Raw genomic sequence first — 72,089 nt, 5'->3', positions numbered from 1 at the left:
ACAGCAAAAATTTTGAGTCTACAAGGTTTAGTTTAGTTGTGAGAGCCAAAATGAACTTTTTATTGCTTTAAACGCGTTTTCAGCCCCTGATTGTACACTTAAGGTGAAAATGTCAAAATCTTCAAAATGAGCATAAGCACAATGAAATTAATGCTGGAATCATCTTCAGGATGCTAGAATACACTAAATACAGCAAAAATGTTGAGTCTACAACGTTTTGTTTAGGTGTGAGAGCCAAAATGAACTTTTTATGGCTTTAAATGCGTTTTCAGCCTGATTGTGCACTTTAGGTGAAAATGTCAAAATCTTAAAAATGAGCATAAGCACAATGAAATTAATGCTGGAATCATCTTCAGGATGCTAGAATACACTAAATACAGCAAAAATTTTGAGTCTACAACGTTTAGTTTAGGTGTGAGAGCCAAAATGAACTTTTTATGGCTTTAAATGCGTTTTCAGCCTGATTGTGCACTTTAGGTGAAAATGTCAAAATCTTCAAAATGAGCATAAGCACAATGAAATTAATGCTGGAATCATCTTCAGGATGCTAGAATACACTAAATACAGCAAAAATTTTGAGTCTACAACGTTTAGTTTAGGTGTGAGAGCCAAAATGAACTTTTTATTGCTTTAAACGCGTTTTCAGCCTGATTGTGCACTTTAGGTGAAAATGTCAAAATCTTAAAAATGAGCATAAGCACAATGAAATTAATGCTGGAATCATCTTCAGGATGCTAGAATACACTAAATACAGCAAAAATTTTGAGTCTACAAGGTTTAGTTTAGGTGTGAGAGCCAAAATGAACTTTTTATTGCTTTAAACGCGTTTTCAGCCCCTGATTGTACACTTAAGGTGAAAATGTCAAAATCTTCAAAATTAGCATAAGCACAATGAAATTAATGCTGGAATCATCTTCAGGATGCTAGAATACACTAAATACAGCAAAAATGTTGAGTCTACAACGTTTTGTTTAGGTGTGAGAGCCAAAATGAACTTTTTATGGCTTTAAATGCGTTTTCAGCCTGATTGTGCACTTTAGGTGAAAATGTCAAAATCTTCAAAATGAGCATAAGCACAATGAAATTAATGCTGGAATCATCTTCAGGATGCTAGAATACACTAAATACAGCAAAAATTTTGAGTCTACAACGTTTAGTTTAGGTGTGAGAGCCAAAATGAACTTTTTATTGCTTTAAACGCGTTTTCAGCCTGATTGTGCACTTTAGGTGAAAATGTCAAAATCTTAAAAATGAGCATAAGCACAATGAAATTAATGCTGGAATCATCTTCAGGATGCTAGAATACACTAAATACAGCAAAAATTTCGAGTCTACAACGTTTAGTTTAGGTGTGAGAGCCAAAATGAACTTTTTATTGCTTTAAACGCGTTTTCAGCCCCTGATTGTACACTTAAGGTGAAAATGTCAAAATCTTCAAAATGAGCATAAGCACAATGAAATTAATGCTGGAATCATCTTCAGGATGCTAGAATACACTAAATACAGCAAAAATTTTGAGTCTACAACGTTTAGTTTAGGTGTGAGAGCCAAAATGAACTTTTTATTGCTTTAAACGCGTTTTCAGCCTGATTGTGCACTTTAGGTGAAAATGTCAAAATCTTAAAAATGAGCATAAGCACAATGAAATTAATGCTGGAATCATCTTCAGGATGCTAGAATACACTAAATACAGCAAAAATGTTGAGTCCACAACGTTTTGTTTAGGTGTGAGAGCCAAAATGAACTTTTTATGGCTTTAAATGCGTTTTCAGCCTGATTGTGCACTTTAGGTGAAAATGTCAAAATCTTCAAAATGAGCATAAGCACAATGAAATTAATGCTGGAATCATCTTCAGGATGCTAGAATACACTAAATACAGCAAAAATTTTGAGTCTACAACGTTTAGTTTAGGTGTGAGAGCCAAAATGAACTTTTTATTGCTTTAAACGCGTTTTCAGCCCCTGATTGTACACTTAAGGTGAAAATGTCAAAATCTTCAAAATGAGCATAAGCACAATGAAATTAATGCTGGAATCATCTTCAGGATGCTAGAATACACTAAATACAGCAAAAATTTTGAGTCTACAACGTTTAGTTTAGGTGTGAGAGCCAAAATGAACTTTTTATTGCTTTAAACGCGTTTTCAGCCTGATTGTGCACTTTAGATGAAAATGTCAAAATCTTAAAAATGAGCATAAGCACAATGAAATTAATGCTGGAATCATCTTCAGGATGCTAGAATACACTAAATACAGCAAAAATTTTGAGTCTACAACGTTTAGTTTAGGTGTGAGAGCCAAAATGAACTTTTTATTGCTTTAAACGCGTTTTCAGCCCCTGATTGTACACTTAAGGTGAAAATGTAAAAATCTTCAAAATGAGCATAAGCACAATGAAATTAATGCTGGAATCATCTTCAGGATGCTAGAATACACTAAATACAGCAAAAATGTTGAGTCTACAACGTTTTGTTTAGGTGTGAGAGCCAAAATGAACTTTTTATGGCTTTAAATGCGTTTTCAGCCTGATTGTGCACTTTAGGTGAAAATGTCAAAATCTTCAAAATGAGCATAAGCACAATGAAATTAATGCTGGAATCATCTTCAGGATGCTAGAATACACTAAATACAGCAAAAATTTTGAGTCTACAACGTTTAGTTTAGGTGTGAGAGCCAAAATGAACTTTTTATTGCTTTAAACGCGTTTTCAGCCTGATTGTGCAATTTAGGTGAAAATGTCAAAATCTTCAAAATGAGCATAAGCACAATGAAATTAATGCTGGAATCATCTTCAGGATGCTAGAATACACTAAATACAGCAAAAATGTTGAGTCCACAACGTTTTGTTTAGGTGTGAGAGCCAAAATGAACTTTTTATGGCTTTAAATGCGTTTTCAGCCTGATTGTGCACTTTAGGTGAAAATGTCAAAATCTTCAAAATGAGCATAAGCACAATGAAATTAATGCTGGAATCATCTTCAGGATGCTAGAATACACTAAATACAGCAAACATTTTGAGTCTACAACGTTTAGTTTAGGTGTGAGAGCCAAAATGAACTTTTTATTGCTTTAAACGCGTTTTCAGCCTGATTGTGCACTTTAGGTGAAAATGTCAAAATCTTAAAAATGAGCATAAGCAAAATGAAATTAATGCTGGAATCATCTTCAGGATGCTAGAATACACTAAATACAGCAAAAATTTTGAGTCTACAACGTTTAGTTTAGGTGTGAGAGCCAAAATGAACTTTTTATTGCTTTAAACGCGTTTTCAGCCCCTGATTGTACACTTAAGGTGAAAATGTCAAAATCTTCAAAATGAGCATAAGCACAATGAAATTAATGCTGGAATCATCTTCAGGATGCTAGAATACACTAAATACAGCAAAAATGTTGAGTCTACAACGTTTTGTTTAGGTGTGAGAGCCAAAATGAACTTTTTATGGCTTTAAATGCGTTTTCAGCCTGATTGTGCACTTTAGGTGAAAATGTCAAAATCTTCAAAATGAGCATAAGCACAATGAAATTAATGCTGGAATCATCTTCAGGATGCTAGAATACACTAAATACAGCAAAAATTTTGAGTCTACAACGTTTAGTTTAGGTGTGAGAGCCAAAATGAACTTTTTATTGCTTTAAACGCGTTTTCAGCCTGATTGTGCACTTTAGGTGAAAATGTCAAAATCTTCAAAATGAGCATAAGCACAATGAAATTAATGCTGGAATCATCTTCAGGATGCTAGAATACACTAAATACAGCAAAAATGTTGAGTCCACAACGTTTTGTTTAGGTGTGAGAGCCAAAATGAACTTTTTATGGCTTTAAATGCGTTTTCAGCCTGATTGTGCACTTTAGGTGAAAATGTCAAAATCTTCAAAATGAGCATAAGCACAATGAAATTAATGCTGGAATCATCTTCAGGATGCTAGAATACACTAAATACAGCAAAAATTTTGAGTCTACAACGTTTAGTTTAGGTGTGAGAGCCAAAATGAACTTTTTATTGCTTTAAACGCGTTTTCAGCCCCTGATTGTACACTTAAGGTGAAAATGTCAAAATCTTCAAAATGAGCATAAGCACAATGAAATTAATGCTGGAATCATCTTCAGGATGCTAGAATACACTAAATACAGCAAAAATGTTGAGTCCACAACGTTTTGTTTAGGTGTGAGAGCCAAAATGAACTTTTTATGGCTTTAAATGCGTTTTCAGCCTGATTGTGCACTTTAGGTGAAAATGTCAAAATCTTCAAAATGAGCATAAGCACAATGAAATTAATGCTGGAATCATCTTCAGGATGCTAGAATACACTAAATACAGCAAAAATTTTGAGTCTACAACGTTTAGTTTAGGTGTGAGAGCCAAAATGAACTTTTTATTGCTTTAAACGCGTTTTCAGCCTGATTGTGCACTTTAGGTGAAAATGTCAAAATCTTAAAAATGAGCATAAGCAAAATGAAATTAATGCTGGAATCATCTTCAGGATGCTAGAATACACTAAATACAGCAAAAATTTTGAGTCTACAAGGTTTAGTTTAGTTGTGAGAGCCAAAATGAACTTTTTATTGCTTTAAACGCGTTTTCAGCCCCTGATTGTACACTTAAGGTGAAAATGTCAAAATCTTCAAAATGAGCATAAGCACAATGAAATTAATGCTGGAATCATCTTCAGGATGCTAGAATACACTAAATACAGCAAAAATGTTGAGTCTACAACGTTTTGTTTAGGTGTGAGAGCCAAAATGAACTTTTTATGGCTTTAAATGCGTTTTCAGCCTGATTGTGCACTTTAGGTGAAAATGTCAAAATCTTAAAAATGAGCATAAGCACAATGAAATTAATGCTGGAATCATCTTCAGGATGCTAGAATACACTAAATACAGCAAAAATTTTGAGTCTACAACGTTTAGTTTAGGTGTGAGAGCCAAAATGAACTTTTTATGGCTTTAAATGCGTTTTCAGCCTGATTGTGCACTTTAGGTGAAAATGTCAAAATCTTCAAAATGAGCATAAGCACAATGAAATTAATGCTGGAATCATCTTCAGGATGCTAGAATACACTAAATACAGCAAAAATTTTGAGTCTACAACGTTTAGTTTAGGTGTGAGAGCCAAAATGAACTTTTTATTGCTTTAAACGCGTTTTCAGCCTGATTGTGCACTTTAGGTGAAAATGTCAAAATCTTAAAAATGAGCATAAGCACAATGAAATTAATGCTGGAATCATCTTCAGGATGCTAGAATACACTAAATACAGCAAAAATTTTGAGTCTACAAGGTTTAGTTTAGGTGTGAGAGCCAAAATGAACTTTTTATTGCTTTAAACGCGTTTTCAGCCCCTGATTGTACACTTAAGGTGAAAATGTCAAAATCTTCAAAATTAGCATAAGCACAATGAAATTAATGCTGGAATCATCTTCAGGATGCTAGAATACACTAAATACAGCAAAAATGTTGAGTCTACAACGTTTTGTTTAGGTGTGAGAGCCAAAATGAACTTTTTATGGCTTTAAATGCGTTTTCAGCCTGATTGTGCACTTTAGGTGAAAATGTCAAAATCTTCAAAATGAGCATAAGCACAATGAAATTAATGCTGGAATCATCTTCAGGATGCTAGAATACACTAAATACAGCAAAAATTTTGAGTCTACAACGTTTAGTTTAGGTGTGAGAGCCAAAATGAACTTTTTATTGCTTTAAACGCGTTTTCAGCCTGATTGTGCACTTTAGGTGAAAATGTCAAAATCTTAAAAATGAGCATAAGCACAATGAAATTAATGCTGGAATCATCTTCAGGATGCTAGAATACACTAAATACAGCAAAAATTTCGAGTCTACAACGTTTAGTTTAGGTGTGAGAGCCAAAATGAACTTTTTATTGCTTTAAACGCGTTTTCAGCCCCTGATTGTACACTTAAGGTGAAAATGTCAAAATCTTCAAAATGAGCATAAGCACAATGAAATTAATGCTGGAATCATCTTCAGGATGCTAGAATACACTAAATACAGCAAAAATTTTGAGTCTACAACGTTTAGTTTAGGTGTGAGAGCCAAAATGAACTTTTTATTGCTTTAAACGCGTTTTCAGCCTGATTGTGCACTTTAGGTGAAAATGTCAAAATCTTAAAAATGAGCATAAGCACAATGAAATTAATGCTGGAATCATCTTCAGGATGCTAGAATACACTAAATACAGCAAAAATGTTGAGTCCACAACGTTTTGTTTAGGTGTGAGAGCCAAAATGAACTTTTTATGGCTTTAAATGCGTTTTCAGCCTGATTGTGCACTTTAGGTGAAAATGTCAAAATCTTCAAAATGAGCATAAGCACAATGAAATTAATGCTGGAATCATCTTCAGGATGCTAGAATACACTAAATACAGCAAAAATTTTGAGTCTACAACGTTTAGTTTAGGTGTGAGAGCCAAAATGAACTTTTTATTGCTTTAAACGCGTTTTCAGCCCCTGATTGTACACTTAAGGTGAAAATGTCAAAATCTTCAAAATGAGCATAAGCACAATGAAATTAATGCTGGAATCATCTTCAGGATGCTAGAATACACTAAATACAGCAAAAATTTTGAGTCTACAACGTTTAGTTTAGGTGTGAGAGCCAAAATGAACTTTTTATTGCTTTAAACGCGTTTTCAGCCTGATTGTGCACTTTAGATGAAAATGTCAAAATCTTAAAAATGAGCATAAGCACAATGAAATTAATGCTGGAATCATCTTCAGGATGCTAGAATACACTAAATACAGCAAAAATTTTGAGTCTACAACGTTTAGTTTAGGTGTGAGAGCCAAAATGAACTTTTTATTGCTTTAAACGCGTTTTCAGCCCCTGATTGTACACTTAAGGTGAAAATGTAAAAATCTTCAAAATGAGCATAAGCACAATGAAATTAATGCTGGAATCATCTTCAGGATGCTAGAATACACTAAATACAGCAAAAATGTTGAGTCTACAACGTTTTGTTTAGGTGTGAGAGCCAAAATGAACTTTTTATGGCTTTAAATGCGTTTTCAGCCTGATTGTGCACTTTAGGTGAAAATGTCAAAATCTTCAAAATGAGCATAAGCACAATGAAATTAATGCTGGAATCATCTTCAGGATGCTAGAATACACTAAATACAGCAAAAATTTTGAGTCTACAACGTTTAGTTTAGGTGTGAGAGCCAAAATGAACTTTTTATTGCTTTAAACGCGTTTTCAGCCTGATTGTGCAATTTAGGTGAAAATGTCAAAATCTTCAAAATGAGCATAAGCACAATGAAATTAATGCTGGAATCATCTTCAGGATGCTAGAATACACTAAATACAGCAAAAATGTTGAGTCCACAACGTTTTGTTTAGGTGTGAGAGCCAAAATGAACTTTTTATGGCTTTAAATGCGTTTTCAGCCTGATTGTGCACTTTAGGTGAAAATGTCAAAATCTTCAAAATGAGCATAAGCACAATGAAATTAATGCTGGAATCATCTTCAGGATGCTAGAATACACTAAATACAGCAAACATTTTGAGTCTACAACGTTTAGTTTAGGTGTGAGAGCCAAAATGAACTTTTTATTGCTTTAAACGCGTTTTCAGCCTGATTGTGCACTTTAGGTGAAAATGTCAAAATCTTAAAAATGAGCATAAGCAAAATGAAATTAATGCTGGAATCATCTTCAGGATGCTAGAATACACTAAATACAGCAAAAATTTTGAGTCTACAACGTTTAGTTTAGGTGTGAGAGCCAAAATGAACTTTTTATTGCTTTAAACGCGTTTTCAGCCCCTGATTGTACACTTAAGGTGAAAATGTCAAAATCTTCAAAATGAGCATAAGCACAATGAAATTAATGCTGGAATCATCTTCAGGATGCTAGAATACACTAAATACAGCAAAAATGTTGAGTCTACAACGTTTTGTTTAGGTGTGAGAGCCAAAATGAACTTTTTATGGCTTTAAATGCGTTTTCAGCCTGATTGTGCACTTTAGGTGAAAATGTCAAAATCTTCAAAATGAGCATAAGCACAATGAAATTAATGCTGGAATCATCTTCAGGATGCTAGAATACACTAAATACAGCAAAAATTTTGAGTCTACAACGTTTAGTTTAGGTGTGAGAGCCAAAATGAACTTTTTATTGCTTTAAACGCGTTTTCAGCCTGATTGTGCACTTTAGGTGAAAATGTCAAAATCTTCAAAATGAGCATAAGCACAATGAAATTAATGCTGGAATCATCTTCAGGATGCTAGAATACACTAAATACAGCAAAAATGTTGAGTCCACAACGTTTTGTTTAGGTGTGAGAGCCAAAATGAACTTTTTATGGCTTTAAATGCGTTTTCAGCCTGATTGTGCACTTTAGGTGAAAATGTCAAAATCTTCAAAATGAGCATAAGCACAATGAAATTAATGCTGGAATCATCTTCAGGATGCTAGAATACACTAAATACAGCAAAAATTTTGAGTCTACAACGTTTAGTTTAGGTGTGAGAGCCAAAATGAACTTTTTATTGCTTTAAACGCGTTTTCAGCCCCTGATTGTACACTTAAGGTGAAAATGTCAAAATCTTCAAAATGAGCATAAGCACAATGAAATTAATGCTGGAATCATCTTCAGGATGCTAGAATACACTAAATACAGCAAAAATTTTGAGTCTACAACGTTTAGTTTAGGTGTGAGAGCCAAAATGAACTTTTTATTGCTTTAAACGCGTTTTCAGCCTGATTGTGCACTTTAGGTGAAAATGTCAAAATCTTCAAAATGAGCATAAGCACAATGAAATTAATGCTGGAATCATCTTCAGGATGCTAGAATACACTAAATACAGCAAAAATTTTGAGTCTACAACGTTTAGTTTAGGTGTGAGAGCCAAAATGAACTTTTTATTGCTTTAAACGCGTTTTCAGCCCCTGATTGTACACTTAAGGTGAAAATGTCAAAATCTTCAAAATGAGCATAAGCACAATGAAATTAATGCTGGAATCATCTTCAGGATGCTAGAATACACTAAATACAGCAAAAATTTTGAGTCTACAACGTTTAGTTTAGGTGTGAGAGCCAAAATGAACTTTTTATTGCTTTAAACGCGTTTTCAGCCTGATTGTGCACTTTAGGTGAAAATGTCAAAATCTTAAAAATGAGCATAAGCACAATGAAATTAATGCTGGAATCATCTTCAGGATGCTAGAATACACTAAATACAGCAAAAATTTTGAGTCTACAACGTTTAGTTTAGGTGTGAGAGCCAAAATGAACTTTTTATTGCTTTAAACGCGTTTTCAGCCCCTGATTGTACACTTAAGGTGAAAATGTCAAAATCTTCAAAATGAGCATAAGCACAATGAAATTAATGCTGGAATCATCTTCAGGATGCTAGAATACACTAAATACAGCAAAAATGTTGAGTCTACAACGTTTTGTTTAGGTGTGAGAGCCAAAATGAACTTTTTATGGCTTTAAATGCGTTTTCAGCCTGATTGTGCACTTTAGGTGAAAATGTCAAAATCTTAAAAATGAGCATAAGCACAATGAAATTAATGCTGGAATCATCTTCAGGATGCTAGAATACACTAAATACAGCAAAAATTTTGAGTCTACAACGTTTAGTTTAGGTGTGAGAGCCAAAATGAACTTTTTATTGCTTTAAACGCGTTTTCAGCCTGATTGTGCACTTTAGGTGAAAATGTCAAAATCTTCAAAATGAGCATAAGCACAATGAAATTAATGCTGGAATCATCTTCAGGATGCTAGAATACACTAAATACAGCAAAAATGTTGAGTCCACAACGTTTTGTTTAGGTGTGAGAGCCAAAATGAACTTTTTATGGCTTTAAATGCGTTTTCAGCCTGATTGTGCACTTTAGGTGAAAATGTCAAAATCTTCAAAATGAGCATAAGCACAATGAAATTAATGCTGGAATCATCTTCAGGATGCTAGAATACACTAAATACAGCAAAAATTTTGAGTCTACAACGTTTAGTTTAGGTGTGAGAGCCAAAATGAACTTTTTATTGCTTTAAACGCGTTTTCAGCCTGATTGTGCACTTTAGGTGAAAATGTCAAAATCTTAAAAATGAGCATAAGCAAAATGAAATTAATGCTGGAATCATCTTCAGGATGCTAGAATACACTAAATACAGCAAAAATTTTGAGTCTACAACGTTTAGTTTAGGTGTGAGAGCCAAAATGAACTTTTTATTGCTTTAAACGCGTTTTCAGCCCCTGATTGTACACTTAAGGTGAAAATGTCAAAATCTTCAAAATGAGCATAAGCACAATGAAATTAATGCTGGAATCATCTTCAGGATGCTAGAATACACTAAATACAGCAAAAATGTTGAGTCTACAACGTTTTGTTTAGGTGTGAGAGCCAAAATGAACTTTTTATGGCTTTAAATGCGTTTTCAGCCTGATTGTGCACTTTAGGTGAAAATGTCAAAATCTTCAAAATGAGCATAAGCACAATGAAATTAATGCTGGAATCATCTTCAGGATGCTAGAATACACTAAATACAGCAAAAATTTTGAGTCTACAACGTTTAGTTTAGGTGTGAGAGCCAAAATGAACTTTTTATTGCTTTAAACGCGTTTTCAGCCTGATTGTGCACTTTAGGTGAAAATGTCAAAATCTTCAAAATGAGCATAAGCACAATGAAATTAATGCTGGAATCATCTTCAGGATGCTAGAATACACTAAATACAGCAAAAATGTTGAGTCCACAACGTTTTGTTTAGGTGTGAGAGCCAAAATGAACTTTTTATGGCTTTAAATGCGTTTTCAGCCTGATTGTGCACTTTAGGTGAAAATGTCAAAATCTTCAAAATGAGCATAAGCACAATGAAATTAATGCTGGAATCATCTTCAGGATGCTAGAATACACTAAATACAGCAAAAATTTTGAGTCTACAACGTTTAGTTTAGGTGTGAGAGCCAAAATGAACTTTTTATTGCTTTAAACGCGTTTTCAGCCTGATTGTGCACTTTAGGTGAAAATGTCAAAATCTTCAAAATGAGCATAAGCACAATGAAATTAATGCTGGAATCATCTTCAGGATGCTAGAATACACTAAATACAGCAAAAATGTTGAGTCCACAACGTTTTGTTTAGGTGTGAGAGCCAAAATGAACTTTTTATGGCTTTAAATGCGTTTTCAGCCTGATTGTGCACTTTAGGTGAAAATGTCAAAATCTTCAAAATGAGCATAAGCACAATGAAATTAATGCTGGAATCATCTTCAGGATGCTAGAATACACTAAATACAGCAAAAATTTTGAGTCTACAACGTTTAGTTTAGGTGTGAGAGCCAAAATGAACTTTTTATTGCTTTAAACGCGTTTTCAGCCTGATTGTGCACTTAAGGTGAAAATGTCAAAATCTTCAAAATGAGCATAAGCACAATGAAATTAATGCTGGAATCATCTTCAGGATGCTAGAATACACTAAATACAGCAAAAATGTTGAGTCTACAACGTTTTGTTTAGGTGTGAGAGCCAAAATGAACTTTTTATGGCTTTAAATGCGTTTTCAGCCTGATTGTGCACTTTAGGTGAAAATGTCAAAATCTTAAAAATGAGCATAAGCACAATGAAATTAATGCTGGAATCATCTTCAGGATGCTAGAATACACTAAATACAGCAAAAATTTTGAGTCTACAACGTTTAGTTTAGGTGTGAGAGCCAAAATGAACTTTTTATGGCTTTAAATGCGTTTTCAGCCTGATTGTGCACTTTAGGTGAAAATGTCAAAATCTTCAAAATGAGCATAAGCACAATGAAATTAATGCTGGAATCATCTTCAGGATGCTAGAATACACTAAATACAGCAAAAATTTTGAGTCTACAACGTTTAGTTTAGGTGTGAGAGCCAAAATGAACTTTTTATTGCTTTAAACGCGTTTTCAGCCTGATTGTGCACTTTAGGTGAAAATGTCAAAATCTTAAAAATGAGCATAAGCACAATGAAATTAATGCTGGAATCATCTTCAGGATGCTAGAATACACTAAATACAGCAAAAATTTTGAGTCTACAAGGTTTAGTTTAGGTGTGAGAGCCAAAATGAACTTTTTATTGCTTTAAACGCGTTTTCAGCCCCTGATTGTACACTTAAGGTGAAAATGTCAAAATCTTCAAAATGAGCATAAGCACAATGAAATTAATGCTGGAATCATCTTCAGGATGCTAGAATACACTAAATACAGCAAAAATGTTGAGTCTACAACGTTTTGTTTAGGTGTGAGAGCCAAAATGAACTTTTTATGGCTTTAAATGCGTTTTCAGCCTGATTGTGCACTTTAGGTGAAAATGTCAAAATCTTCAAAATGAGCATAAGCACAATGAAATTAATGCTGGAATCATCTTCAGGATGCTAGAATACACTAAATACAGCAAAAATGTTGAGTCCACAACGTTTTGTTTAGGTGTGAGAGCCAAAATGAACTTTTTATGGCTTTAAATGCGTTTTCAGCCTGATTGTGCACTTTAGGTGAAAATGTCAAAATCTTCAAAATGAGCATAAGCACAATGAAATTAATGCTGGAATCATCTTCAGGATGCTAGAATACACTAAATACAGCAAAAATTTTGAGTCTACAACGTTTAGTTTAGGTGTGAGAGCCAAAATGAACTTTTTATTGCTTTAAACGCGTTTTCAGCCTGATTGTGCACTTTAGGTGAAAATGTCAAAATCTTCAAAATGAGCATAAGCACAATGAAATTAATGCTGGAATCATCTTCAGGATGCTAGAATACACTAAATACAGCAAAAATGTTGAGTCCACAACGTGTTGTTTAGGTGTGAGAGCCAAAATGAACTTTTTATGGCTTTAAATGCGTTTTCAGCCTGATTGTGCACTTTAGGTGAAAATGTCAAAATCTTCAAAATGAGCATAAGCACAATGAAATTAATGCTGGAATCATCTTCAGGATGCTAGAATACACTAAATACAGCAAAAATTTTGAGTCTACAACGTTTAGTTTAGGTGTGAGAGCCAAAATGAACTTTTTATTGCTTTAAACGCGTTTTCAGCCTGATTGTGCACTTAAGGTGAAAATGTCAAAATCTTCAAAATGAGCATAAGCACAATGAAATTAATGCTGGAATCATCTTCAGGATGCTAGAATACACTAAATACAGCAAAAATGTTGAGTCTACAACGTTTTGTTTAGGTGTGAGAGCCAAAATGAACTTTTTATGGCTTTAAATGCGTTTTCAGCCTGATTGTGCACTTTAGGTGAAAATGTCAAAATCTTAAAAATGAGCATAAGCACAATGAAATTAATGCTGGAATCATCTTCAGGATGCTAGAATACACTAAATACAGCAAAAATTTTGAGTCTACAACGTTTAGTTTAGGTGTGAGAGCCAAAATGAACTTTTTATGGCTTTAAATGCGTTTTCAGCCTGATTGTGCACTTTAGGTGAAAATGTCAAAATCTTCAAAATGAGCATAAGCACAATGAAATTAATGCTGGAATCATCTTCAGGATGCTAGAATACACTAAATACAGCAAAAATTTTGAGTCTACAACGTTTAGTTTAGGTGTGAGAGCCAAAATGAACTTTTTATTGCTTTAAACGCGTTTTCAGCCTGATTGTGCACTTTAGGTGAAAATGTCAAAATCTTAAAAATGAGCATAAGCACAATGAAATTAATGCTGGAATCATCTTCAGGATGCTAGAATACACTAAATACAGCAAAAATTTTGAGTCTACAAGGTTTAGTTTAGGTGTGAGAGCCAAAATGAACTTTTTATTGCTTTAAACGCGTTTTCAGCCCCTGATTGTACACTTAAGGTGAAAATGTCAAAATCTTCAAAATGAGCATAAGCACAATGAAATTAATGCTGGAATCATCTTCAGGATGCTAGAATACACTAAATACAGCAAAAATGTTGAGTCTACAACGTTTTGTTTAGGTGTGAGAGCCAAAATGAACTTTTTATGGCTTTAAATGCGTTTTCAGCCTGATTGTGCACTTTAGGTGAAAATGTCAAAATCTTCAAAATGAGCATAAGCACAATGAAATTAATGCTGGAATCATCTTCAGGATGCTAGAATACACTAAATACAGCAAAAATTTTGAGTCTACAACGTTTAGTTTAGGTGTGAGAGCCAAAATGAACTTTTTATTGCTTTAAACGCGTTTTCAGCCTGATTGTGCACTTTAGGTGAAAATGTCAAAATCTTAAAAATGAGCATAAGCACAATGAAATTAATGCTGGAATCATCTTCAGGATGCTAGAATACACTAAATACAGCAAAAATTTCGAGTCTACAACGTTTAGTTTAGGTGTGAGAGCCAAAATGAACTTTTTATTGCTTTAAACGCGTTTTCAGCCCCTGATTGTACACTTAAGGTGAAAATGTCAAAATCTTCAAAATGAGCATAAGCACAATGAAATTAATGCTGGAATCATCTTCAGGATGCTAGAATACACTAAATACAGCAAAAATTTTGAGTCTACAACGTTTAGTTTAGGTGTGAGAGCCAAAATGAACTTTTTATTGCTTTAAACGCGTTTTCAGCCTGATTGTGCACTTTAGGTGAAAATGTCAAAATCTTAAAAATGAGCATAAGCACAATGAAATTAATGCTGGAATCATCTTCAGGATGCTAGAATACACTAAATACAGCAAAAATGTTGAGTCTACAACGTTTTGTTTAGGTGTGAGAGCCAAAATGAACTTTTTATGGCTTTAAATGCGTTTTCAGCCTGATTGTGCACTTTAGGTGAAAATGTCAAAATCTTCAAAATGAGCATAAGCACAATGAAATTAATGCGGGAATCATCTTCAGGATGCTAGAATACACTAAATACAGCAAAAATTTTGAGTCTACAACGTTTAGTTTAGGTGTGAGAGCCAAAATGAACTTTTTATTGCTTTAAACGCGTTTTCGGCCTGATTGTGCACTTTAGGTGAAAATGTCAAAATCTTAAAAATGAGCATAAGCACAATGAAATTAATGCTGGAATCATCTTCAGGATGCTAGAATACACTAAATACAGCAAAAATTTCGAGTCTACAACGTTTAGTTTAGGTGTGAGAGCCAAAATGAACTTTTTATTGCTTTAAACGCGTTTTCAGCCCCTGATTGTACACTTAAGGTGAAAATGTCAAAATCTTCAAAATGAGCATAAGCACAATGAAATTAATGCTGGAATCATCTTCAGGATGCTAGAATACACTAAATACAGCAAAAATTTTGAGTCTACAACGTTTAGTTTAGGTGTGAGAGCCAAAATGAACTTTTTATTGCTTTAAACGCGTTTTCAGCCTGATTGTGCACTTTAGGTGAAAATGTCAAAATCTTAAAAATGAGCATAAGCACAATGAAATTAATGCTGGAATCATCTTCAGGATGCTAGAATACACTAAATACAGCAAAAATTTTGAGTCTACAAGGTTTAGTTTAGGTGTGAGAGCCAAAATGAACTTTTTATTGCTTTAAACGCGTTTTCAGCCCCTGATTGTACACTTAAGGTGAAAATGTCAAAATCTTCAAAATGAGCATAAGCACAATGAAATTAATGCTGGAATCATCTTCAGGATGCTAGAATACACTAAATACAGCAAAAATGTTGAGTCTACAACGTTTTGTTTAGGTGTGAGAGCCAAAATGAACTTTTTATGGCTTTAAATGCGTTTTCAGCCTGATTGTGCACTTTAGGTGAAAATGTCAAAATCTTCAAAATGAGCATAAGCACAATGAAATTAATGCTGGAATCATCTTCAGGATGCTAGAATACACTAAATACAGCAAAAATTTTGAGTCTACAACGTTTAGTTTAGGTGTGAGAGCCAAAATGAACTTTTTATTGCTTTAAACGCGTTTTCAGCCCCTGATTGTACACTTAAGGTGAAAATGTCAAAATCTTCAAAATGAGCATTAGCACAATGAAATTAATGCTGGAATCATCTTCAGGATGCTAGAATACACTAAATACAGCAAAAATTTTGAGTCTACAACGTTTAGTTTAGGTGTGAGAGCCAAAATGAACTTTTTATTGCTTTAAACGCGTTTTCAGCCCCTGATTGTACACTTAAGGTGAAAATGTCAAAATCTTCAAAATGAGCATAAGCACAATGAAATTAATGCTGGAATCATCTTCAGGATGCTAGAATACACTAAATACAGCAAAAATGTTGAGTCTACAACGTTTTGTTTAGGTGTGAGAGCCAAAATGAACTTTTTATGGCTTTAAATGCGTTTTCAGCCTGATTGTGCACTTTAGGTGAAAATGTCAAAATCTTCAAAATGAGCATAAGCACAATGAAATTAATGCTGGAATCATCTTCAGGATGCTAGAATACACTAAATACAGCAAAAATTTTGAGTCTACAACGTTTAGTTTAGGTGTGAGAGCCAAAATGAACTTTTTATTGCTTTAAACGCGTTTTCAGCCTGATTGTGCACTTTAGGTGAAAATGTCAAAATCTTCAAAATGAGCATAAGCACAATGAAATTAATGCTGGAATCATCTTCAGGATGCTAGAATACACTAAATACAGCAAAAATGTTGAGTCCACAACGTTTTGTTTAGGTGTGAGAGCCAAAATGAACTTTTTATGGCTTTAAATGCGTTTTCAGCCTGATTGTGCACTTTAGGTGAAAATGTCAAAATCTTCAAAATGAGCATAAGCACAATGAAATTAATGCTGGAATCATCTTCAGGATGCTAGAATACACTAAATACAGCAAAAATTTTGAGTCTACAACGTTTAGTTTAGGTGTGAGAGTCAAAATGAACTTTTTATTGCTTTAAAAGCGTTTTCAGCCCCTGATTGTACACTTAAGGTGAAAATGTCAAAATCTTCAAAATGAGCATAAGCACAATGAAATTAATGCTGGAATCATCTTCAGGATGCTAGAATACACTAAATACAGCAAAAATGTTGAGTCTACAACGTTTTGTTTAGGTGTGAGAGCCAAAATGAACTTTTTATGGCTTTAAATGCGTTTTCAGCCTGATTGTGCACTTTAGGTGAAAATGTCAAAATCTTCAAAATGAGCATAAGCACAATGAAATTAATGCTGGAATCATCTTCAGGATGCTAGAATACACTAAATACAGCAAAAATTTTGAGTCTACAACGTTTAGTTTAGGTGTGAGAGCCAAAATGAACTTTTTATTGCTTTAAACGCGTTTTCAGCCCCTGATTGTACACTTAAGGTGAAAATGTCAAAATCTTCAAAATGAGCATAAGCACAATGAAATTAATGCTGGAATCATCTTCAGGATGCTAGAATACACTAAATACAGCAAAAATTTTGAGTCTACAACGTTTAGTTTAGGTGTGAGAGCCAAAATGAACTTTTTATTGCTTTAAACGCGTTTTCAGCCCCTGATTGTGCACTTTAGGTGAAAATGTCAAAATCTTAAAAATGAGCATAAGCACAATGAAATTAATGCTGGAATCATCTTCAGGATGCTAGAATACACTAAATACAGCAAAAATTTTGAGTCTACAACGTTTAGTTTAGGTGTGAGAGCCAAAATGAACTTTTTATTGCTTTAAACGCGTTTTCAGCCCCTGATTGTACACTTAAGGTGAAAATGTCAAAATCTTCAAAATGAGCATAAGCACAATGAAATTAATGCTGGAATCATCTTCAGGATGCTAGAATACACTAAATACAGCAAAAATTTTGAGTCTACAACGTTTAGTTTAGGTGTGAGAGCCAAAATGAACTTTTTATTGCTTTAAACGCGTTTTCAGCCCCTGATTGTACACTTAAGGTGAAAATGTCAAAATCTTCAAAATGAGCATAAGCACAATGAAATTAATGCTGGAATCATCTTCAGGATGCTAGAATACACTAAATACAGCAAAAATTTTGAGTCTACAACGTTTAGTTTAGGTGTGAGAGCCAAAATGAACTTTTTATTGCTTTAAACGCGTTTTCAGCCTGATTGTGCACTTTAGGTGAAAATGTCAAAATCTTAAAAATGAGCATAAGCACAATGAAATTAATGCTGGAATCATCTTCAGGATGCTAGAATACACTAAATACAGCAAAAATTTTGAGTCTACAACGTTTAGTTTAGGTGTGAGAGCCAAAATGAACTTTTTATTGCTTTAAACGCGTTTTCAGCCCCTGATTGTACACTTAAGGTGAAAATGTCAAAATCTTAAAAATGAGCATAAGCACAATGAAATTAATGCTGGAATCATCTTCAGGATGCTAGAATACACTAAATACAGCAAAAATGTTGAGTCTACAACGTTTTGTTTAGGTGTGAGAGCCAAAATGAACTTTTTATGGCTTTAAATGCGTTTTCAGCCTGATTGTGCACTTTAGGTGAAAATGTCAAAATCTTCAAAATGAGCATAAGCACAATGAAATTAATGCTGGAATCATCTTCAGGATGCTAGAATACACTAAATACAGCAAAAATTTTGAGTCTACAACGTTTAGTTTAGGTGTGAGAGCCAAAATGAACTTTTTATTGCTTTAAACGCGTTTTCAGCCTGATTGTGCACTTTAGGTGAAAATGTCAAAATCTTAAAAATGAGCATAAGCACAATGAAATTAATGCTGGAATCATCTTCAGGATGCTAGAATACACTAAATACAGCAAAAATTTTGAGTCTACAACGTTTAGTTTAGGTGTGAGAGCCAAAATGAACTTTTTATTGCTTTAAACGCGTTTTCAGCCTGATTGTGCACTTTAGGTGAAAATGTCAAAATCTTAAAAATGAGCATAAGCACAATGAAATTAATGCTGGAATCATCTTCAGGATGCTAGAATACACTAAATACAGCAAAAATGTTGAGTCTACAACGTTTTGTTTAGGTGTGAGAGCCAAAATGAACTTTTTATGGCTTTAAATGCGTTTTCAGCCTGATTGTGCACTTTAGGTGAAAATGTCAAAATCTTCAAAATGAGCATAAGCACAATGAAATTAATGCTGGAATCATCTTCAGGATGCTAGAATACACTAAATACAGCAAAAATTTTGAGTCTACAACGTTTAGTTTAGGTGTGAGAGCCAAAATGAACTTTTTATTGCTTTAAACGCGTTTTCAGCCTGATTGTGCACTTTAGGTGAAAATGTCAAAATCTTAAAAATGAGCATAAGCACAATGAAATTAATGCTGGAATCATCTTCAGGATGCTAGAATACACTAAATACAGCAAAAATTTTGAGTCTACAACGTTTAGTTTAGGTGTGAGAGCCAAAATGAACTTTTTATTGCTTTAAACGCGTTTTCAGGCTGATTGTGCACTTTAGGTGAAAATGTCAAAATCTTAAAAATGAGCATAAGCACAATGAAATTAATGCTGGAATCATCTTCAGGATGCTAGAATACACTAAATACAGCAAAAATTTTGAGTCTACAACGTTTAGTTTAGGTGTGAGAGCCAAAATGAACTTTTTATTGCTTTAAACGCGTTTTCAGCCTGATTGTGCACTTTAGGTGAAAATGTCAAAATCTTAAAAATGAGCATAAGCACAATGAAATTAATGCTGGAATCATCTTCAGGATGCTAGAATACACTAAATACAGCAAAAATTTTGAGTCTACAACGTTTAGTTTAGGTGTGAGAGCCAAAATGAACTTTTTATTGCTTTAAACGCGTTTTCAGCCCCTGATTGTACACTTAAGGTGAAAATGTCAAAATCTTCAAAATGAGCATAAGCACAATGAAATTAATGCTGGAATCATCTTCAGGATGCTAGAATACACTAAATACAGCAAAAATGTTGAGTCTACAACGTTTTGTTTAGGTGTGAGAGCCAAAATGAACTTTTTATGGCTTTAAATGCGTTTTCAGCCTGATTGTGCACTTTAGGTGAAAATGTCAAAATCTTCAAAATGAGCATAAGCACAATGAAATTAATGCTGGAATCATCTTCAGGATGCTAGAATACACTAAATACAGCAAAAATTTTGAGTCTACAACGTTTAGTTTAGGTGTGAGAGCCAAAATGAACTTTTTATTGCTTTAAACGCGTTTTCAGCCTGATTGTGCACTTTAGGTGAAAATGTCAAAATCTTCAAAATGAGCATAAGCACAATGAAATTAATGCTGGAATCATCTTCAGGATGCTAGAATACACTAAATACAGCAAAAATGTTGAGTCCACAACGTTTTGTTTAGGTGTGAGAGCCAAAATGAACTTTTTATGGCTTTAAATGCGTTTTCAGCCTGATTGTGCACTTTAGGTGAAAATGTCAAAATCTTCAAAATGAGCATAAGCACAATGAAATTAATGCTGGAATCATCTTCAGGATGCTAGAATACACTAAATACAGCAAAAATTTTGAGTCTACAACGTTTAGTTTAGGTGTGAGAGCCAAAATGAACTTTTTATTGCTTTAAACGCGTTTTCAGCCCCTGATTGTACACTTAAGGTGAAAATGTCAAAATCTTCAAAATGAGCATAAGCACAATGAAATTAATGCTGGAATCATCTTCAGGATGCTAGAATACACTAAATACAGCAAAAATTTTGAGTCTACAACGTTTAGTTTAGGTGTGAGAGCCAAAATGAACTTTTTATTGCTTTATACGCGTTTTCAGCCTGATTGTGCACTTTAGATGAAAATGTCAAAATCTTAAAAATGAGCATAAGCACAATGAAATTAATGCTGGAATCATCTTCAGGATGCTAGAATACACTAAATACAGCAAAAATTTTGAGTCTACAACGTTTAGTTTAGGTGTGAGAGCCAAAATGAACTTTTTATTGCTTTAAACGCGTTTTCAGCCCCTGATTGTACACTTAAGGTGAAAATGTAAAAATCTTCAAAATGAGCATAAGCACAATGAAATTAATGCTGGAATCATCTTCAGGATGCTAGAATACACTAAATACAGCAAAAATGTTGAGTCTACAACGTTTTGTTTAGGTGTGAGAGCCAAAATGAACTTTTTATGGCTTTAAATGCGTTTTCAGCCTGATTGTGCACTTTAGGTGAAAATGTCAAAATCTTCAAAATGAGCATAAGCACAATGAAATTAATGCTGGAATCATCTTCAGGATGCTAGAATACACTAAATACAGCAAAAATTTTGAGTCTACAACGTTTAGTTTAGGTGTGAGAGCCAAAATGAACTTTTTATTGCTTTAAACGCGTTTTCAGCCTGATTGTGCAATTTAGGTGAAAATGTCAAAATCTTCAAAATGAGCATAAGCACAATGAAATTAATGCTGGAATCATCTTCAGGATGCTAGAATACACTAAATACAGCAAAAATGTTGAGTCCACAACGTTTTGTTTAGGTGTGAGAGCCAAAATGAACTTTTTATGGCTTTAAATGCGTTTTCAGCCTGATTGTGCACTTTAGGTGAAAATGTCAAAATCTTCAAAATGAGCATAAGCACAATGAAATTAATGCTGGAATCATCTTCAGGATGCTAGAATACACTAAATACAGCAAACATTTTGAGTCTACAACGTTTAGTTTAGGTGTGAGAGCCAAAATGAACTTTTTATTGCTTTAAACGCGTTTTCAGCCTGATTGTGCACTTTAGGTGAAAATGTCAAAATCTTAAAAATGACCATAAGCAAAATGAAATTAATGCTGGAATCATCTTCAGGATGCTAGAATACACTAAATACAGCAAAAATTTTGAGTCTACAACGTTTAGTTTAGGTGTGAGAGCCAAAATGAACTTTTTATTGCTTTAAACGCGTTTTCAGCCTGATTGTGCACTTTAGGTGAAAATGTCAAAATCTTCAAAATGAGCATAAGCACAATGAAATTAATGCTGGAATCATCTTCAGGATGCTAGAATACACTAAATACAGCAAAAATGTTGAGTCCACAACGTTTTGTTTAGGTGTGAGAGCCAAAATGAACTTTTTATGGCTTTAAATGCGTTTTCAGCCTGATTGTGCACTTTAGGTGAAAATGTCAAAATCTTTAAAATGAGCATAAGCACAATGAAATTAATGCTGGAATCATCTTCAGGATGCTAGAATACACTAAATACAGCAAAAATTTTGAGTCTACAACGTTTAGTTTAGGTGTGAGAGCCAAAATGAACTTTTTATTGCTTTAAACGCGTTTTCAGCCCCTGATTGTACACTTAAGGTGAAAATGTCAAAATCTTCAAAATGAGCATAAGCACAATGAAATTAATGCTGGAATCATCTTCAGGATGCTAGAATACACTAAATACAGCAAAAATTTTGAGTCTACAACGTTTAGTTTAGGTGTGAGAGCCAAAATGAACTTTTTATTGCTTTAAACGCGTTTTCAGCCTGATTGTGCACTTTAGGTGAAAATGTCAAAATCTTCAAAATGAGCATAAGCACAATGAAATTAATGCTGGAATCATCTTCAGGATGCTAGAATACACTAAATACAGCAAAAATTTTGAGTCTACAACGTTTAGTTTAGGTGTGAGAGCCAAAATGAACTTTTTATTGCTTTAAACGCGTTTTCAGCCCCTGATTGTACACTTAAGGTGAAAATGTCAAAATCTTCAAAATGAGCATAAGCACAATGAAATTAATGCTGGAATCATCTTCAGGATGCTAGAATACACTAAATACAGCAAAAATTTTGAGTCTACAACGTTTAGTTTAGGTGTGAGAGCCAAAATGAACTTTTTATTGCTTTAAACGCGTTTTCAGCCTGATTGTGCACTTTAGGTGAAAATGTCAAAATCTTAAAAATGAGCATAAGCACAATGAAATTAATGCTGGAATCATCTTCAGGATGCTAGAATACACTAAATACAGCAAAAATTTTGAGTCTACAACGTTTAGTTTAGGTGTGAGAGCCAAAATGAACTTTTTATTGCTTTAAACGCGTTTTCAGCCCCTGATTGTACACTTAAGGTGAAAATGTCAAAATCTTCAAAATGAGCATAAGCACAATGAAATTAATGCTGGAATCATCTTCAGGATGCTAGAATACACTAAATACAGCAAAAATGTTGAGTCTACAACGTTTTGTTTAGGTGTGAGAGCCAAAATGAACTTTTTATGGCTTTAAATGCGTTTTCAGCCTGATTGTGCACTTTAGGTGAAAATGTCAAAATCTTAAAAATGAGCATAAGCACAATGAAATTAATGCTGGAATCATCTTCAGGATGCTAGAATACACTAAATACAGCAAAAATTTTGAGTCTACAACGTTTAGTTTAGGTGTGAGAGCCAAAATGAACTTTTTATTGCTTTAAACGCGTTTTCAGCCTGATTGTGCACTTTAGGTGAAAATGTCAAAATCTTCAAAATGAGCATAAGCACAATGAAATTAATGCTGGAATCATCTTCAGGATGCTAGAATACACTAAATACAGCAAAAATGTTGAGTCCACAACGTTTTGTTTAGGTGTGAGAGCCAAAATGAACTTTTTATGGCTTTAAATGCGTTTTCAGCCTGATTGTGCACTTTAGGTGAAAATGTCAAAATCTTCAAAATGAGCATAAGCACAATGAAATTAATGCTGGAATCATCTTCAGGATGCTAGAATACACTAAATACAGCAAAAATTTTGAGTCTACAACGTTTAGTTTAGGTGTGAGAGCCAAAATGAACTTTTTATTGCTTTAAACGCGTTTTCAGCCTGATTGTGCACTTTAGGTGAAAATGTCAAAATCTTAAAAATGAGCATAAGCAAAATGAAATTAATGCTGGAATCATCTTCAGGATGCTAGAATACACTAAATACAGCAAAAATTTTGAGTCTACAACGTTTAGTTTAGGTGTGAGAGCCAAAATGAACTTTTTATTGCTTTAAACGCGTTTTCAGCCCCTGATTGTACACTTAAGGTGAAAATGTCAAAATCTTCAAAATGAGCATAAGCACAATGAAATTAATGCTGGAATCATCTTCAGGATGCTAGAATACACTAAATACAGCAAAAATGTTGAGTCTACAACGTTTTGTTTAGGTGTGAGAGCCAAAATGAACTTTTTATGGCTTTAAATGCGTTTTCAGCCTGATTGTGCACTTTAGGTGAAAATGTCAAAATCTTCAAAATGAGCATAAGCACAATGAAATTAATGCTGGAATCATCTTCAGGATGCTACAATACACTAAATACAGCAAAAATTTTGAGTCTACAACGTTTAGTTTAGGTGTGAGAGCCAAAATGAACTTTTTATTGCTTTAAACGCGTTTTCAGCCTGATTGTGCACTTTAGGTGAAAATGTCAAAATCTTCAAAATGAGCATAAGCACAATGAAATTAATGCTGGAATCATCTTCAGGATGCTAGAATACACTAAATACAGCAAAAATGTTGAGTCCACAACGTTTTGTTTAGGTGTGAGAGCCAAAATGAACTTTTTATGGCTTTAAATGCGTTTTCAGCCTGATTGTGCACTTTAGGTGAAAATGTCAAAATCTTCAAAATGAGCATAAGCACAATGAAATTAATGCTGGAATCATCTTCAGGATGCTAGAATACACTAAATACAGCAAAAATTTTGAGTCTACAACGTTTAGTTTAGGTGTGAGAGCCAAAATGAACTTTTTATTGCTTTAAACGCGTTTTCAGCCCCTGATTGTACACTTAAGGTGAAAATGTCAAAATCTTCAAAATGAGCATAAGCACAATGAAATTAATGCTGGAATCATCTTCAGGATGCTAGAATACACTAAATACAGCAAAAATTTTGAGTCTACAACGTTTAGTTTAGGTGTGAGAGCCAAAATGAACTTTTTATTGCTTTAAACGCGTTTTCAGCCTGATTGTGCACTTTAGGTGAAAATGTCAAAATCTTAAAAATGAGCATAAGCACAATGAAATTAATGCTGGAATCATCTTCAGGATGCTAGAATACACTAAATACAGCAAAAATTTTGAGTCTACAACGTTTAGTTTAGGTGTGAGAGCCAAAATGAACTTTTTATTGCTTTAAACGCGTTTTCAGCCCCTGATTGTACACTTAAGGTGAAAATGTCAAAATCTTCAAAATGAGCATAAGCACAATGAAATTAATGCTGGAATCATCTTCAGGATGCTAGAATACACTAAATACAGCAAAAATGTTGAGTCTACAACGTTTTGTTTAGGTGTGAGAGCCAAAATGAACTTTTTATGGCTTTAAATGCGTTTTCAGCCTGATTGTGCACTTTAGGTGAAAATGTCAAAATCTTCAAAATGAGCATAAGCACAATGAAATTAATGCTGGAATCATCTTCAGGATGCTAGAATACACTAAATACAGCAAAAATTTTGAGTCTACAACGTTTAGTTTAGGTGTGAGAGCCAAAATGAACTTTTTATTGCTTTAAACGCGTTTTCAGCCTGATTGTGCACTTTAGGTGAAAATGTCAAAATCTTCAAAATGAGCATAAGCACAATGAAATTAATGCTGGAATCATCTTCAGGATGCTAGAATACACTAAATACAGCAAAAATGTTGAGTCCACAACGTTTTGTTTAGGTGTGAGAGCCAAAATGAACTTTTTATGGCTTTAAATGCGTTTTCAGCCTGATTGTGCACTTTAGGTGAAAATGTCAAAATCTTCAAAATGAGCATAAGCACAATGAAATTAATGCTGGAATCATCTTCAGGATGCTAGAATACACTAAATACAGCAAAAATTTTGAGTCTACAACGTTTAGTTTAGGTGTGAGAGCCAAAATGAACTTTTTATTGCTTTAAACGCGTTTTCAGCCTGATTGTGCACTTTAGGTGAAAATGTCAAAATCTTAAAAATGAGCATAAGCAAAATGAAATTAATGCTGGAATCATCTTCAGGATGCTAGAATACACTAAATACAGCAAAAATTTTGAGTCTACAAGGTTTAGTTTAGTTGTGAGAGCCAAAATGAACTTTTTATTGCTTTAAACGCGTTTTCAGCCCCTGATTGTACACTTAAGGTGAAAATGTCAAAATCTTCAAAATGAGCATAAGCACAATGAAATTAATGCTGGAATCATCTTCAGGATGCTAGAATACACTAAATACAGCAAAAATGTTGAGTCTACAACGTTTTGTTTAGGTGTGAGAGCCAAAATGAACTTTTTATGGCTTTAAATGCGTTTTCAGCCTGATTGTGCACTTTAGGTGAAAATGTCAAAATCTTAAAAATGAGCATAAGCACAATGAAATTAATGCTGGAATCATCTTCAGGATGCTAGAATACACTAAATACAGCAAAAATTTTGAGTCTACAACGTTTAGTTTAGGTGTGAGAGCCAAAATGAACTTTTTATGGCTTTAAATGCGTTTTCAGCCTGATTGTGCACTTTAGGTGAAAATGTCAAAATCTTCAAAATGAGCATAAGCACAATGAAATTAATGCTGGAATCATCTTCAGGATGCTAGAATACACTAAATACAGCAAAAATTTTGAGTCTACAACGTTTAGTTTAGGTGTGAGAGCCAAAATGAACTTTTTATTGCTTTAAACGCGTTTTCAGCCTGATTGTGCACTTTAGGTGAAAATGTCAAAATCTTAAAAATGAGCATAAGCACAATGAAATTAATGCTGGAATCATCTTCAGGATGCTAGAATACACTAAATACAGCAAAAATTTTGAGTCTACAAGGTTTAGTTTAGGTGTGAGAGCCAAAATGAACTTTTTATTGCTTTAAACGCGTTTTCAGCCCCTGATTGTACACTTAAGGTGAAAATGTCAAAATCTTCAAAATGAGCATAAGCACAATGAAATTAATGCTGGAATCATCTTCAGGATGCTAGAATACACTAAATACAGCAAAAATGTTGAGTCTACAACGTTTTGTTTAGGTGTGAGAGCCAAAATGAACTTTTTATGGCTTTAAATGCGTTTTCAGCCTGATTGTGCACTTTAGGTGAAAATGTCAAAATCTTCAAAATGAGCATAAGCACAATGAAATTAATGCTGGAATCATCTTCAGGATGCTAGAATACACTAAATACAGCAAAAATTTTGAGTCTACAACGTTTAGTTTAGGTGTGAGAGCCAAAATGAACTTTTTATTGCTTTAAACGCGTTTTCAGCCTGATTGTGCACTTTAGGTGAAAATGTCAAAATCTTCAAAATGAGCATAAGCACAATGAAATTAATGCTGGAATCATCTTCAGGATGCTAGAATACACTAAATACAGCAAAAATTTTGAGTCTACAACGTTTAGTTTAGGTGTGAGAGCCAAAATGAACTTTTTATTGCTTTAAACGCGTTTTCAGCCCCTGATTGTACACTTAAGGTGAAAATGTCAAAATCTTCAAAATGAGCATAAGCACAATGAAATTAATGCTGGAATCATCTTCAGGATGCTAGAATACACTAAATACAGCAAAAATGTTGAGTCTACAACGTTTTGTTTAGGTGTGAGAGCCAAAATGAACTTTTTATGGCTTTAAATGCGTTTTCAGCCTGATTGTGCACTTTAGGTGAAAATGTCAAAATCTTCAAAATGAGCATAAGCACAATGAAATTAATGCTGGAATCATCTTCAGGATGCTAGAATACACTAAATACAGCAAAAATTTTGAGTCTACAACTTTTAGTTTAGGTGTGAGAGCCAAAATGAACTTTTTATTGCTTTAAACGCGTTTTCAGCCCCTGATTGTACACTTAAGGTGAAAATGTCAAAATCTTAAAAATGAGCATAAGCACAATGAAATTAATGCTGGAATCATCTTCAGGATGCTAGAATACACTAAATACAGCAAAAATGTTGAGTCTACAACGTTTTGTTTAGGTGTGAGAGCCAAAATGAACTTTTTATGGCTTTAAATGCGTTTTCAGCCTGATTGTGCACTTTAGGTGAAAATGTCAAAATCTTCAAAATGAGCATAAGCACAATGAAATTAATGCTGGAATCATCTTCAGGATGCTAGAATACACTAAATACAGCAAAAATTTTGAGTCTACAACGTTTAGTTTAGGTGTGAGAGCCAAAATGAACTTTTTATTGCTTTAAACGCGTTTTCAGCCTGATTGTGCACTTTAGGTGAAAATGTCAAAATCTTAAAAATGAGCATAAGCACAATGAAATTAATGCTGGAATCATCTTCAGGATGCTAGAATACACTAAATACAGCAAAAATTTTGAGTCTACAAGGTTTAGTTTAGGTGTGAGAGCCAAAATGAACTTTTTATTGCTTTAAACGCGTTTTCAGCCCCTGATTGTACACTTAAGGTGAAAATGTCAAAATCTTCAAAATGAGCATAAGCACAATGAAATTATTGCTGGAATCATCTTCAGGATGCTAGAATACACTAAATTCAGCAAAAATTTTGAGTCTACAAGGTTTAGTTTAGGTGTGAGAGCCAAAATGAACTTTTTATTGCTTTAAACGCGTTTTCAGCCCCTGATTGTACACTTAAGGTGAAAATGTCAAAATCTTCAAAATGAGCATAAGCACAATGAAATTAATGCTGGAATCATCTTCAGGATGCTAGAATACACTAAATACAGCAAAAATGTTGAGTCTACAACGTTTTGTTTAGGTGTGAGAGCCAAAATGAACTTTTTATGGCTTTAAATGCGTTTTCAGCCTGATTGTGCACTTTAGGTGAAAATGTCAAAATCTTCAAAATGAGCATAAGCACAATGAAATTAATGCTGGATTCATCTTCAGGATGCTAGAATACACTAAATACAGCAAAAATTTTGAGTCTACAACGTTTAGTTTAGGTGTGAGAGCCAAAATGAACTTTTTATTGCTTTAAACGCGTTTTCAGCCTGATTGTGCACTTTAGGTGAAAATGTCAAAATCTTAAAAATGAGCATAAGCACAAAGAAATTAATGCTGGAATCATCTTCAGGATGCTAGAATACACTAAATACAGCAAAAATTTTGAGTCTACAACGTTTAGTTTAGGTGTGAGAGCCAAAATGAACTTTTTATTGCTTTAAACGCGTTTTCAGCCCCTGATTGTACACTTAAGGTGAAAATGTCAAAATCTTAAAAATGAGCATAAGCACAATGAAATTAATGCTGGAATCATCTTCAGGATGCTAGAATACACTAAATACAGCAAAAATGTTGAGTCTACAACGTTTTGTTTAGGTGTGAGAGCCAAAATGAACTTTTTATGGCTTTAAATGCGTTTTCAGCCTGATTGTGCACTTTAGGTGAAAATGTCAAAATCTTCAAAATGAGCATAAGCACAATGAAATTAATGCTGGAATCATCTTCAGGATGCTAGAATACACTAAATACAGCAAAAATTTTGAGTCTACAACGTTTAGTTTAGGTGTGAGAGCCAAAATGAACTTTTTATTGCTTTAAACGCGTTTTCAGCCTGATTGTGCACTTTAGGTGAAAATGTCAAAATCTTAAAAATGAGCATAAGCACAATGAAATTAATGCTGGAATCATCTTCAGGATGCTAGAATACACTAAATACAGCAAAAATTTTGAGTCTACAACGTTTAGTTTAGGTGTGAGAGCCAAAATGAACTTTTTATTGCTTTGAACGCGTTTTCAGCCCCTGATTGTACACTTAAGGTGAAAATGTCAAAATCTTCAAAATGAGCATAAGCACAATGAAATTAATGCTGGAATCATCTTCAGGATGCTAGAATACACTAAATACAGCAAAAATTTTGAGTCTACAACGTTTAGTTTAGGTGTGAGAGCCAAAATGAACTTTTTATTGCTTTAAACGCGTTTTCAGCCCCTGATTGTGCACTTTAGGTGAAAATGTCAAAATCTTAAAAATGAGCATAAGCACAATGAAATTAATGCTGGAATCATCTTCAGGATGCTAGAATACACTAAATACAGCAAAAATTTTGAGTCTACAACGTTTAGTTTAGGTGTGAGAGCCAAAATGAACTTTTTATTGCTTTAAACGCGTTTTCAGCCCCTGATTGTACACTTAAGGTGAAAATGTCAAAATCTTCAAAATGAGCATAAGCACAATGAAATTAATGCTGGAATCATCTTCAGGATGCTAGAATACACTAAATACAGCAAAAATTTTGAGTCTACAACGTTTAGTTTAGGTGTGAGAGCCAAAATGAACTTTTTATTGCTTTAAACGCGTTTTCAGCCCCTGATTGTACACTTAAGGTGAAAATGTCAAAATCTTCAAAATGAGCATAAGCACAATGAAATTAATGCTGGAATCATCTTCAGGATGCTAGAATACACTAAATACAGCAAAAATTTTGAGTCTACAACGTTTAGTTTAGGTGTGAGAGCCAAAATGAACTTTTTATTGCTTTAAACGCGTTTTCAGCCTGATTGTGCACTTTAGGTGAAAATGTCAAAATCTTAAAAATGAGCATAAGCACAATGAAATTAATGCTGGAATCATCTTCAGGATGCTAGAATACACTAAATACAGCAAAAATTTTGAGTCTACAACGTTTAGTTTAGGTGTGAGAGCCAAAATGAACTTTTTATTGCTTTAAACGCGTTTTCAGCCCCTGATTGTACACTTAAGGTGAAAATGTCAAAATCTTAAAAATGAGCATAAGCACAATGAAATTAATGCTGGAATCATCTTCAGGATGCTAGAATACACTAAATACAGCAAAAATGTTGAGTCTACAACGTTTTGTTTAGGTGTGAGAGCCAAAATGAACTTTTTATGGCTTTAAATGCGTTTTCAGCCTGATTGTGCACTTTAGGTGAAAATGTCAAAATCTTCAAAATGAGCATAAGCACAATGAAATTAATGCTGGAATCATCTTCAGGATGCTAGAATACACTAAATACAGCAAAAATTTTGAGTCTACAACGTTTAGTTTAGGTGTGAGAGCCAAAATGAACTTTTTATTGCTTTAAACGCGTTTTCAGCCTGATTGTGCACTTTAGGTGAAAATGTCAAAATCTTAAAAATGAGCATAAGCACAATGAAATTAATGCTGGAATCATCTTCAGGATGCTAGAATACACTAAATACAGCAAAAATTTTGAGTCTACAACGTTTAGTTTAGGTGTGAGAGCCAAAATGAACTTTTTATTGCTTTAAACGCGTTTTCAGCCTGATTGTGCACTTTAGGTGAAAATGTCAAAATCTTAAAAATGAGCATAAGCACAATGAAATTAATGCTGGAATCATCTTCAGGATGCTAGAATACACTAAATACAGCAAAAATGTTGAGTCTACAACGTTTTGTTTAGGTGTGAGAGCCAAAATGAACTTTTTATGGCTTTAAATGCGTTTTCAGCCTGATTGTGCACTTTAGGTGAAAATGTCAAAATCTTCAAAATGAGCATAAGCACAATGAAATTAATGCGGGAATCATCTTCAGGATGCTAGAATACACTAAATACAGCAAAAATTTTGAGTCTACAACGTTTAGTTTAGGTGTGAGAGCCAAAATGAACTTTTTATTGCTTTAAACGCGTTTTCGGCCTGATTGTGCACTTTAGGTGAAAATGTCAAAATCTTAAAAATGAGCATAAGCACAATGAAATTAATGCTGGAATCATCTTCAGGATGCTAGAATACACTAAATACAGCAAAAATTTCGAGTCTACAACGTTTAGTTTAGGTGTGAGAGCCAAAATGAACTTTTTATTGCTTTAAACGCGTTTTCAGCCCCTGATTGTACACTTAAGGTGAAAATGTCAAAATCTTCAAAATGAGCATAAGCACAATGAAATTAATGCTGGAATCATCTTCAGGATGCTAGAATACACTAAATACAGCAAAAATTTTGAGTCTACAACGTTTAGTTTAGGTGTGAGAGCCAAAATGAACTTTTTATTGCTTTAAACGCGTTTTCAGCCTGATTGTGCACTTTAGGTGAAAATGTCAAAATCTTAAAAATGAGCATAAGCACAATGAAATTAATGCTGGAATCATCTTCAGGATGCTAGAATACACTAAATACAGCAAAAATTTTGAGTCTACAAGGTTTAGTTTAGGTGTGAGAGCCAAAATGAACTTTTTATTGCTTTAAACGCGTTTTCAGCCCCTGATTGTACACTTAAGGTGAAAATGTCAAAATCTTCAAAATGAGCATAAGCACAATGAAATTAATGCTGGAATCATCTTCAGGATGCTAGAATACACTAAATACAGCAAAAATGTTGAGTCTACAACGTTTTGTTTAGGTGTGAGAGCCAAAATGAACTTTTTATGGCTTTAAATGCGTTTTCAGCCTGATTGTGCACTTTAGGTGAAAATGTCAAAATTTCAAAATGAGCATAAGCACAATGAAATTAATGCTGGAATCATCTTCAGGATGCTAGAATACACTAAATACAGCAAAAATTTTGAGTCTACAACGTTTAGTTTAGGTGTGAGAGCCAAAATGAACTTTTTATTGCTTTAAACGCGTTTTCAGCCCCTGATTGTACACTTAAGGTGAAAATGTCAAAATCTTCAAAATGAGCATAAGCACAATGAAATTAATGCTGGAATCATCTTCAGGATGCTAGAATACACTAAATACAGCAAAAATTTTGAGTCTACAACGTTTAGTTTAGGTGTGAGAGCCAAAATGAACTTTTTATTGCTTTAAACGCGTTTTCAGCCTGATTGTGCACTTTAGGTGAAAATGTCAAAATCTTAAAAATGAGCATAAGCACAATGAAATTAATGCTGGAATCATCTTCAGGATGCTAGAATACACTAAATACAGCAAAAATTTTGAGTCTACAACGTTTAGTTTAGGTGTGAGAGCCAAAATGAACTTTTTATTGCTTTAAACGCGTTTTCAGCCCCTGATTGTACACTTAAGGTGAAAAGGTTAAAATCTTCAAAATGAGCATAAGCACAATGAAATTAATGCTGGAATCATCTTCAGGATGCTAGAATACACTAAATACAGCAAAAATTTTGAGTCTACAACGTTTAGTTTAGGTGTGAGAGCCAAAATGAACTTTTTATTGCTTTAAACGCGTTTTCAGCCTGATTGTGCACTTTAGGTGAAAATGTCAAAATCTTAAAAATGAGCATAAGCACAATGAAATTAATGCTGGAATCATCTTCAGGATGCTAGAATACACTAAATACAGCAAAAATTTTGAGTCTACAAGGTTTAGTTTAGGTGTGAGAGCCAAAATGAACTTTTTATTGCTTTAAACGCGTTTTCAGCCCCTGATTGTACACTTAAGGTGAAAATGTCAAAATCTTCAAAATGAGCATAAGCACAATGAAATTAATGCTGGAATCATCTTCAGGATGCTAGAATACACTAAATACAGCAAAAATGTTGAGTCTACAACGTTTTGTTTAGGTGTGAGAGCCAAAATGAACTTTTTATGGCTTTAAATGCGTTTTCAGCCTGATTGTGCACTTTAGGTGAAAATGTCAAAATCTTCAAAATGAGCATAAGCACAATGAAATTAATGCTGGAATCATCTTCAGGATGCTAGAATACACTAAATACAGCAAAAATGTTGAGTCTACAACGTTTTGTTTAGGTGTGAGAGCCAAAATGAACTTTTTATGGCTTTAAATGCGTTTTCAGCCTGATTGTGCACTTTAGGTGAAAATGTCAAAATCTTCAAAATGAGCATAAGCACAATGAAATTAATGCTGGAATCATCTTCAGGATGCTAGAATACACTAAATACAGCAAAAATTTTGAGTCTACAACGTTTAGTTTAGGTGTGAGAGCCAAAATGAACTTCTTATTGCTTTAAACGCGTTTTCAGCCTGATTGTGCACTTTAGGTGAAAATGTCAAAATCTTAAAAATGAGCATAAGCACAATGAAATTAATGCTGGAATCATCTTTAGGATGCTAGAATACACTAAATACAGCAAAAATTTTGAGTCTACAAGGTTTAGTTTAGGTGTGAGAGCCAAAATGAACTTTTTATTGCTTTAAACGCGTTTTCAGCCCCTGATTGTACACTTAAGGTGAAAATGTAAAAATCTTCAAAATGAGCATAAGCACAATGAAATTAATGCTGGAATCATCTTCAGGATGCTAGAATACACTAAATACAGCAAAAATGTTGAGTCTACAACGTTTTGTTTAGGTGTGAGAGCCAAAATGAACTTTTTATGGCTTTAAATGCGTTTTCAGCCTGATTGTGCACTTTAGGTGAAAATGTCAAAATCTTCAAAATGAGCATAAGCACAATGAAATTAATGCTGGAATCATCTTCAGGATGCTAGAATACACTAAATACAGCAAAAATTTTGAGTCTACAACGTTTAGTTTAGGTGTGAGAGCCAAAATGAACTTATTGCTTTAAACGCGTTTTCAGCCCCTGATTGTACACTTAAGGTGAAAATGTCAAAATCTTCAAAATGAGCATAAGCACAATGAAATTAATGCTGGAATCATCTTCAGGATGCTAGAATACACTAAATACAGCAAAAATTTTGAGTCTACAACGTTTAGTTTAGGTGTGAGAGCCAAAATGAACTTTTTATTGCTTTAAACGCGTTTTCAGCCTGATTGTGCACTTTAGGTGAAAATGTCAAAATCTTAAAAATGAGCATAAGCACAATGAAATTAATGCTGGAATCATCTTCAGGATGCTAGAATACACTAAATACAGCAAAAATTTTGAGTCTACAACGTTTAGTTTAGGTGTGAGAGCCAAAATGAACTTTTTATTGCTTTAAACGCGTTTTCAGCCCCTGATTGTACACTTAAGGTGAAAATGTTAAAATCTTCAAAATGAGCATAAGCACAATGAAATTAATGCTGGAATCATCTTCAGGATGCTAGAATACACTAAATACAGCAAAAATTTTGAGTCTACAACGTTTAGTTTAGGTGTGAGAGCCAAAATGAACTTTTTATTGCTTTAAACGCGTTTTCAGCCTGATTGTGCACTTTAGGTGAAAATGTCAAAATCTTAAAAATGAGCATAAGCACAATGAAATTAATGCTGGAATCATCTTCAGGATGCTAGAATACACTAAATACAGCAAAAATTTTGAGTCTACAACGTTTAGTTTAGGTGTGAGAGCCAAAATGAACTTTTTATTGCTTTAAACGCGTTTTCAGCCCCTGATTGTACACTTAAGGTGAAAATGTCAAAATCTTAAAAATGAGCATAAGCACAATGAAATTATTGCTGGAATCATCTTCAGGATGCTAGAATACACTAAATACAGCAAAAATTTTGAGTCTACAAGGTTTAGTTTAGGTGTGAGAGCCAAAATGAACTTTTTATTGCTTTAAACGCGTTGTCAGCCCCTGATTGTACACTTAAGGTGAAAATGTCAAAATCTTCCAAATGAGCATAAGCACAATGAAATTAATGCTGGAATCATCTTCAGGATGCTAGAATACACTAAATACAGCAAAAATGTTGAGTCTACAACGTTTTGTTTAGGTGTGAGAGCCAAAATGAACTTTTTATGGCTTTAAATGCGTTTTCAGCCTGATTGTGCACTTTAGGTGAAAATGTCAAAATCTTCAAAATGAGCATAAGCACAATGAAATTAATGCTGGAATCATCTTCAGGATGCTAGAATACACTAAATACAGCAAAAATTTTGAGTCTACAACGTTTAGTTTAGGTGTGAGAGCCAAAATGAACTTTTTATTGCTTTAAACGCGTTTTCAGCCTGATTGTGCACTTTAGGTGAAAATGTCAAAATCTTCAAAATGAGCATAAGCACAATGAAATTAATGCTGGAATCATCTTCAGGATGCTAGAATACACTAAATACAGCAAAAATTTTGAGTCTACAACGTTTAGTTTAGGTGTGAGAGCCAAAATGAACTTTTTATTGCTTTAAACGCGTTTTCAGCCCCTGATTGTACACTTAAGGTGAAAATGTCAAAATCTTAAAAATGAGCATAAGCACAATGAAATTAATGCTGGAATCATCTTCAGGATGCTAGAATACACTAAATACAGCAAAAATGTTGAGTCTACAACGTTTTGTTTAGGTGTGAGAGCCAAAATGAACTTTTTATGGCTTTAAATGCGTTTTCAGCCTGATTGTGCACTTTAGGTGAAAATGTCAAAATCTTCAAAATGAGCATAAGCACAATGAAATTAATGCTGGAATCATCTTCAGGATGCTAGAATACACTAAATACAGCAAAAATGTTGAGTCTACAACGTTTAGTTTAGGTGTGAGAGCCAAAATGAACTTTTGATTGCTTTAAACGCGTTTTCAGCCTGATTGTGCAATTTAGGTGAAAATGTCAAAATCTTAAAAATGAGCATAAGCACAATAAAATTAATGCTGGAATCATCTCCAGGATGCTAGAATACACTAAATACAGCAAAAATTTTGAGTCTACAACGTTTAGTTTAGGTGTGAGAGCCAAAATGAACTTTTTATTGCTTTAAACGCGTTTTCAGCCCCTGATTGTACACTTAAGGTGAAAATGTCAAAATCTTCAAAATGAGCATAAGCACAATGAAATTAATGCTGGAATCATCTTCAGGATGCTAGAATACACTAAATACAGCAAAAATTTTGAGTCTACAACGTTTAGTTTAGGTGTGAGAGCCAAAATGAACTTTTTATTGCTTTAAACGCGTTTTCAGCCTGATTGTGCACTTTAGGTGAAAATGTCAAAATCTTAAAAATGAGCATAAGCACAATGAAATTAATGCTGGAATCATCTTCAGGATGCTAGAATACACTAAATACAGCAAAAATTTTGAGTCTACAAGGTTTAGTTTAGGTGTGAGAGCCAAAATGAACTTTTTATTGCTTTAAACGCGTTTTCAGCCCCTTATTGTACACTTAAGGTGAAAATGTCAAAATCTTCAAAATGAGCATAAGCACAATGAAATTATTGCTGGAATCATCTTCAGGATGCTAGAATACACTAAATACAGCAAAAATTTTGAGTCTACAAGGTTTAGTTTAGGTGTGAGAGCCAAAATGAACTTTTTATTGCTTTAAACGCGTTTTCAGCCCCTGATTGTACACTTAAGGTGAAAATGTCAAAATCTTCAAAATGAGCATAAGCACAATGAAATTAATGCTGGAATCATCTTCAGGATGCTAGAATACACTAAATACAGCAAAAATGTTGAGTCTACAACGTTTTGTTTAGGTGTGAGAGCCAAAATGAACTTTTTATGGCTTTAAATGCGTTTTCAGCCTGATTGTGCACTTTAGGTGAAAATGTCAAAATCTTCAAAATGAGCATAAGCACAATGAAATTAATGCTGGAATCATCTTCAGGATGCTAGAATACACTAAATACAGCAAAAATTTTGAGTCTACAACGTTTAGTTTAGGTGTGAGAGCCAAAATGAACTTTTTATTGCTTTAAACGCGTTTTCAGCCTGATTGTGCACTTTAGGTGAAAATGTCAAAATCTTAAAAATGAGCATAAGCACAAAGAAATTAATGCTGGAATCATCTTCAGGATGCTAGAATACACTAAATACAGCAAAAATTTTGAGTCTACAACGTTTAGTTTAGGTGTGAGAGCCAAAATGAACTTTTTATTGCTTTAAACGCGTTTTCAGCCCCTGATTGTACACTTAAGGTGAAAATGTTAAAATCTTAAAAATGAGCATAAGCACAATGAAATTAATGCTGGAATCATCTTCAGGATGCTAGAATACACTAAATACAGCAAAAATGTTGAGTCTACAACGTTTTGTTTAGGTGTGAGAGCCAAAATGAACTTTTTATGGCTTTAAATGCGTTTTCAGCCTGATTGTGCACTTTAGGTGAAAATGTCAAAATCTTCAAAATGAGCATAAGCACAATGAAATTAATGCTGGAATCATCTTCAGGATGCTAGAATACACTAAATACAGCAAAAATTTTGAGTCTACAACGTTTAGTTTAGGTGTGAGAGCCAAAATGAACTTTTTATTGCTTTAAACGCGTTTTCAGCCTGATTGTGCACTTTAGGTGAAAATGTCAAAATCTTAAAAATGAGCATAAGCACAATGAAATTAATGCTGGAATCATCTTCAGGATGCTAGAATACACTAAATACAGCAAAAATTTTGAGTCTACAACGTTTAGTTTAGGTGTGAGAGCCAAAATGAACTTTTTATTGCTTTAAACGCGTTTTCAGCCCCTGATTGTACACTTAAGGTGAAAATGTCAAAATCTTAAAAATGAGCATAAGCACAATGAAATTAATGCTGGAATCATCTTCAGGATGCTAGAATACACTAAATACAGCAAAAATTTTGAGTCTACAAGGTTTAGTTTAGGTGTGAGAGCCAAAATGAACTTTTTATTGCTTTAAACGCGTTTTCAGCCCCTGATTGTACACTTAAGGTGAAAATGTCAAAATCTTCAAAATGAGCATAAGCACAATGAAATTAATGCTGGAATCATCTTCAGGATGCTAGAATACACTAAATACAGCAAAAATGTTGAGTCTACAACGTTTTGTTTAGGTGTGAGAGCCAAAATGAACTTTTTACGGCTTTAAATGCGTTTTCAGCCTGATTGTGCACTTTAGGTGAAAATGTCAAAATCTTCAAAATGAGCATAAGCACAATGAAATTAATGCTGGAATAATCTTCAGGATGCTAGAATACACTAAATACAGCAAAAATTTTGAGTCTACAACGTTTAGTTTAGGTGTGAGAGCCAAAATGAACTTTTTATTGCTTTAAACGCGTTTTCAGCCTGATTGTGCACTTTAGGTGAAAATGTCAAAATCTTAAAAATGAGCATAAGCACAAAGAAATTAATGCTGGAATCATCTTCAGGATGCTAGAATACACTAAATACAGCAAAAATTTTGAGTCTACAACGTTTAGTTTAGGTGTGAGAGCCAAAATGAACTTTTTATTGCTTTAAACGCGTTTTCAGCCCCTGATTGTACACTTAAGGTGAAAATGTCAAAATCTTAAAAATGAGCATAAGCACAATGAAATTAATGCTGGAATCATCTTCAGGATGCTAGAATACACTAAATACAGCAAAAATGTTGAGTCTACAACGTTTTGTTTAGGTGTGAGAGCCAAAATGAACTTTTTATGGCTTTAAATGCGTTTTCAGCCTGATTGTGCACTTTAGGTGAAAATGTCAAAATCTTCAAAATGAGCATAAGCACAATGAAATTAATGCTGGAATCATCTTCAGGATGCTAGAATACACTAAATACAGCAAAAATTTTGAGTCTACAACGTTTAGTTTAGGTGTGAGAGCCAAAATGAACTTTTTATTGCTTTAAACGCGTTTTCAGCCCCTGATTGTACACTTAAGGTGAAAATGTCAAAATCTTCAAAATGAGCATAAGCACAATGAAATTAATGCTGGAATCATCTTCAGGATGCTAGAATACACTAAATACAGCAAAAATTTTGAGTCTACAACGTTTAGTTTAGGTGTGAGAGCCAAAATGAACTTTTTATTGCTTTAAACGCGTTTTCAGCCTGATTGTGCACTTTAGGTGAAAATGTCAAAATCTTAAAAATGAGCATAAGCACAATGAAATTAATGCTAAAATCATCTTCAGGATGCTAGAATACACTAAATACAGCAAAAATTTTGAGTCTACAACGTTTAGTTTAGGTGTGAGAGCCAAAATGAACTTTTTATTGCTTTAAACGCGTTTTCAGCCCCTGATTGTACACTTAAGGTGAAAATGTCAAAATCTTCAAAATGAGCATAAGCACAATGAAATTAATGCTGGAATCATCTTCAGGATGCTAGAATACACTAAATACAGCAAAAATTTTGAGTCTACAAGGTTTAGTTTAGGTGTGAGAGCCAAAATGAACTTTTTATTGCTTTAAACGCGTTTTCAGCCCCTGATTGTACACTTAAGGTGAAAATGTCAAAATCTTCAAAATGAGCATAAGCACAATGAAATTAATGCTGGAATCATCTTCAGGATGCTAGAATACACTAAATACAGCAAAAATGTTGAGTCTACAACGTTTTGTTTAGGTGTGAGAGCCAAAATGAACTTTTTATGGCTTTAAATGCGTTTTCAGCCTGATTGTGCACTTTAGGTGAAAATGTCAAAATCTTCAAAATGAGCATAAGCACAATGAAATTAATGCTGGAATCATCTTCAGGATGCTAGAATACACTAAATACAGCAAAAATTTTGAGTCTACAACGTTTAGTTTAGGTGTGAGAGCCAAAATGAACTTTTTATTGCTTTAAACGCGTTTTCAGCCTGATTGTGCACTTTAGGTGAAAATGTCAAAATCTTAAAAATGAGCATAAGCACAAAGAAATTAATGCTGGAATCATCTTCAGGATGCTAGAATACACTAAATACAGCAAAAATTTTGAGTCTACAACGTTTAGTTTAGGTGTGAGAGCCAAAATGAACTTTTTATTGCTTTAAACGCGTTTTCAGCCCCTGATTGTACACTTAAGGTGAAAATGTCAAAATCTTAAAAATGAGCATAAGCACAATGAAATTAATGCTGGAATCATCTTCAGGATGCTAGAATACACTAAATACAGCAAAAATGTTGAGTCTACAACGTTTTGTTTAGGTGTGAGAGCCAAAATGAACTTTTTATGGCTTTAAATGCGTTTTCAGCCTGATTGTGCACTTTAGGTGAAAATGTCAAAATCTTCAAAATGAGCATAAGCACAATGAAATTAATGCTGGAATCATCTTCAGGATGCTAGAATACACTAAATACAGCAAAAATTTTGAGTCTACAACGTTTAGTTTAGGTGTGAGAGCCAAAATGAACTTTTTATTGCTTTAAACGCGTTTTCAGCCTGATTGTGCACTTTAGGTGAAAATGTCAAAATCTTAAAAATGAGCATAAGCACAATGAAATTAATGCTGGAATCATCTTCAGGATGCTAGAATACACTAAATACAGCAAAAATTTTGAGTCTACAACGTTTAGTTTAGGTGTGAGAGCCAAAATGAACTTTTTATTGCTTTAAACGCGTTTTCAGCCCCTGATTGTACACTTAAGGTGAAAATGTCAAAATCTTCAAAATGAGCATAAGCACAATGAAATTAATGCTGGAATCATCTTCAGGATGCTAGAATACACTAAATACAGCAAAAATTTTGAGTCTACAACGTTTAGTTTAGGTGTGAGAGCCAAAATGAACTTTTTATTGCTTTAAACGCGTTTTCAGCCTGATTGTGCACTTTAGGTGAAAATGTCAAAATCTTAAAAATGAGCATAAGCACAATGAAATTAATGCTGGAATCATCTTCAGGATGCTAGAATACACTAAATACAGCAAAAATTTTGAATCTACAACGTTTAGTTTAGGTGTGAGAGCCAAAATGAACTTTTTATTGCTTTAAACGCGTTTTCAGCCCCTGATTGTACACTTAAGGTGAAAATGTCAAAATCTTCAAAATGAGCATAAGCACAATGAAATTAATGCTGGAATCATCTTCAGGATGCTAGAATACACTAAATACAGCAAAAATGTTGAGTCTACAACGTTTTGTTTAGGTGTGAGAGCCAAAATGAACTTTTTATGGCTTTAAATGCGTTTTCAGCCTGATTGTGCACTTTAGGTGAAAATGTCAAAATCTTAAAAATGAGCATAAGCACAATGAAATTAATGCTGGAATCATCTTCAGGATGCTAGAATACACTAAATACAGCAAAAATTTTGAGTCTACAACGTTTAGTTTAGGTGTGAGAGCCAAAATGAACTTTTTATGGCTTTAAATGCGTTTTCAGCCTGATTGTGCACTTAAGGTGAAAATGTCAAAATCTTCAAAATGAGCATAAGCACAATGAAATTAATGCTGGAATCATCTTCAGGATGCTAGAATACACTAAATACAGCAAAAATGTTGAGTCTACAACGTTTTGTTTAGGTGTGAGAGCCAAAATGAACTTTTTATGGCTTTAAATGCGTTTTCAGCCTGATTGTGCACTTTAGGTGAAAATGTCAAAATCTTCAAAATGAGCATAAGCACAATGAAATTAATGCTGGAATCATCTTCAGGATGCTAGAATACACTAAATACAGCAAAAATTTTGAGTCTACAACGTTTAGTTTAGGTGTGAGAGCCAAAATGAACTTTTTATTGCTTTAAACGCGTTTTCAGCCCCTGATTGTACACTTAAGGTGAAAATGTCAAAATCTTCAAAATGAGCATAAGCACAATGAAATTAATGCTGGAATCATCTTCAGGATGCTAGAATACACTAAATACAGCAAAAATTTTGAGTCTACAACGTTTAGTTTAGGTGTGAGAGCCAAAATGAACTTTTTATGGCTTTAAACGCGTTTTCAGCCCCTGATTGTACACTTAAGGTGAAAATGTCAAAATCTTCAAAATGAGCATAAGCACAATGAAATTAATGCTGGAATCATCTTCAGGATGCTAGAATACACTAAATACAGCAAAAATTTTGAGTCTACAACGTTTAGTTTAGGTGTGAGAGCCAAAATGAACTTTTTATTGCTTTAAACGCGTTTTCAGCCTGATTGTGCACTTTAGGTGAAAATGTCAAAATCTTCAAAATGAGCATAACCACAATGAAATTAATGCTGGAATCATCTTCAGGATGCTAGAATACACTAAATACAGCAAAAATTTTGAGTCTACAACGTTTAGTTTAGGTGTGAGAGCCAAAATGAACTTTTTATTGCTTTAAACGCGTTTTCAGCCTGATTGTGCACTTTAGGTGAAAATGTCAAAATCTTAAAAATGAGCATAAGCACAATGAAATTAATGCTGGAATCATCTTCAGGATGCTAGAATACACTAAATACAGCAAAAATTTTGAGTCTACAACGTTTAGTTTAGGTGTGAGAGCCAAAATGAACTTTTTATTGCTTTAAACGCGTTTTCAGCCCCTGATTGTACACTTAAGGTGAAAATGTCAAAATCTTAAAAATGAGCATAAGCACAATGAAATTATTGCTGGAATCATCTTCAGGATGCTAGAATACACTAAATACAGCAAAAATTTTGAGTCTACAAGGTTTAGTTTAGGTGTGAGAGCCAAAATGAACTTTTTATTGCTTTAAACGCGTTGTCAGCCCCTGATTGTACACTTAAGGTGAAAATGTCAAAATCTTCCAAATGAGCATAAGCACAATGAAATTAATGCTGGAATCATCTTCAGGATGCTAGAATACACTAAATACAGCAAAAATGTTGAGTCTACAACGTTTTGTTTAGGTGTGAGAGCCAAAATGAACTTTTTATGGCTTTAAATGCGTTTTCAGCCTGATTGTGCACTTTAGGTGAAAATGTCAAAATCTTCAAAATGAGCATAAGCACAATGAAATTAATGCTGGAATCATCTTCAGGATGCTAGAATACACTAAATACAGCAAAAATTTTGAGTCTACAACGTTTAGTTTAGGTGTGAGAGCCAAAATGAACTTTTTATTGCTTTAAACGCGTTTTCAGCCTGATTGTGCACTTTAGGTGAAAATGTCAAAATCTTAAAAATGAGCATAAGCACAATGAAATTAATGCTGGAATCATCTTCAGGATGCTAGAATACACTAAATACAGCAAAAATTTTGAGTCTACAAGGTTTAGTTTAGGTGTGAGAGCCAAAATGAACTTTTTATTGCTTTAAACGCGTTTTCAGCCCCTTATTGTACACTTAAGGTGAAAATGTCAAAATCTTCAAAATGAGCATAAGCACAATGAAATTATTGCTGGAATCATCTTCAGGATGCTAGAATACACTAAATACAGCAAAAATTTTGAGTCTACAAGGTTTAGTTTAGGTGTGAGAGCCAAAATGAACTTTTTATTGCTTTAAACGCGTTTTCAGCCCCTGATTGTACACTTAAGGTGAAAATGTCAAAATCTTCAAAATGAGCATAAGCACAATGAAATTAATGCTGGAATCATCTTCAGGATGCTAGAATACACTAAATACAGCAAAAATGTTGAGTCTACAACGTTTTGTTTAGGTGTGAGAGCCAAAATGAACTTTTTATGGCTTTAAATGCGTTTTCAGCCTGATTGTGCACTTTAGGTGAAAATGTCAAAATCTTCAAAATGAGCATAAGCACAATGAAATTAATGCTGGAATCATCTTCAGGATGCTAGAATACACTAAATACAGCAAAAATTTTGAGTCTACAACGTTTAGTTTAGGTGTGAGAGCCAAAATGAACTTTTTATTGCTTTAAACGCGTTTTCAGCCTGATTGTGCACTTTAGGTGAAAATGTCAAAATCTTAAAAATGAGCATAAGCACAAAGAAATTAATGCTGGAATCATCTTCAGGATGCTAGAATACACTAAATACAGCAAAAATTTTGAGTCTACAACGTTTAGTTTAGGTGTGAGAGCCAAAATGAACTTTTTATTGCTTTAAACGCGTTTTCAGCCCCTGATTGTACACTTAAGGTGAAAATGTCAAAATCTTAAAAATGAGCATAAGCACAATGAAATTAATGCTGGAATCATCTTCAGGATGCTAGAATACACTAAATACAGCAAAAATGTTGAGTCTAGAACGTTTTGTTTAGGTGTGAGAGCCAAAATGAACTTTTTATGGCTTTAAATGCGTTTTCAGCCTGATTGTGCACTTTAGGTGAAAATGTCAAAATCTTCAAAATGAGCATAAGCACAATGAAATTAATGCTGGAATCATCTTCAGGATGCTAGAATACACTAAATACAGCAAAAATTTTGAGTCTACAACGTTTAGTTTAGGTGTGAGAGCCAAAATGAACTTTTTATTGCTTTAAACGCGTTTTCAGCCTGATTGTGCACTTTAGGTGAAAATGTCAAAATCTTAAAAATGAGCATAAGCACAATGAAATTAATGCTGGAATCATCTTCAGGATGCTAGAATACACTAAATACAGCAAAAATTTTGAGTCTACAACGTTTAGTTTAGGTGTGAGAGCCAAAATGAACTTTTTATTGCTTTAAACGCGTTTTCAGCCCCTGATTGTACACTTAAGGTGAAAATGTCAAAATCTTCAAAATGAGCATAAGCACAATGAAATTAATGCTGGAATCATCTTCAGGATGCTAGAATACACTAAATACAGCAAAAATTTTGAGTCTACAACGTTTAGTTTAGGTGTGAGAGCCAAAATGAACTTTTTATTGCTTTAAACGCGTTTTCAGCCTGATTGTGCACTTTAGGTGAAAATGTCAAAATCTTAAAAATGAGCATAAGCACAATGAAATTAATGCTGGAATCATCTTCAGGATGCTAGAATACACTAAATACAGCAAAAATTTTGAGTCTACAACGTTTAGTTTAGGTGTGAGAGCCAAAATGAACTTTTTATTGCTTTAAACGCGTTTTCAGCCCCTGATTGTACACTTAAGGTGAAAATGTCAAAATCTTCAAAATGAGCATAAGCACAATGAAATTAATGCTGGAATCATCTTCAGGATGCTAGAATACACTAAATACAGCAAAAATTTTGAGTCTACAACGTTTAGTTTAGGTGTGAGAGCCAAAATGAACTTTTTATTGCTTTAAACGCGTTTTCAGCCTGATTGTGCACTTTAGGTGAAAATGTCAAAATCTTAAAAATGAGCATAAGCACAAAGAAATTAATGCTGGAATCATCTTCAGGATGCTAGAATACACTAAATACAGCAAAAATTTTGAGTCTACAACGTTTAGTTTAGGTGTGAGAGCCAAAATGAACTTTTTATTGCTTTAAACGCGTTTTCAGCCCCTGATTGTACACTTAAGGTGAAAATGTCAAAATCTTAAAAATGAGCATAAGCACAATGAAATTAATGCTGGAATCATCTTCAGGATGCTAGAATACACTAAATACAGCAAAAATGTTGAGTCTAGAACGTTTTGTTTAGGTGTGAGAGCCAAAATGAACTTTTTATGGCTTTAAATGCGTTTTCAGCCTGATTGTGCACTTTAGGTGAAAATGTCAAAATCTTCAAAATGAGCATAAGCACAATGAAATTAATGCTGGAATCATCTTCAGGATGCTAGAATACACTAAATACAGCAAAAATTTTGAGTCTACAACGTTTAGTTTAGGTGTGAGAGCCAAAATGAACTTTTTATTGCTTTAAACGCGTTTTCAGCCTGATTGTGCACTTTAGGTGAAAATGTCAAAATCTTAAAAATGAGCATAAGCACAATGAAATTAATGCTGGAATCATCTTCAGGATGCTAGAATACACTAAATACAGCAAAAATTTTGAGTCTACAACGTTTAGTTTAGGTGTGAGAGCCAAAATGAACTTTTTATTGCTTTAAACGCGTTTTCAGCCCCTGATTGTACACTTAAGGTGAAAATGTCAAAATCTTCAAAATGAGCATAAGCACAATGAAATTAATGCTGGAATCATCTTCAGGATGCTAGAATACACTAAATACAGCAAAAATTTTGAGTCTACAACGTTTAGTTTAGGTGTGAGAGCCAAAATGAACTTTTTATTGCTTTAAACGCGTTTTCAGCCTGATTGTGCACTTTAGGTGAAAATGTCAAAATCTTAAAAATGAGCATAAGCACAATGAAATTAATGCTGGAATCATCTTCAGGATGCTAGAATACACTAAATACAGCAAAAATTTTGAGTCTACAACGTTTAGTTTAGGTGTGAGAGCCAAAATGAACTTTTTATTGCTTTAAACGCGTTTTCAGCCCCTGATTGTACACTTAAGGTGAAAATGTCAAAATCTTCAAAATGAGCATAAGCACAATGAAATTAATGCTGGAATCATCTTCAGGATGCTAGAATACACTAAATACAGCAAAAATTTTGAGTCTACAACGTTTAGTTTAGGTGTGAGAGCCAAAATGAACTTTTTATTGCTTTAAACGCGTTTTCAGCCTGATTGTGCACTTTAGGTGAAAATGTCAAAATCTTAAAAATGAGCATAAGCACAATGAAATTAATGCTGGAATCATCTTCAGGATGCTAGAATACACTAAATACAGCAAAAATTTTGAGTCTACAACGTTTAGTTTAGGTGTGAGAGCCAAAATGAACTTTTTATTGCTTTAAACGCGTTTTCAGCCCCTGATTGTACACTTAAGGTGAAAATGTCAAAATCTTCAAAATGAGCATAAGCACAATGAAATTAATGCTGGAATCATCTTCAGGATGCTAGAATACACTAAATACAGCAAAAATGTTGAGTCTACAACGTTTTGTTTAGGTGTGAGAGCCAAAATGAACTTTTTATGGCTTTAAATGCGTTTTCAGCCTGATTGTGCACTTTAGGTGAAAATGTCAAAATCTTCAAAATGAGCATAAGCACAATGAAATTAATGCTGGAATCATCTTCAGGATGCTAGAATACACTAAATACAGCAAAAATGTTGAGTCTACAACGTTTTGTTTAGGTGTGAGAGCCAAAATGAACTTTTTATGGCTTTAAATGCGTTTTCAGCCTGATTGTGCACTTTAGGTGAAAATGTCAAAATCTTCAAAATGAGCATAAGCACAATGAAATTAATGCTGGAATCATCTTCAGGATGCTAGAATACACTAAATACAGCAAAAATTTTGAGTCTACAACGTTTAGTTTAGGTGTGAGAGCCAAAATGAACTTTTTATTGCTTTAAACGCGTTTTCAGCCTGATTGTGCACTTTAGGTGAAAATGTCAAAATCTTAAAAATGAGCATAAGCACAATGAAATTAATGCTGGAATCATCTTCAGGATGCTAGAATACACTAAATACAGCAAAAATTTTGAGTCTACAACGTTTAGTTTAGGTGTGAGAGCCAAAATGAACTTTTTATTGCTTTAAACGCGTTTTCAGCCCCTGATTGTACACTTAAGGTGAAAATGTCAAAATCTTCAAAATGAGCATAAGCACAATGAAATTAATGCTGGAATCATCTTCAGGATGCTAGAATACACTAAATACAGCAAAAATGTTGAGTCTACAACGTTTTGTTTAGGTGTGAGAGCCAAAATGAACTTTTTATGGCTTTAAAAGCGTTTTCAGCCTGATTGTGCACTTTAGGTGAAAATGTCAAAATCTTAAAAATGAGCATAAGCACAATGAAATTAATGCTGGAATCATCTTCAGGATGCTAGAATACACTAAATACAGCAAAAATTTTGAGTCTACAACGTTTAGTTTAGGTGTGAGAGCCAAAATGAACTTTTTATGGCTTTAAATGCGTTTTCAGCCTGATTGTGCACTTTAGGTGAAAATGTCAAAATCTTCAAAATGAGCATAAGCACAATGAAATTAATGCTGGAATCATCTTCAGGATGCTAGAATACACTAAATACAGCAAAAATTTTGAGTCTACAACGTTTAGTTTAGGTGTGAGAGCCAAAATGAACTTTTTATTGCTTTAAACGCGTTTTCAGCCTGATTGTGCACTTTAGGTGAAAATGTCAAAATCTTAAAAATGAGCATAAGCACAATGAAATTAATGCTGGAATCATCTTCAGGATGCTAGAATACACTAAATACAGCAAAAATTTTGAGTCTACAACGTTTAGTTTAGGTGTGAGAGCCAAAATGAACTTTTTATTGCTTTAAACGCGTTTTCAGCCCCTGATTGTACACTTAAGGTGAAAATGTCAAAATCTTCAAAATGAGCATAAGCACAATGAAATTAATGCTGGAATCATCTTCAGGATGCTAGAATACACTAAATACAGCAAAAATTTTGAGTCTACAACGTTTAGTTTAGGTGTGAGAGCCAAAATGAACTTTTTATTGCTTTAAACGCGTTTTCAGCCCCTGATTGTACACTTAAGGTGAAAATGTCAAAATCTTCAAAATGAGCATAAGCACAATGAAATTAATGCTGGAATCATCTTCAGGATGCTAGAATACACTAAATACAGCAAAAATGTTGAGTCTACAACGTTTTGTTTAGGTGTGAGAGCCAAAATGAACTTTTTATGGCTTTAAATGCGTTTTCAGCCTGATTGTGCACTTTAGGTGAAAATGTCAAAATCTTCAAAATGAGCATAAGCACAATGAAATTAATGCTGGAATCATCTTCAGGATGCTAGAATACACTAAATACAGCAAAAATTTTGAGTCTACAACGTTTAGTTTAGGTGTGAGAGCCAAAATGAACTTTTTATTGCTTTAAACGCGTTTTCAGCCTGATTGTGCACTTTAGGTGAAAATGTCAAAATCTTAAAAATGAGCATAAGCACAATGAAATTAATGCTGGAATCATCTTCAGGATGCTAGAATACACTAAATACAGCAAAAATTTCGAGTCTACAACGTTTAGTTTAGGTGTGAGAGCCAAAATGAACTTTTTATTGCTTTAAACGCGTTTTCAGCCCCTGATTGTACACTTAAGGTGAAAATGTCAAAATCTTCAAAATGAGCATAAGCACAATGAAATTAATGCTGGAATCATCTTCAGGATGCTAGAATACACTAAATACAGCAAAAATTTTGAGTCTACAACGTTTAGTTTAGGTGTGAGAGCCAAAATGAACTTTTTATTGCTTTAAATGCGTTTTCAGCCTGATTGTGCACTTTAGGTGAAAATGTCAAAATCTTAAAAATGAGCATAAGCACAATGAAATTAATGCTGGAATCATCTTCAGGATGCTAGAATACACTAAATACAGCAAAAATTTTGAGTCTACAAGGTTTAGTTTAGGTGTGAGAGCCAAAATGAACTTTTTATTGCTTTTAACGCGTTTTCAGCCCCTGATTGTACACTTAAGGTGAAAATGTCAAAATCTTCAAAATGAGCATAAGCACAATGAAATTAATGCTGGAATCATCTTCAGGATGCTAGAATACACTAAATACAGCAAAAATGTTGAGTCTACAACGTTTTGTTTAGGTGTGAGAGCCAAAATGAACTTTTTATGGCTTTAAATGCGTTTTCAGCCTGATTGTGCACTTTAGGTGAAAATGTCAAAATCTTCAAAATGAGCATAAGCACAATGAAATTAATGCTGGAATCATCTTCAGGATGCTAGAATACACTAAATACAGCAAAAATGTTGAGTCTACAACGTTTTGTTTAGGTGTGAGAGCCAAAATGAACTTTTTATGGCTTTAAATGCGTTTTCAGCCTGATTGTGCACTTTAGGTGAAAATGTCAAAATCTTCAAAATGAGCATAAGCACAATGAAATTAATGCTGGAATCATCTTCAGGATGCTAGAATACACTAAATACAGCAAAAATGTTGAGTCTACAACGTTTTGTTTAGGTGTGAGAAACAAAATGAACTTTTTATGGCTTTAAATGCGTTTTCAGCCTGATTGTGCACTTTAGGTGAAAATGTCAAAATCTTCAAAATAAGCATAAGCACAATGAAATTAATGCTGGAATCATCTTCAGGATGCTAGAATACACTAAATACAGCAAAAATTTTGAGTCTACAACGTTTAGTTTAGGTGTGAGAGCCAAAATGAACTTTTTATTGCTTTAAACGCGTTTTCAGCCTGATTGTGCACTTTAGGTGAAAATGTCAAAATCTTAAAAATGAGCATAAGCACAATGAAATTAATGCTGGAATCATCTTCAGGATGCTAGAATACACTAAATACAGCAAAAATTTTGAGTCTACAAGGTTTAGTTTAGGTGTGAGAGCCAAAATGAACTTTTTATTGCTTTAAACGCGTTTTCAGCCCCTGATTGTACACTTAAGGTGAAAATGTCAAAATCTTCAAAATGAGCATAAGCACAATGAAATTAATGCTGGAATCATCTTCAGGATGCTAGAATACACTAAATACAGCAAAAATGTTGAGTCTACAACGTTTTGTTTAGGTGTGAGAGCCAAAATGAACTTTTTATGGCTTTAAATGCGTTTTCAGCCTGATTGTGCACTTTAGGTGAAAATGTCAAAATCTTCAAAATGAGCATAAGCACAATGAAATTAATGCTGGAATCATCTTCAGGATGCTAGAATACACTAAATACAGCAAAAATTTTGAGTCTACAACGTTTAGTTTAGGTGTGAGAGCCAAAATGAACTTTTTATTGCTTTAAACGCGTTTTCAGCCTGATTGTGCACTTTAGGTGAAAATGTCAAAATCTTAAAAATGAGCATAAGCACAATGAAATTAATTCTGGAATCATCTTCAGGATGCTAGAATACACTAAATACAGCAAAAATTTTGAGTCTACAACGTTTAGTTTAGGTGTGAGAGCCAAAATGAACTTTTTATTGCTTTAAACGCGTTTTCAACCCCTGATTGTACACTTAAGGTGAAAATGTCAAAATCTTCAAAATGAGCATAAGCACAATGAAATTAATGCTGGAATCATCTTCAGGATGCTAGAATACACTAAATACAGCAAAAATTTTGAGTCTACAACGTTTAGTTTAGGTGTGAGAGCCAAAATGAACTTTTTATTGCTTTAAACGCGTTTTCAGCCTGATTGTGCACTTTAGGTGAAAATGTCAAAATCTTAAAAATGAGCATAAGCACAATGAAATTAATGCTGGAATCATCTTCAGGATGCTAGAATACACTAAATACAGCAAAAATTTTGAGTCTACAACGTTTAGTTTAGGTGTGAGAGCCAAAATGAACTTTTTATTGCTTTAAACGCGTTTTCAGCCCCTGATTGTACACTTAAGGTGAAAATGTCAAAATCTTAAAAATGAGCATAAGCACAATGAAATTAATGCTGGAATCATCTTCAGGATGCTAGAATACACTAAATACAGCAAAAATTTTGAGTCTACAACGTTTAGTTTAGGTGTGAGAGCCAAAATGAACTTTTTATTGCTTTAAACGCGTTTTCAGCCTGATTGTGCACTTTAGGTGAAAATGTCAAAATCTTCAAAATGAGCATAAGCACAATGAAATTAATGCTGGAATCATCTTCAGGATGCTAGAATACACTAAATACAGCAAAAATGTTGAGTCTACAACGTTTTGTTTAGGTGTGAGAGCCAAAATGAACTTTTTATGGCTTTAAATGCGTTTTCAGCCTGATTGTGCACTTTAGGTGAAAATGCCAAAATCTTCAAAATGAGCATAAGCACAATGAAATTAATGCTGGAATCATCTTCAGGATGCTAGAATACACTAAATACAGCAAAAATTTTGAGTCTACAACGTTTAGTTTAGGTGTGAGAGCCAAAATGAACTTTTTATTGCTTTAAACGCGTTTTCAGCCTGATTGTGCACTTTAGGTGAAAATGTCAAAATCTTAAAAATGAGCATAAGCACAATGAAATTAATGCTGGAATCATCTTCAGGATGCTAGAATACACTAAATACAGCAAAAATTTTGAGTCTACAACGTTTAGTTTAGGTGTGAGAGCCAAAATGAACTTTTTATTGCTTTAAACGCGTTTTCAGCCCCTGATTGTACACTTAAGGTGAAAATGTCAAAATCTTCAAAATGAGCATAAGCACAATGAAATTAATGCTGGAATCATCTTCAGGATGCTAGAATACACTAAATACAGCAAAAATTTTGAGTCTACAACGTTTAGTTTAGGTGTGAGAGCCAAAATGAACTTTTTATTGCTTTAAACGCGTTTTCAGCCTGATTGTGCACTTTAGGTGAAAATGTCAAAATCTTCAAAATGAGCATAAGCACAATGAAATTAATGCTGGAATCATCTTCAGGATGCTAAAATACACTAAATACAGCAAAAATGTTGAGTCTACAACGTTTTGTTTAGGTGTGAGAGCCAAAATGAACTTTTTATGGCTTTAAATGCGTTTTCAGCCTGATTGTGCACTTTAGGTGAAAATGTCAAAATCTTCAAAATGAGCATAAGCACAATGAAATTAATGCTGGAATCATCTTCAGGATGCTAGAATACACTAAATACAGCAAAAATTTTGAGTCTACAACGTTTAGTTTAGGTGTGAGAGCCAAAATGAACTTTTTATTGCTTTAAACGCGTTTTCAGCCTGATTGTGCACTTTAGGTGAAAATGTCAAAATCTTAAAAATGAGCATAAGCACAATGAAATTAATGCTGGAATCATCTTCAGGATGCTAGAATACACTAAATACAGCAAAAATTTTGAGTCTACAACGTTTAGTTTAGGTGTGAGAGCCAAAATGAACTTTTTATTGCTTTAAACGCGTTTTCAGCCCCTGATTGTACACTTAAGGTGAAAATGTCAAAATCTTCAAAATGAGCATAAGCACAATGAAATTAATGCTGGAATCATCTTCAGGATGCTAGAATACACTAAATACAGCAAAAATGTTGAGTCTACAACGTTTTGTTTAGGTGTGAGAGCCAAAATGAACTTTTTATGGCTTTAAATGCGTTTTCAGCCTGATTGTGCACTTTAGGTGAAAATGTCAAAATCTTCAAAATGAGCATAAGCACAATGAAATTAATGCTGGAATCATCTTCAGGATGCTAGAATACACTAAATACAGCAAAAATTTTGAGTCTACAACGTTTAGTTTAGGTGTGAGAGCCAAAATGAACTTTTTATTGCTTTAAACGCGTTTTCAGCCTGATTGTGCACTTTAGGTGAAAATGTCAAAATCTTAAAAATGAGCATAAGCACAATGAAATTAATGCTGGAATCATCTTCAGGATGCTAGAATACACTAAATACAGCAAAAATTTTGAGTCTACAACGTTTAGTTTAGGTGTGAGAGCCAAAATGAACTTTTTATTGCTTTAAACGCGTTTTCAGCCCCTGATTGTACACTTAAGGTGAAAATGTCAAAATCTTCAAAATGAGCATAAGCACAATGAAATTAATGCTGGAATCATCTTCAGGATGCTAGAATACACTAAATACAGCAAAAATTTTGAGTCTACAACGTTTAGTTTAGGTGTGAGAGCCAAAATGAACTTTTTATTGCTTTAAACGCGTTTTCAGCCTGATTGTGCACTTTAGGTGAAAATGTCAAAATCTTAAAAATGAGCATAAGCACAATGAAATTAATGCTGGAATCATCTTCAGGATGCTAGAATACACTAAATACAGCAAAAATTTTGAGTCTACAACGTTTAGTTTAGGTGTGAGAGCCAAAATGAACTTTTTATTGCTTTAAACGCGTTTTCAGCCCCTGATTGTACACTTAAGGTGAAAATGTCAAAATCTTCAAAATGAGCATAAGCACAATGAAATTAATGCTGGAATCATCTTCAGGATGCTAGAATACACTAAATACAGCAAAAATTTTGAGTCTACAACGTTTAGTTTAGGTGTGAGAGCCAAAATGAACTTTTTATTGCTTTAAACGCGTTTTCAGCCCCTGATTGTACACTTAAGGTGAAAATGTCAAAATCTTAAAAATGAGCATAAGCACAATGAAATTAATGCTGGAATCATCTTCAGGATGCTAGAATACACTAAATACAGCAAAAATGTTGAGTCTACAACGTTTAGTTTAGGTGTGAGAGCCAAAATGAACTTTTTATTGCTTTAAACGCGTTTTCAGCCTGATTGTGCACTTTAGGTGAAAATGTCAAAATCTTAAAAATGAGCATAAGCACAATGAAATTAATGCTGGAATCATCTTCAGGATGCTAGAATACACTAAATACAGCAAAAACTTTGAGTCTACAACGTTTAGTTTAGGTGTGAGAGCCAAAATGAACTTTTTATTGCTTTAAACGCGTTTTCAGCCCCTGATTGTACACTTAAGGTGAAAATGTCAAAATCTTAAAAATGAGCATAAGCACAATGAAATTAATGCTGGAATCATCTTCAGGATGCTAGAATACACTAAATACAGCAAAAATGTTGAGTCTACAACGTTTTGTTTAGGTGTGAGAGCCAAAATGAACTTTTTATGGCTTTAAATGCGTTTTCAGCCTGATTGTGCACTTTAGGTGAAAATGTCAAAATCTTCAAAATGAGCATAAGCACAATGAAATTAATGCTGGAATCATCTTCAGGATGCTAGAATACACTAAATACAGCAAAAATGTTGAGTCTACAACGTTTTGTTTAGGTGTGAGAGCCAAAATGAACTTTTTATGGCTTTAAAAGCGTTTTCAGCCTGATTGTGCACTTTAGGTGAAAATGTCAAAATCTTAAAAATGAGCATAAGCACAATGAAATTAATGCTGGAATCATCTTCAGGATGCTAGAATACACTAAATACAGCAAAAATTTTGAGTCTACAACGTTTAGTTTAGGTGTGAGAGCCAAAATGAACTTTTTATGGCTTTAAATGCGTTTTCAGCCTGATTGTGCACTTTAGGTGAAAATGTCAAAATCTTCAAAATGAGCATAAGCACAATGAAATTAATGCTGGAATCATCTTCAGGATGCTAGAATACACTAAATACAGCAAAAATTTTGAGTCTACAACGTTTAGTTTAGGTGTGAGAGCCAAAATGAACTTTTTATTGCTTTAAACGCGTTTTCAGCCTGATTGTGCACTTTAGGTGAAAATGTCAAAATCTTAAAAATGAGCATAAGCACAATGAAATTAATGCTGGAATCATCTTCAGGATGCTAGAATACACTAAATACAGCAAAAACTTTGAGTCTACAACGTTTAGTTTAGGTGTGAGAGCCAAAATGAACTTTTTATTGCGTTAAACGCGTTTTCAGCCCCTGATTGTACACTTAAGGTGAAAATGTCAAAATCTTCAAAATGAGCATAAGCACAATGAAATTAATGCTGGAATCATCTTCAGGATGCTAGAATACACTAAATACAGCAAAAATGTTGAGTCTACAACGTTTTGTTTAGGTGTGAGAGCCAAAATGAACTTTTTATGGCTTTAAATGCGTTTTCAGCCTGATTGTGCACTTTAGGTGAAAATGTCAAAATCTTCAAAATGAGCATAAGCACAATGAAATTAATGCTGGAATCATCTTCAGGATGCTAGAATACACTAAATACAGCAAAAATGTTGAGTCTACAACGTTTTGTTTAGGTGTGAGAGCCAAAATGAACATTTTATGGCTTTAAAAGCGTTTTCAGCCTGATTGTGCACTTTAGGTGAAAATGTCAAAATCTTAAAAATGAGCATAAGCACAATGAAATTAATGCTGGAATCATCTTCAGGATGCTAGAATACACTAAATACAGCAAAAATTTTGAGTCTACAACGTTTAGTTTAGGTGTGAGAGCCAAAATGAACTTTTTATGGCTTTAAATGCGTTTTCAGCCTGATTGTGCACTTTAGGTGAAAATGTCAAAATCTTCAAAATGAGCATAAGCACAATGAAATTAATGCTGGAATCATCTTCAGGATGCTAGAATACACTAAATACAGCAAAAATTTTGAGTCTACAACGTTTAGTTTAGGTGTGAGAGCCAAAATGAACTTTTTATTGCTTTAAACGCGTTTTCAGCCTGATTGTGCACTTTAGGTGAAAATGTCAAAATCTTAAAAATGAGCATAAGCACAATGAAATTAATGCTGGAATCATCTTCAGGATGCTAGAATACACTAAATACAGCAAAAATTTTGAGTCTACAACGTTTAGTTTAGGTGTGAGAGCCAAAATGAACTTTTTATTGCTTTAAACGCGTTTTCAGCCCCTGATTGTACACTTAAGGTGAAAATGTCAAAATCTTCAAAATGAGCATAAGCACAATGAAATTAATGCTGGAATCATCTTCAGGATGCTAGAATACACTAAATACAGCAAAAATTTTGAGTCTACAAGGTTTAGTTTAGGTGTGAGAGCCAAAATGAACTTTTTATTGCTTTAAACGCGTTTTCAGCCCCTGATTGTACACTTAAGGTGAAAATGTCAAAATCTTCAAAATGAGCATAAGCACAATGAAATTAATGCTGGAATCATCTTCAGGATGCTAGAATACACTAAATACAGCAAAAATGTTGAGTCTACAACGTTTTGTTTAGGTGTGAGAGCCAAAATGAACTTTTTATGGCTTTAAATGCGTTTTCAGCCTGATTGTGCACTTTAGGTGAAAATGTCAAAATCTTCAAAATGAGCATAAGCACAATGAAATTAATGCTGGAATCATCTTCAGGATGCTAGAATACACTAAATACAGCAAAAATTTTGAGTCTACAACGTTTAGTTTAGGTGTGAGAGCCAAAATGAACTTTTTATTGCTTTAAACGCGTTTTCAGCCTGATTGTGCACTTTAGGTGAAAATGTCAAAATCTTAAAAATGAGCATAAGCACAATGAAATTAATTCTGGAATCATCTTCAGGATGCTAGAATACACTAAATACAGCAAAAATTTTGAGTCTACAACGTTTAGTTTAGGTGTGAGAGCCAAAATGAACTTTTTATTGCTTTAAACGCGTTTTCAGCCCCTGATTGTACACTTAAGGTGAAAATGTCAAAATCTTCAAAATGAGCATAAGCACAATGAAATTAATGCTGGAATCATCTTCAGGATGCTAGAATACACTAAATACAGCAAAAATTTTGAGTCTACAACGTTTAGTTTAGGTGTGAGAGCCAAAATGAACTTTTTATTGCTTTAAACGCGTTTTCAGCCTGATTGTGCACTTTAGGTGAAAATGTCAAAATCTTAAAAATGAGCATAAGCACAATGAAATTAATGCTGGAATCATCTTCAGGATGCTAGAATACACTAAATACAGCAAAAATTTTGAGTCTACAACGTTTAGTTTAGGTGTGAGAGCCAAAATGAACTTTTTATTGCTTTAAACGCGTTTTCAGCCCCTGATTGTACACTTAAGGTGAAAATGTCAAAATCTTAAAAATGAGCATAAGCACAATGAAATTAATGCTGGAATCATCTTCAGGATGCTAGAATACACTAAATACAGCAAAAATTTTGAGTCTACAACGTTTAGTTTAGGTGTGAGAGCCAAAATGAACTTTTTATTGCTTTAAACGCGTTTTCAGCCTGATTGTGCACTTTAGGTGAAAATGTCAAAATCTTCAAAATGAGCATAAGCACAATGAAATTAATGCTGGAATCATCTTCAGGATGCTAGAATACACTAAATACAGCAAAAATGTTGAGTCTACAACGTTTTGTTTAGGTGTGAGAGCCAAAATGAACTTTTTATGGCTTTAAATGCGTTTTCAGCCTGATTGTGCACTTTAGGTGAAAATGCCAAAATCTTCAAAATGAGCATAAGCACAATGAAATTAATGCTGGAATCATCTTCAGGATGCTAGAATACACTAAATACAGCAAAAATTTTGAGTCTACAACGTTTAGTTTAGGTGTGAGAGCCAAAATGAACTTTTTATTGCTTTAAACGCGTTTTCAGCCTGATTGTGCACTTTAGGTGAAAATGTCAAAATCTTAAAAATGAGCATAAGCACAATGAAATTAATGCTGGAATCATCTTCAGGATGCTAGAATACACTAAATACAGCAAAAATTTTGAGTCTACAACGTTTAGTTTAGGTGTGAGAGCCAAAATGAACTTTTTATTGCTTTAAACGCGTTTTCAGCCCCTGATTGTACACTTAAGGTGAAAATGTCAAAATCTTCAAAATGAGCATAAGCACAATGAAATTAATGCTGGAATCATCTTCAGGATGCTAGAATACACTAAATACAGCAAAAATTTTGAGTCTACAACGTTTAGTTTAGGTGTGAGAGCCAAAATGAACTTTTTATTGCTTTAAACGCGTTTTCAGCCTGATTGTGCACTTTAGGTGAAAATGTCAAAATCTTCAAAATGAGCATAAGCACAATGAAATTAATGCTGGAATCATCTTCAGGATGCTAAAATACACTAAATACAGCAAAAATGTTGAGTCTACAACGTTTTGTTTAGGTGTGAGAGCCAAAATGAACTTTTTATGGCTTTAAATGCGTTTTCAGCCTGATTGTGCACTTTAGGTGAAAATGTCAAAATCTTCAAAATGAGCATAAGCACAATGAAATTAATGCTGGAATCATCTTCAGGATGCTAGAATACACTAAATACAGCAAAAATTTTGAGTCTACAACGTTTAGTTTAGGTGTGAGAGCCAAAATGAACTTTTTATTGCTTTAAACGCGTTTTCAGCCTGATTGTGCACTTTAGGTGAAAATGTCAAAATCTTAAAAATGAGCATAAGCACAATGAAATTAATGCTGGAATCATCTTCAGGATGCTAGAATACACTAAATACAGCAAAAATTTTGAGTCTACAACGTTTAGTTTAGGTGTGAGAGCCAAAATGAACTTTTTATTGCTTTAAACGCGTTTTCAGCCCCTGATTGTACACTTAAGGTGAAAATGTCAAAATCTTCAAAATGAGCATAAGCACAATGAAATTAATGCTGGAATCATCTTCAGGATGCTAGAATACACTAAATACAGCAAAAATGTTGAGTCTACAACGTTTTGTTTAGGTGTGAGAGCCAAAATGAACTTTTTATGGCTTTAAATGCGTTTTCAGCCTGATTGTGCACTTTAGGTGAAAATGTCAAAATCTTCAAAATGAGCATAAGCACAATGAAATTAATGCTGGAATCATCTTCAGGATGCTAGAATACACTAAATACAGCAAAAATTTTGAGTCTACAACGTTTAGTTTAGGTGTGAGAGCCAAAATGAACTTTTTATTGCTTTAAACGCGTTTTCAGCCTGATTGTGCACTTTAGGTGAAAATGTCAAAATCTTAAAAATGAGCATAAGCACAATGAAATTAATGCTGGAATCATCTTCAGGATGCTAGAATACACTAAATACAGCAAAAATTTTGAGTCTACAACGTTTAGTTTAGGTGTGAGAGCCAAAATGAACTTTTTATTGCTTTAAACGCGTTTTCAGCCCCTGATTGTACACTTAAGGTGAAAATGTCAAAATCTTCAAAATGAGCATAAGCACAATGAAATTAATGCTGGAATCATCTTCAGGATGCTAGAATACACTAAATACAGCAAAAATTTTGAGTCTACAACGTTTAGTTTAGGTGTGAGAGCCAAAATGAACTTTTTATTGCTTTAAACGCGTTTTCAGCCTGATTGTGCACTTTAGTTGAAAATGTCAAAATCTTAAAAATGAGCATAAGCACAATGAAATTAATGCTGGAATCATCTTCAGGATGCTAGAATACACTAAATACAGCAAAAATTTTGAGTCTACAACGTTTAGTTTAGGTGTGAGAGCCAAAATGAACTTTTTATTGCTTTAAACGCGTTTTCAGCCCCTGATTGTACACTTAAGGTGAAAATGTCAAAATCTTCAAAATGAGCATAAGCACAATGAAATTAATGCTGGAATCATCTTCAGGATGCTAGAATACACTAAATACAGCAAAAATTTTGAGTCTACAACGTTTAGTTTAGGTGTGAGAGCCAAAATGAACTTTTTATTGCTTTAAACGCGTTTTCAGCCCCTGATTGTACACTTAAGGTGAAAATGTCAAAATCTTAAAAATGAGCATAAGCACAATGAAATTAATGCTGGAATCATCTTCAGGATGCTAGAATACACTAAATACAGCAAAAATGTTGAGTCTACAACGTTTAGTTTAGGTGTGAGAGCCAAAATGAACTTTTTATTGCTTTAAACGCGTTTTCAGCCTGATTGTGCACTTTAGGTGAAAATGTCAAAATCTTAAAAATGAGCATAAGCACAATGAAATTAATGCTGGAATCATCTTCAGGATGCTAGAATACACTAAATACAGCAAAAACTTTGAGTCTACAACGTTTAGTTTAGGTGTGAGAGCCAAAATGAACTTTTTATTGCTTTAAACGCGTTTTCAGCCCCTGATTGTACACTTAAGGTGAAAATGTCAAAATCTTAAAAATGAGCATAAGCACAATGAAATTAATGCTGGAATCATCTTCAGGATGCTAGAATACACTAAATACAGCAAAAATGTTGAGTCTACAACGTTTTGTTTAGGTGTGAGAGCCAAAATGAACTTTTTATGGCTTTAAATGCGTTTTCAGCCTGATTGTGCACTTTAGGTGAAAATGTCAAAATCTTCAAAATGAGCATAAGCACAATGAAATTAATGCTGGAATCATCTTCAGGATGCTAGAATACACTAAATACAGCAAAAATTTTGAGTCTACAACGTTTAGTTTAGGTGTGAGAGCCAAAATGAACTTTTTATTGCTTTAAACGCGTTTTCAGCCCCTGATTGTACACTTAAGGTGAAAATGTCAAAATCTTCAAAATGAGCATAAGCACAATGAAATTAATGCTGGAATCATCTTCAGGATGCTAGAATACACTAAATACAGCAAAAATGTTGAGTCTACAACGTTTTGTTTAGGTGTGAGAGCCAAAATGAACTTTTTATGGCTTTAAATGCGTTTTCAGCCTGATTGTGCACTTTAGGTGAAAATGTCAAAATCTTCAAAATGAGCATAAGCACAATGAAATTAATGCTGGAATCATCTTCAGGATGCTAGAATACACTAAATACAGCAAAAATTTTGAGTCTACAACGTTTAGTTTAGGTGTGAGAGCCAAAATGAACTTTTTATTGCTTTAAACGCGTTTTCAGCCTGATTGTGCACTTTAGGTGAAAATGTCAAAATCTTCAAAATGAGCATAACCACAATGAAATTAATGCTGGAATCATCTTCAGGATGCTAGAATACACTAAATACAGCAAAAATTTTGAGTCTACAACGTTTAGTTTAGGTGTGAGAGCCAAAATGAACTTTTTATTGCTTTAAACGCGTTTTCAGCCTGATTGTGCACTTTAGGTGAAAATGTCAAAATCTTAAAAATGAGCATAAGCACAATGAAATTAATGCTGGAATCATCTTCAGGATGCTAGAATACACTAAATACAGCAAAAATTTTGAGTCTACAACGTTTAGTTTAGGTGTGAGAGCCAAAATGAACTTTTTATTGCTTTAAACGCGTTTTCAGCCCCTGATTGTACACTTAAGGTGAAAATGTCAAAATCTTAAAAATGAGCATAAGCACAATGAAATTATTGCTGGAATCATCTTCAGGATGCTAGAATACACTAAATACAGCAAATTTTGAGTCTACAACGTTTAGTTTAGGTGTGAGAGCCAAAATGAACTTTTTATTGCTTTAAACGCGTTTTCAGCCCCTGATTGTACACTTAAGGTGAAAATGTCAAAATCTTAAAAATGAGCATAAGCACAATGAAATTATTGCTGGAATCATGTTCAGGATGCTAGAATACACTAAATACAGCAAAAATTTTGAGTCTACAAGGTTTAGTTTAGGTGTGAGAGCCAAAATGAACTTTTTATTGCTTTAAACGCGTTGTCAGCCCCTGATTGTACACTTAAGGTGAAAATGTCAAAATCTTCCAAATGAGCATAAGCACAATGAAATTAATGCTGGAATCATCTTCAGGATGCTAGAATACACTAAATACAGCAAAAATGTTGAGTCTACAACGTTTTGTTTAGGTGTGAGAGCCAAAATGAACTTTTTATGGCTTTAAATGCGTTTTCAGCCTGATTGTGCACTTTAGGTGAAAATGTCAAAATCTTCAAAATGAGCATAAGCACAATGAAATTAATGCTGGAATCATCTTCAGGATGCTAGAATACACTAAATACAGCAAAAATTTTGAGTCTCCAACGTTTAGTTTAGGTGTGAGAGCCAAAATGAACTTTTTATTGCTTTAAACGCGTTTTCAGCCTGATTGTGCACTTTAGGTGAAAATGTCAAAATCTTAAAAATGAGCATAAGCACAATGAAATTAATGCTGGAATCATCTTCAGGATGCTAGAATACACTAAATACAGCAAAAATTTTGAGTCTACAACGTTTAGTTTAGGTGTGAGAGCCAAAATGAACTTTTTATTGCTTTAAACGCGTTTTCAGCCCCTGATTGTACACTTAAGGTGAAAATGTCAAAATCTTCAAAATGAGCATAAGCACAATGAAATTAATGCTGGAATCATCTTCAGGATGCTAGAATACACTAAATACAGCAAAAATTTTGAGTCTACAACGTTTAGTTTAGGTGTGAGAGCCAAAATGAACTTTTTATTGCTTTAAACGCGTTTTCAGCCCCTGATTGTACACTTAAGGTGAAAATGTCAAAATCTTCAAAATGAGCATAAGCACAATGAAATTAATGCTGGAATCATCTTCAGGATGCTAGAATACACTAAATACAGCAAAAATGTTGAGTCTACAACGTTTTGTTTAGGTGTGAGAGCCAAAATGAACTTTTTATGGCTTTAAATGCGTTTTCAGCCTGATTGTGCACTTTAGGTGAAAATGTCAAAATCTTCAAAATGAGCATAAGCACAATGAAATTAATGCTGGAATCATCTTCAGGATGCTAGAATACACTAAATACAGCAAAAATGTTGAGTCTACAACGTTTAGTTTAGGTGTGAGAGCCAAAATGAACTTTTGATTGCTTTAAACGCGTTTTCAGCCTGATTGTGCACTTTAGGTGAAAATGTCAAAATCTTAAAAATGAGCATAAGCACAATAAAATTAATGCTGGAATCATCTTCAGGATGCTAGAATACACTAAATACAGCAAAAATTTTGAGTCTACAACGTTTAGTTTAGGTGTGAGAGCCAAAATGAACTTTTTATTGCTTTAAACGCGTTTTCAGCCCCTGATTGTACACTTAAGGTGAAAATGTCAAAATCTTCAAAATGAGCATAAGCACAATGAAATTAATGCTGGAATCATCTTCAGGATGCTAGAATACACTAAATACAGCAAAAATTTTGAGTCTACAACGTTTAGTTTAGGTGTGAGAGCCAAAATGAACTTTTTATTGCTTTAAACGCGTTTTCAGCCTGATTGTGCACTTTAGGTGAAAATGTCAAAATCTTAAAAATGAGCATAAGCACAATGAAATTAATGCTGGAATCATCTTCAGGATGCTAGAATACACTAAATACAGCAAAAATTTTGAGTCTACAAGGTTTAGTTTAGGTGTGAGAGCCAAAATGAACTTTTTATTGCTTTAAACGCGTTTTCAGCCCCTTATTGTACACTTAAGGTGAAAATGTCAAAATCTTCAAAATGAGCATAAGCACAATGAAATTATTGCTGGAATCATCTTCAGGATGCTAGAATACACTAAATACAGCAAAAATTTTGAGTCTACAAGCTTTAGTTTAGGTGTGAGAGCCAAAATGAACTTTTTATTGCTTTAAACGCGTTTTCAGCCCCTGATTGTACACTTAAGGTGAAAATGTCAAAATCTTCAAAATGAGCATAAGCACAATGAAATTAATGCTGGAATCATCTTCAGGATGCTAGAATACACTAAATACAGCAAAAATGTTGAGTCTACAACGTTTTGTTTAGGTGTGAGAGCCAAAATGAACTTTTTATGGCTTTAAATGCGTTTTCAGCCTGATTGTGCACTTTAGGTGAAAATGTCAAAATCTTCAAAATGAGCATAAGCACAATGAAATTAATGCTGGAATCATCTTCAGGATGCTAGAATACACTAAATACAGCAAAAATTTTGAGTCTACAACGTTTAGTTTAGGTGTGAGAGCCAAAATGAACTTTTTATTGCTTTAAACGCGTTTTCAGCCTGATTGTGCACTTTAGGTGAAAATGTCAAAATCTTAAAAATGAGCATAAGCACAAAGAAATTAATGCTGGAATCATCTTCAGGATGCTAGAATACACTAAATACAGCAAAAATTTTGAGTCTACAACGTTTAGTTTAGGTGTGAGAGCCAAAATGAACTTTTTATTGCTTTAAACGCGTTTTCAGCCCCTGATTGTACACTTAAGGTGAAAATGTCAAAATCTTAAAAATGAGCATAAGCACAATGAAATTAATGCTGGAATCATCTTCAGGATGCTAGAATACACTAAATACAGCAAAAATGTTGAGTCTAGAACGTTTTGTTTAGGTGTGAGAGCCAAAATGAACTTTTTATGGCTTTAAATGCGTTTTCAGCCTGATTGTGCACTTTAGGTGAAAATGTCAAAATCTTCAAAATGAGCATTAGCACAATGAAATTAATGCTGGAATCATCTTCAGGATGCTAGAATACACTAAATACAGCAAAAATTTTGAGTCTACAACGTTTAGTTTAGGTGTGAGAGCCAAAATGAACTTTTTATTGCTTTAAACGCGTTTTCAGCCTGATTGTGCACTTTAGGTGAAAATGTCAAAATCTTAAAAATAAGCATAAGCACAATGAAATTAATGCTGGAATCATCTTCAGGATGCTAGAATACACTAAATACAGCAAAAATTTTGAGTCTACAACGTTTAGTTTAGGTGTGAGAGCCAAAATGAACTTTTTATTGCTTTAAACGCGTTTTCAGCCCCTGATTGTACACTTAAGGTGAAAATATCAAAATCTTCAAAATGAGCATAAGCACAATGAAATTAATGCTGGAATCATCTTCAGGATGCTAGAATACACTAAATACAGCAAAAATGTTGAGTCTACAACGTTTTGTTTAGGTGTGAGAGCCAAAATGAACTTTTTATGGCTTTAAATGCGTTTTCAGCCTGATTGTGCACTTTAGGTGAAAATGTCAAAATCTTAAAAATGAGCATAAGCACAATGAAATTAATGCTGGAATCATCTTCAGGATGCTAGAATACACTAAATACAGCAAAAATTTTGAGTCTACAATGTTTAGTTTAGGTGTGAGAGCCAAAATGAACTTTTTATGGCTTTAAATGCGTTTTCAGCCTGATTGTGCACTTTAGGTGAAAATGTCAAAATCTTCAAAATGAGCATAAGCACAATGAAATTAATGCTGGAATCATCTTCAGGATGCTAGAATACACTAAATACAGCAAAAATGTTGAGTCTACAACGTTTTGTTTAGGTGTGAGAGCCAAAATGAACTTTTTATGGCTTTAAATGCGTTTTCAGCCTGATTGTGCACTTTAGGTGAAAATGTCAAAATCTTCAAAATGAGCATAAGCACAATGAAATTAATGCTGGAATCATCTTCAGGATGCTAGAATACACTAAATACAGCAAAAATTTTGAGTCTACAACGTTTAGTTTAGGTGTGAGAGCCAAAATGAACTTTTTATTGCTTTAAACGCGTTTTCAGCCCCTGATTGTACACTTAAGGTGAAAATGTCAAAATCTTCAAAATGAGCATAAGCACAATGAAATTAATGCTGGAATCATCTTCAGGATGCTAGAATACACTAAATACAGCAAAAATTTTGAGTCTACAACGTTTAGTTTAGGTGTGAGAGCCAAAATGAACTTTTTATTGCTTTAAACGCGTTTTCAGCCCCTGATTGTACACTTAAGGTGAAAATGTCAAAATCTTAAAAATGAGCATAAGCACAATGAAATTAATGCTGGAATCATCTTCAGGATGCTAGAATACACTAAATACAGCAAAAATTTTGAGTCTACAACGTTTAGTTTAGGTGTGAGAGCCAAAATGAACTTTTTATTGCTTTAAACGCGTTTTCAGCCCCTGATTGTACACTTAAGGTGAAAATGTCAAAATCTTCAAAATGAGCATAAGCACAATGAAATTAATGCTGGAATCATCTTCAGGATGCTAGAATACACTAAATACAGCAAAAATGTTGAGTCTACAACGTTTTGTTTAGGTGTGAGAGCCAAAATGAACTTTTTATGGCTTTAAATGCGTTTTCAGCCTGATTGTGCACTTTAGGTGAAAATGTCAAAATCTTAAAAATGAGCATAAGCACAATGAAATTAATGCTGGAATCATCTTCAGGATGCTAGAATACACTAAATACAGCAAAAATTTTGAGTCTACAACGTTTAGTTTAGGTGTGAGAGCCAAAATGAACTTTTTATGGCTTTAAATGCGTTTTCAGCCTGATTGTGCACTTTAGGTGAAAATGTCAAAATCTTCAAAATGAGCATAAGCACAATGAAATTAATGCTGGAATCATCTTCAGGATGCTAGAATACACTAAATACAGCAAAAATTTTGAGTCTACAACGTTTAGTTTAGGTGTGAGAGCCAAAATGAACTTTTTATTGCTTTAAACGCGTTTTCAGCCCCTGATTGTACACTTAAGGTGAAAATGTCAAAATCTTAAAAATGAGCATAAGCACAATGAAATTAATGCTGGAATCATCTTCAGGATGCTAGAATACACTAAATACAGCAAAAATTTTGAGTCTACAACGTTTAGTTTAGGTGTGAGAGCCAAAATGAACTTTTTATTGCTTTAAACGCGTTTTCAGCCCCTGATTGTACACTTAAGGTGAAAATGTCAAAATCTTCAAAATGAGCATAAGCACAATGAAATTAATGCTGGAATCATCTTCAGGATGCTAGAATACACTAAATACAGCAAAAATGTTGAGTCTACAACGTTTTGTTTAGGTGTGAGAGCCAAAATGAACTTTTTATGGCTTTAAATGCGTTTTCAGCCTGATTGTGCACTTTAGGTGAAAATGTCAAAATCTTAAAAATGAGCATAAGCACAATGAAATTAATGCTGGAATCATCTTCAGGATGCTAGAATACACTAAATACAGCAAAAATTTTGAGTCTACAACGTTTAGTTTAGGTGTGAGAGCCAAAATGAACTTTTTATGGCTTTAAATGCGTTTTCAGCCTGATTGTGCACTTTAGGTGAAAATGTCAAAATCTTCAAAATGAGCATAAGCACAATGAAATTAATGCTGGAATCATCTTCAGGATGCTAGAATACACTAAATACAGCAAAAATTTTGAGTCTACAACGTTTAGTTTAGGTGTGAGAGCCAAAATGAACTTTTTATTGCTTTAAACGCGTTTTCAGCCTGATTGTGCACTTTAGGTGAAAATGTCAAAATCTTAAAAATGAGCATAAGCACAATGAAATTAATGCTGGAATCATCTTCAGGATGCTAGAATACACTAAATACAGCAAAAATTTTGAGTCTACAACGTTTAGTTTAGGTGTGAGAGCCAAAATGAACTTTTTATTGCTTTAAACGCGTTTTCAGCCCCTGATTGTACACTTAAGGTGAAAATGTCAAAATCTTCAAAATGAGCATAAGCACAATGAAATTAATGCTGGAATCATCTTCAGGATGCTAGAATACACTAAATACAGCAAAAATTTTGAGTCTACAACGTTTAGTTTAGGTGTGAGAGCCAAAATGAACTTTTTATTGCTTTAAACGCGTTTTCAGCCCCTGATTGTACACTTAAGGTGAAAATGTCAAAATCTTCAAAATGAGCATAAGCACAATGAAATTAATGCTGGAATCATCTTCAGGATGCTAGAATACACTAAATACAGCAAAAATGTTGAGTCTACAACGTTTTGTTTAGGTGTGAGAGCCAAAATGAACTTTTTATGGCTTTAAATGCGTTTTCAGCCTGATTGTGCACTTTAGGTGAAAATGTCAAAATCTTCAAAATGAGCATAAGCACAATGAAATTAATGCTGGAATCATCTTCAGGATGCTAGAATACACTAAATACAGCAAAAATTTTGAGTCTACAACGTTTAGTTTAGGTGTGAGAGCCAAAATGAACTTTTTATTGCTTTAAACGCGTTTTCAGCCTGATTGTGCACTTTAGGTGAAAATGTCAAAATCTTAAAAATGAGCATAAGCACAATGAAATTAATGCTGGAATCATCTTCAGGATGCTAGAATACACTAAATACAGCAAAAATTTCGAGTCTACAACGTTTAGTTTAGGTGTGAGAGCCAAAATGAACTTTTTATTGCTTTAAACGCGTTTTCAGCCCCTGATTGTACACTTAAGGTGAAAATGTCAAAATCTTCAAAATGAGCATAAGCACAATGAAATTAATGCTGGAATCATCTTCAGGATGCTAGAATACACTAAATACAGCAAAAATTTTGAGTCTACAACGTTTAGTTTAGGTGTGAGAGCCAAAATGAACTTTTTATTGCTTTAAATGCGTTTTCAGCCTGATTGTGCACTTTAGGTGAAAATGTCAAAATCTTAAAAATGAGCATAAGCACAATGAAATTAATGCTGGAATCATCTTCAGGATGCTAGAATACACTAAATACAGCAAAAATTTTGAGTCTACAAGGTTTAGTTTAGGTGTGAGAGCCAAAATGAACTTTTTATTGCTTTAAACGCGTTTTCAGCCCCTGATTGTACACTTAAGGTGAAAATGTCAAAATCTTCAAAATGAGCATAAGCACAATGAAATTAATGCTGGAATCATCTTCAGGATGCTAGAATACACTAAATACAGCAAAAATGTTGAGTCTACAACGTTTTGTTTAGGTGTGAGAGCCAAAATGAACTTTTTATGGCTTTAAATGCGTTTTCAGCCTGATTGTGCACTTTAGGTGAAAATGTCAAAATCTTCAAAATGAGCATAAGCACAATGAAATTAATGCTGGAATCATCTTCAGGATGCTAGAATACACTAAATACAGCAAAAATGTTGAGTCTACAACGTTTTGTTTAGGTGTGAGAGCCAAAATGAACTTTTTATGGCTTTAAATGCGTTTTCAGCCTGATTGTGCACTTTAGGTGAAAATGTCAAAATCTTCAAAATGAGCATAAGCACAATGAAATTAATGCTGGAATCATCTTCAGGATGCTAGAATACACTAAATACAGCAAAAATTTTGAGTCTACAACGTTTAGTTTAGGTGTGAGAGCCAAAATGAACTTTTTATTGCTTTAAACGCGTTTTCAGCCTGATTGTGCACTTTAGGTGAAAATGTCAAAATCTTAAAAATGAGCATAAGCACAATGAAATTAATGCTGGAATCATCTTCAGGATGCTAGAATACACTAAATACAGCAAAAATTTTGAGTCTACAAGGTTTAGTTTAGGTGTGAGAGCCAAAATGAACTTTTTATTGCTTTAAACGCGTTTTCAGCCCCTGATTGTACACTTAAGGTGAAAATGTCAAAATCTTCAAAATGAGCATAAGCACAATGAAATTAATGCTGGAATCATCTTCAGGATGCTAGAATACACTAAATACAGCAAAAATGTTGAGTCTACAACGTTTTGTTTAGGTGTGAGAGCCAAAATGAACTTTTTATGGCTTTAAATGCGTTTTCAGCCTGATTGTGCACTTTAGGTGAAAATGTCAAAATCTTCAAAATGAGCATAAGCACAATGAAATTAATGCTGGAATCATCTTCAGGATGCTAGAATACACTAAATACAGCAAAAATTTTGAGTCTACAACGTTTAGTTTAGGTGTGAGAGCCAAAATGAACTTTTTATTGCTTTAAACGCGTTTTCAGCCTGATTGTGCACTTTAGGTGAAAATGTCAAAATCTTAAAAATGAGCATAAGCACAATGAAATTAATGCTGGAATCATCTTCAGGATGCTAGAATACACTAAATACAGCAAAAATTTTGAGTCTACAACGTTTAGTTTAGGTGTGAGAGCCAAAATGAACTTTTTATTGCTTTAAACGCGTTTTCAGCCCCTGATTGTACACTTAAGGTGAAAATGTCAAAATCTTCAAAATGAGCATAAGCACAATGAAATTAATGCTGGAATCATCTTCAGGATGCTAGAATACACTAAATACAGCAAAAATTTTGAGTCTACAACGTTTAGTTTAGGTGTGAGAGCCAAAATGAACTTTTTATTGCTTTAAACGCGTTTTCAGCCTGATTGTGCACTTTAGGTGAAAATGTCAAAATCTTAAAAATGAGCATAAGCACAATGAAATTAATGCTGGAATCATCTTCAGGATGCTAGAATACACTAAATACAGCAAAAATTTTGAGTCTACAACGTTTAGTTTAGGTGTGAGAGCCAAAATGAACTTTTTATTGCTTTAAACGCGTTTTCAGCCCCTGATTGTACACTTAAGGTGAAAATGTCAAAATCTTCAAAATGAGCATAAGCACAATGAAATTAATGCTGGAATCATCTTCAGGATGCTAGAATACACTAAATACAGCAAAAATTTTGAGTCTACAACGTTTAGTTTAGGTGTGAGAGCCAAAATGAACTTTTTATTGCTTTAAACGCGTTTTCAGCCTGATTGTGCACTTTAGGTGAAAATGTCAAAATCTTCAAAATGAGCATAAGCACAATGAAATTAATGCTGGAATCATCTTCAGGATGCTAGAATACACTAAATACAGCAAAAATGTTGAGTCTACAACGTTTTGTTTAGGTGTGAGAGCCAAAATGAACTTTTTATGGCTTTAAATGCGTTTTCAGCCTGATTGTGCACTTTAGGTGAAAATGTCAAAATCTTCAAAATGAGCATAAGCACAATGAAATTAATGCTGGAATCATCTTCAGGATGCTAGAATACACTAAATACAGCAAAAATTTTGAGTCTACAACGTTTAGTTTATGTGTGAGAGCCAAAATGAACTTTTTATTGCTTTAAACGCGTTTTCAGCCTGATTGTGCACTTTAGGTGAAAATGTCAAAATCTTAAAAATGAGCATAAGCACAATGAAATTAATGCTGGAATCATCTTCAGGATGCTAGAATACACTAAATACAGCAAAAATTTTGAGTCTACAACGTTTAGTTTAGGTGTGAGAGCCAAAATGAACTTTTTATTGCTTTAAACGCGTTTTCAGCCCCTGATTGTGCACTTTAGGTGAAAATGTCAAAATCTTAAAAATGAGCATAAGCACAATGAAATTAATGCTGGAATCATCTTCAGGATGCTAGAATACACTAAATACAGCAAAAATTTTGAGTCTACAACGTTTAGTTTAGGTGTGAGAGCCAAAATGAACTTTTTATTGCTTTAAACGCGTTTTCAGCCCCTGATTGTACACTTAAGGTGAAAATGTCAAAATCTTAAAAATGAGCATAAGCACAATGAAATTAATGCTGGAATCATCTTCAGGATGCTAGAATACACTAAATACAGCAAAAATTTTGAGTCTACAACGTTTAGTTTAGGTGTGAGAGCCAAAATGAACTTTTTATTGCTTTAAACGCGTTTTCAGCCTGATTGTGCACTTTAGGTGAAAATGTCAAAATCTTCAAAATGAGCATAAGCACAATGAAATTAATGCTGGAATCATCTTCAGGATGCTAGAATACACTAAATACAGCAAAAATTTTGAGTCTACAACGTTTTGTTTAGGTGTGAGAGCCAAAATGAACTTTTTATTGCTTTAAACGCGTTTTCAGCCTGATTGTGCACTTTAGGTGAAAATGTCAAAATCTTAAAAATGAGCATAAGCACAATGAAATTAATGCTGGAATCATCTTCAGGATGCTAGAATACACTAAATACAGCAAAAATTTTGAGTCTACAACGTTTAGTTTAGGTGTGAGAGCCAAAATGAACTTTTTATTGCTTTAAACGCGTTTTCAGCCCCTGATTGTACACTTAAGGTGAAAATGTCAAAATCTTAAAAATGAGCATAAGCACAATGAAATTAATGCTGGAATCATCTTCAGGATGCTAGAATACACTAAATACAGCAAAAATTTTGAGTCTACAACGTTTAGTTTAGGTGTGAGAGCCAAAATGAACTTTTTATTGCTTTAAACGCGTTTTCAGCCTGATTGTGCACTTTAGGTGAAAATGTCAAAATCTTCAAAATGAGCATAAGCACAATGAAATTAATGCTGGAATCATCTTCAGGATGCTAGAATACACTAAATACAGCAAAAATGTTGAGTCTACAACGTTTTGTTTAGGTGTGAGAGCCAAAATGAACTTTTTATGGCTTTAAATGCGTTTTCAGCCTGATTGTGCACTTTAGGTGAAAATGTCAAAATCTTCAAAATGAGCATAAGCACAATGAAATTAATGCTGGAATCATCTTCAGGATGCTAGAATACACTAAATACAGCAAAA

The sequence above is a fragment of the Vanacampus margaritifer genome, chromosome 4 (assembly GCF_051991255.1).
Source record: "Vanacampus margaritifer isolate UIUO_Vmar chromosome 4, RoL_Vmar_1.0, whole genome shotgun sequence".
NCBI lineage: Eukaryota > Metazoa > Chordata > Actinopteri > Syngnathiformes > Syngnathidae > Vanacampus > Vanacampus margaritifer.
This window is presented reverse-complemented; position numbering follows the sequence as displayed.